Source organism: Megascapheus bottae, chromosome 9, assembly GCF_031878675.1.
Source record: "Megascapheus bottae isolate mThoBot1 chromosome 9, mThoBot2.hap1, whole genome shotgun sequence".
Taxonomy (NCBI): Eukaryota; Metazoa; Chordata; class Mammalia; order Rodentia; family Geomyidae; genus Megascapheus; species Megascapheus bottae.
In genome coordinates this window covers 28,428,631-28,500,719 of record NC_143517.1, presented here as the reverse complement: position 1 = coordinate 28,500,719, position 72,089 = coordinate 28,428,631, and the positions used below count along the sequence as shown (strand labels likewise).

The following is a 72,089-nucleotide window of genomic DNA, read 5'->3' as shown; positions in this document are numbered from 1 at the left end:
TAATATCCATCTTTACACACTTGCAGCACTATCTCACTGATTAGCGTCTATTTTAAATCGTGACGTACATTCATTAGGGTTCCATTATTCCAGTATTATGGTTTCATGCATAGCAGTTTCAAAACAACAATTTTGGCACTATAAGGAATGGAATCTTTCAACAAAATCATTTTTGTTTCTACTCGTATGTCTGTGATAAAGTCTGTGTCTATATTCAGAAATCTTGGAGAAATAGAAGTCTATAATTGGTAATTTAGTCTATAATATAAATTGTGAAGCTAGTACAAAAGTTAATGCAATCCTCTATTTGTTTTCTAGACTTCTAATGTATTTCTATCCTTTTAGGCTAATTGGAGCTAATAATTTAGTTTCTGTAATAGTGAGAAGAAAATAATAACAAAAGAGGCACTTCTATATGTTAGAATTTTAGTTAACAATAAAAATAAATCCCTTCTTTATATGCACAAAATATGATTAGATATAGCAAAACATAAAAGAAGCCAATTTTTTAAAGTCCGAATATCATGACTCTTTAGTATGAAATTTTGGAAAACTACAAGCAAGCTTGTATTTTCAGATACCAGATTAATGATGATGCCCTGTGTGCAAGAATTGACTTGGAAGAGACACCAACATATATGTTATGTATATTGAAAAGGTAGCAGTTTTAGGTATCACACTTGATACCACTGGACCCACTGGGTGAAGTGCTTCTTCTTTTATTCCTAAGATAATGATAGAAGCTAGGGTATCATTGATCAAGATGTATTGTGTTCATAAACTGCTTTTTTAAATGTCAACTCCTCTGTACAATTACTTATAATTTGTAAAAATTGCTCCAAATTTGAAAAAAATTCAGAAAAAATTTGGGCACAGATTGTTTGCACTTCTAATGCTACTCAAGAACCTAAGTTTTAAAGATAATGCTTCAAAGCCAGATAGGGAGGGAAAGCTCATGAAACTCATCTCCAATGAACTTTCAGAGAAGCCAGATGCATTGTTGTGGCTCAAGTAGGAGATCAAAATAAGCCAAGGGACAGTGCCCAGGATCTGAGCTCAACCCAAGGACCTAGATATTCTGTCTCTCTGTCTCTCTGTCTCTCTGTCTCTCTGTCTCTGTCTCTCTCTCTGTGTGTCTCTCTGTCTCTCTCTCTGTCTCTCTCTCTGTCTCTGTCTCTCTCTGTCTCTGTCTCTCTCTCTCTCTCTGTCTCTCTGTCTCTGTCTGTCTCTCTCCCTCTCTCCCTGCCTCCTTCCCTCCCTCTCCCTCCATCCCTCCCTCACTCTTTCTCTCTCTCTCCTCTGAAATACACTCAAATTTATTGTCATATCTTCTATTTTATACTAAATCTTTGTTGCACTTATATTCTGGTTGGTACTAAAAGAACAAAAATTATGTTTTAATTATTCTTCTCTGAAAAATCCCATTTCTTTAAAGTTGTATTATACCTGTATAACACGAGAAATATTCCCTAAAATAGTCAGTGTAAACATGAAATAATGGTTCTTCATCAGAGAAATACATGAAATTATAACACTGGCCACTGTGGCTCAAGCTTATAATTCCAGCTATCCAGGAAGTTCAGATCAGAGAGAGAGGATCACAATTGCAGGCTAGCACATGGAGAAATGTCCTAGAGACTCCATCTCCAAATCTGAAATAAAGCTAGGTCAGACATGTGGCTCAAATGGTAAAACAGCAGCTAAGCAAACTAATTAAGCATGAGGCCCTAGGTTCAATCCTCAATACCAGTAAAACATAAATAAATCAGAGAAGGAAGAAAGGGAGGGAATAAGAGGGAAGGGTAGAGGGAGGAATTGTATTTACTCTACCTCACAGGTATTTCTTCACTGCTGCCATGCAGTCTGCATACCTGCAGATAAAATTTATAAATTTCGAAACATATTTTTTGCTAAAGGTAAAGAAAGAAATATGGAAAATCAAAGCTGTGGGTGCTGTTATTTCCTTATGCATTTTATTTAAATCTATTTTGAAAAATATTCCATCATAAAAGGATTATTCAAGAATACAAAGAGCTCTCAAATTATAATTATGACTTTATAGTTTCAAATGTTTCTTATGTGGTAGGTAATATGTAGTACTTGCCCACTAAATCATCTCTGGCTGCACAGAGAAATCTTTAATCAGCTTTAAATTTACGAAGTCTTTATATGAAAGAGGAAAGCACTGAGTGTAGATTGATATGAATTTATTAGGAGAAGTGCCAAGAGGTTTAAACCTCAAGGGAAAACAGCCCTGAGTTTTCATAAACTTCAAACTGAATGAAAATTTCATAGAAGGGTAAAAACAGAACAGAAATCTTTAATTGTATTTAGTTGTAAATTTATAATAAATAGTAAATCTTTAATTGTATTTAAAAACAAGATTGAACTAATATTTATGATGAAATGTTAAATATCTTAATTTCTTCTACAAATGTTTTTTTTAAACATTCACAATATGTGAAATGGACATGGGTTAGAATTCCCCAGTGCCTCAGAATAAGAAAGTGATAATAATGCCACAGAATTTGGAAATGTACAGTCTTAGACAACTTAACTGAATGAGAGTGCAGAGAATTGTTTAGCCAAAATGGTAGAAATAATGACTTCTATTGTCTTTCACATTATTTGATGAAGATATTTTCCAAGAATGAAACAGTTTTCTTTCTTCATTTCTAAATGCTGAGAGACAGAAATATTGATTATGCATGTCAACTAATGGAAGCATTGTTCCTTAATACCTATGAATAAAATAAAATACTTTACTTTGGGGTCAGGAGTTTGGCCTACTGGTAAAGTGCTTGACTAGCATGCACAAAGACCAGGGTTCGAGTCCTTGGTACCACATACATTTAATAAAAAAAAGCCAGAAATAGTGCTGTGGCTCAAGTGGTAAAGCTCTGGCTTTGGCTTTGAGAAAGTCCAAGGACCGTGCTCAGGTTCTGAGCTCAAACCCAGGACTGGAAAAAAAAAATTACTTTACTTTGAGAGTGCTGTCTGTAAGAACTTTGAAAACAGTATTGTGCTATTTTTCAAGCAAATTTGACAAACTGTATCATTATTGTCATCTGATGTACTTAAAGAAGATTCATGTTTCCCTGAATAATTAAACACATATGGCCAATGTTTATTAATGGGCTTGATTTGCTAATCCTAGGGATGAAAGCTGTTTGATGCACTCTAACTTGTATAATATGTAATGTGAACAGCCTCTATCTAACTACTTTACAAAATATAAGTGTCTGAAAAGATGACCACTCTTTTCAGAGGAAAAATGGACTATTAACATTCCTGAGATTGCCTCCTACTTATGTTTATTTACTGTACTTTTAAGATTAGAAAACTTTTCACTATTTACTTTTTACTGAATTATTGCTTATGTTTACACTTTTACAACAATACATATAAAATAACCTGTTACACTTCTAGAATTTGAACATGATTTTTGTAGTCGTTCTCTTTGGATAGAGATACTTAAGTCCATATATTTGAATCTATGTCCTCTGTAACTTAATGTCTTTTCCATTTAAATCTCACTGCAAATACCACAACAACCATAAAACTGCAGCAGAGAAGCTCTTCTATATTCATTGAGTGGTCTGTTCACTTAAACAGTAAAAGGCATTTGCTTGTAAATAAGCTTAGAAAGCCATTTTATTCCAAATTTTATTATTTCTACTTAAAGTGAAGGTGGAATGTATTAGACAGGAAAAATTACATACACATGGCTTTAAATAGATATCTATTTGCATAGGTAATATATTCATATATATTTATATACATGTATATTCATATGTGTCTATGAACATAAACATATATATTCACATATTTATATTCATATATTCATATCTAAATTCATATATATCGTAAGTCATTCATTATCTGAAAACAAATGCATAGTTATCAAGTTTTTGCTTGTATTAATTACAACACATTTAAAGGAACCATTCACATCTGTTCATGCAAATCAATCATTTGAAGTAGCATTTCCCATAAAAATAATAAGATAGAGGAAAAATTTTTAAATCAAAATTAAAAACTCATACAATACATGAGAGCATAAAGCCACTCGGGATGATAGGGCTAAGCTATAGAAAGAAGAAAATCCAGGAAGCAATATCTAGTGTTTAGAGATTTTATTTTTCCTGAAATAATGGCAGAGAGCCATTGAAGAGGCAAGGAAAATGATTAGAGATTATAGCAATCAAAGTTAGACGAATCAAATATGCCTTATAATGCCCACCAAGAATTGGAGGCCTCCAAAAGTCTTCTGGAATATTCTTTCAGGAAGAATGAACCAGAAAGCAGTCCTTAAAAACACAAGAGCCCAGACTTGACTCTGTCTATTGCTGATGGCAACAGTGTGAAATGAGATGGCTACTTCTCCACACTGGCTGCTTTTTACAAAGCAAATACAAATCCTTTCTGAAAGAAAGTAACAAAAGAAACATCAACCTTGAGCCTCAGGTTCTCTTTATAATTTAAATGACTAATCTCTGATATTATAAAGTAATAAATGAAAACAGGTAATCGATGTCAACATAAACCAAACAAAAAGCAGAAGTGGAAACAAACTCAGTTCTGGAACAGAAGTATTCTTATTAATAGTCATATCAAGTGCTAAATATAATTGGCTGTGCAATCTGTGTTTCTCCCTTTTGAGCTGTTGAGACCAGGTCTCCTTATGTAGTCTCTGCTGGCCTAGAAGGCAGGATCTTCCCTCCCTTGTCTCCTGAGGGCAAACTTTTCAGGTGCGCAACCATGCTTGATCCTTATTGGTCCTATTAAAATGCATCATATTAAGTCAGAAAAGTAGCTTTCCTTTTCATTTTCAGACATTGCCTAATATCATAACTACCTGAATATGAAAATATTGTTTTGTTTTCTATTGGAGCATTAACAAAAGCCCATTTCAGAGGCTTGTTGACATAAAGAAGTCAAAAAAACTCTCACTGGATGAAGAAAAAGATGACAGCTCTGTATAAAAAATCAACCATATATGAATAATGTTTTAAGTGCTACTTTTTGAGGAACTTAAAAATTTTAGTTTTGAGAAAAAAATTATTATTATTATTATTATTATTATATTATTATTGCCAGTCCTGGGCTTAAGTTCAGGGCCTGAGCACTGTCCTTGGATTTTTCTCAAGGCTAGACCTCTACCACTTGAGCCTCAGCACCACTTCTGGCTTTTTCTAAGTGTGTGGTACCAAGGAATTGAACCTGGGTCTTCGTGTATGCTAGGCAAGCACTCTACCATTAGGACAAACTCCCTGCCTCGAGAAAAAATTATTACAAACAATTATAGGTTAAATAAAGAGGCTGTTGTAAACTAGTCAATTAAATAAAATATTAAAAAGCCAGAACATGTTAATTATGTCAGCCATTGACAGGTAGAGGCTGTTTTTCATTTTCCTTCTATGTGGGCTTGTTTTAATGAATTATTGATTAATAGAAAACTGAGTAAATAGTGTTTTGTATTGATATCATTAGCTATAGAAAACTCATGAAGCTAGCAGAAATGTAAAACATTACAGCTATTCTAGGAGTAGGGAAGTTCTTTGCAAAATGAACACAACACAACTATCCTGCCACTTAGCACAGATTAATGAAAATTTATGCTCAGAGAAGTTTTATTAGGACAAAACAAACAAACAAAACAAAAAAAACAGCTCATATGTCCTTTGGTGGGAAAATGGCTAAACAATATGTAGGATATTCATAACCATGGAATATTACTCAGTAATAAAAAGGACCTAGTCAGGCAGTGGGGGCTTATCACACCTGTATCCTAGCTACTCAGGCTAAGAGCCTGAGGATTGTGGTTTGAAGCCAGCCTGGGAAGGAAAAGTCCATGAGACCTATCTCTAAATCAACCACCAAAAAGCCAGAGGTGGAGCTGTGGTACAGTGTTAGCCCTGAGTACAAAGGCTCAGAGACAGAAACACCTCTTCCCAAAAGGAACAAACTACCAATATGTGTAACAACTTCAATGGATTTAATAGGAATTATGCTGACTGAAAAATCCAATCTCAAGGTTATACACTGTTTGATTCCATTTATATGACACATGGAAACAACAAAATTATAGGACCTTATGAGCAGGGTAGCAATAGCAGAGGCTGAAGTCAGTGGGTAAGGAAGAGAGTGACTGTGGGCTGCATGATGGGGCTGTGATGGAACTGTACTGAACTGTGCAATGGTCACATGGAATCTACACATGAGAACACTGCACAGAACTAAACACATAGAAGAAAGGAAAAAAAATTTCAAGCAGTTGAGCACAAATATTTTAATAGTATGAAATGAGATTTTCTTTAAGGGTTTATCTACAGTTCAAAGCTCACTTTTATGATGCGGTGTCACATCCACGACCCTTTTAGGGACATAAAATTCTGAGAGGACATCACCAGAAGCTATGTAAACATTTCTCCTAAGGGCAAAGAGAAAGTTCAGGATGTTTTCACAAGGAAGCCCAAGACAATCAATATGAAACAAGTTTGACATGGTCATACTTTTCTTGGTAAAAGAACTAGAGTGAAAGCCCAAGCAGGGAGTACAAGTGAGAAAAGAAAGCAAACAGAATGCTTTACTATTGGTGTATTTATTCCTAAGTATGACTCTAAACTTAAACTTTGTGAACTGAAATTATTTCATTTCCTTTTACTCATACCCCCCAAAAATTACCAACTTGAACATTTGTACTTTTTGGCAAAAAAGTGGGGGGTGTTAATTGATACTAACCCTGATTTCATCTAGAAAGTAAGAGTATTTGCCTTTGACACCAGGCTTGCAGAAAAACAAATCAGCATTAACAAAAGGATGTTATGTTTTCCTTCATTTTTAGCTTGATATTCAAAAAGATTTGTATAAGTGAAACAATGCAGTTTCAGTAAAATTTATTAGACATTGTCTTGAACCCCTGTCAAAATGATTTTTGTTTGTTTAATGGATATAGACCTGCAATTTATACGACTTTACTTGTAAGTGTTGAATTGGAGATTTTTCTGTACAATTTCTCAAATAAAGGCTAGCAGAAACCAAAAAAAAAGAAACAAAAACAAAAAACAATAACAACAACAAAAACTCATGAAGCTTCTATGCATACAGTTTACTGAAAGCTGCTTTGTGTGTGTGTGTGTGTGTGTGTGTGTGTGTGTGTGTGTGTGTTGAGAAGTTTGAATAATGATATTGCTGTACAAGCACAGGCATATACCCAGAGTTAGAGTTGATCCCAGTGTTTTAACTCATTCCATTGGTGAAGTGATCAGTTCATTAACCTGTGGAATACTACCAACTCTAGTCAATTGACACATGAAGAGCAAAGGAATAGTCTGACTAAATTCTCTTCAATCCTGGCTAACAAAATTGCAAAGTGTCATAGTCAATGTACTTAAAAGAATATGACTGGGGATAGAAAATATGTTATGCAGTGATTGATATTTGAAAACCAATTTTGTAACAAAATGGTGATGATTTTCTATAATGAAATGGTGATGGTTTTCTATAATGGAAACTAAACTTTATGTTATTGGCATTTTTTCTTTTAAAGTTGAAAAGTAGAAACAAGAAGAGACTCCTAAAGAATATGGAAGAGCCTTGAAATTCTTGACTGGAGACTACAGAACAAAGAAAAGATGTCATTGGATAACTGTAAAGGAAAATATGGTCCATACTTATGCTTGACATAATTTGAGACTTGCCAAAAACTCATAAAGATTGGAGAATACTCCTCAGGAGAACATAAAACAGAAGAACTTACTTTGACTAGTTGTGAATAATAATATTAGAGTTTTATAACATGAAAATTATACAGGGATAATTTTTCAGTACAATGGAATATGTTCAGCAGGATATTCATTGTATTAGGGTTTATGTATTCATTGACATTGATGAAGATAGATAACATTCATCCACTTTTTGTTAAATGACAACTCCTTTGTGCTGGGAACAGTGGCTCACACCTCTAACCCTAGCTACTCAGGAGGGTGAGATCTGAGGATCAAGGTTCAAAGCCAGTCTAGATAATACAGAGCCAAGAGACTCTTATCTCCAATTAATCACTAGAAAATGGGAAGTGGGGATTTGGCTCAAGGGTAGGGCGGTAGCCTTGAGCTAAATAGCTCAGGGACAGCAACCAGGACAGAGTTCAAGCCCCATGACCACCCCACCCAAAAAAATGAGAACTTTTGTACAACTACTTAAAGATAATAATTTTTAATGTTTAAAAAGAATTGCAGAATTATTAGAAAGATTGTGTATAATTTAGAACATATTTCAATATCTCATAATTTAGAAAATCTAATCATTTTATAATAAATCAATATGCTAATAGGTGAACTTCCTTTACTAAAATGATGCTGAAATTTCATTCTGGAGGAATTTTGTGGAACATTGATTTTATTAGCATTTTCATGATAGGCATCTTATTTCATTGAGAAGTATTTAGTTTTACCATTCTATTTATCCTTGTTTATCCTTTATTATGTGTAGAACATTGATTTCATTATTATAGGAATTACAAGAATATAATTTAATGTTAATGGTTGGTGGCATAACACTCAGGAAAGTAAAATTTCTTCCACTGTTCCTTGGTAAATGGAGACTTCAACAATTTTTTGTTTAGTTTTAAATTCAATTTTATTGTCAAGGTGATGTATATAAAATGAGTACCTTTCTTGTGGAACATTCTTAGTCCACCCTCATTTCCTCCCATTTTCCCTTCCCCCGTAACCCTTCCAAGTAGTAAAGTTCATTTTGAAGTGTCTTTCCTTTTATAATAATTTACAGCACACTGGATGGTCTCTGGTGGCTATATTACAATTAATCAAGTTGATGCATGGCATCTTTCCTTGGCAGTGAAAAGATGAATATAAGTCAAATCTTATATACGCATTTTGGGTTAAGGGCAAATGATAGTTTCATATATACCAATGAATAATTATTTTCATCTCTGAGCATCTTTTGTTACCAGACTGGATACAAGAATGGTACTAGAACAAAGATTTTCACATAAAGATTATCATCAGTAAAATATTAATATTGTATGTGAACCTACTAGCTATATATTTGAAAGCACTTATTTGTATAAATTGCTATATTGTATGTTGAATATTTTTTCTTCTTTCTTAAAAATATTTAATTTATAAGTTTACGTGAATATCTTTTTTAAATGTAAAGAATGTTTATTTTCATGGTTCTTATTTAAGTATGAATCAAGTAGAATAAAGAGAATACAAATCATTAAAATGTTTACTGCAAACAACTACTTTATTTTTCAGTGGAAAAGTGATAGTTCGTGCATTTAGAAACACACCTATTAAGACACTTATATATCTATAAAATCATTTAATTGTTTAAGTTACTGAGCTTTCAAACTGGAGCTATTACACAAAATATTATTTTGTATTTATTACACTCAGTTCTAAGTGAGTGTGTGTGTGTGTGCATTCTGATCTTAAAGATCTTACTTTCAACCAGGCAAAGGTGGTTCATGCCTGTAATCCTAACTACTCAGGTGGCTGAAATTTTAGTGTCACAGTTCAAAGACAGCCAAGGCACAAAAGACACGAGACTTTTATCTCCAATTAACCACCAGAAAACTGGAATTGACACTGTGGCCCAATGTGTTAGAGAGCTAGCTGAAGAGCTCAAGGACAGGGCTCAGGCCCAGAGCTCAAGCCTCATGACTGACTGAAAAAAAACACAACTGAATTCAACACCAGAAATATTACAGCAAAATAAACAAGTCACAGGTGCTAAATGAGCATATGAATGAAGAAAGTAATTGGATAACATTTTAAGGAATGCATGCATTCCTTAAAGTAAGTAGGTCAGGACTTACATTTAATGCAGGAGAATTTTAAAATTGCCTAGTAAATCTTGTAAAATATTTTCAACACACTATAAAATTGGTTATATGTAAATTAATATTGGCTCAAATGTGTAACACCTCAGATGGACCAAAGTAAAAAGAAGAGGAATGGCTCCTGCTACATTCTAGATATCCATTCTATCCATCCCATTCTGTTTAAACAAGTATGGGATCACCAAATGGAGAATGGGTGGAGATTCTAAGTTGCTTGCCAGTCCATAGAATTAAAAAACAATTGATTTCATACCTTTCAGAATATTTACTGCTCAGTATATAAGCATTTTTTGTCAAGGACTACCATAAACATAGGTCTGTTTAAAGAAATCTCTTTGTGGGATGGAATGAAGGTTGGAGAAAATGAGGAAGGAAAATGTAATAGGATGTCTACATGAAGATGCCAATAAAAAACAATATCTCACAGAATTCCTTCACGATAAAATGTCATTGTCATTTTAATAGTTAAAGAAAATTCACCTATTAGAATATTAATTTATTATAAAATGATTAAATTTTCTAAATTATCAGATATCAATACTGTAAAGCAAGAAACATATTCATTATCTTACCTATACAATTGTAACTTCTCTATACATCAGCTTTGCATTAAATAAATTATTATTAAAAAAGAAATTTCGAGCAGCACTATTTACCATAGCAAAGATATGGAACCAACCCAGATGCCCCTCAGTTGATGAGTGGATCAACAAGATGTGGTATTTATACACATCGGGATTCTATGCTCCTGTCAGAAAGAATGACATCTCCCCATTTGTAGGAAAATGGAAAGACTTAGAAAAAATCATATTAAGTGAAGTAAGCCAGACTCAAAGGAACATAGCCTTAATGGTTTCCCTCATTTGTCATAGTCAGTAGAAACCTTGTGCTCCTCTAGCAGAGATTTACAATGGAACAAAACCTAGATACATAAGGCCAGATAGTATGACTCTAAATGTAAGGTCCTTCAGGATAAGGAAACAAAAGCCATATAATGAGTGATTGTGGTCCTTAATGTACTATGTTATCTCTCATCCCTTTTGCTGTCCCTTGGTTATCTCATATTGTTACAGTATTTCACCTTGTTATCTGATATATATATGCTTGATCGGTTATTTGAAATTGGATAGGCTAGGGGGGAAAATAACATGAGTGGCAGTGGGGGGGAGGGGAAATGGGGACCATGACATGAGAAAGGGTATCAATCTGTCTGGTGAATATAATGTAACCCTTCTATTAATTACAATAGAATATATATTAAATATAAAAAAGAAATCTCAGCTTTAAACTATTAAATCTTATAGTCAAGATTTCTTTTTGGGGGGTGGAGGTGTCATGGGGCTTGAACTCTGCCCTGGGCACTGTCCCTGATCTCTAAAGCTCAAGTCTCCCACCCTACCCTAGAGCCACAGCCCCACTTCTCGTTTTCTAGTGATTAAATTGAAATAAGAGTCTCTTGACTTTGTATTGTCCAGGCTGGCTTTGAACCTTGATCCTCAGATCTCAGCCTCCTAAGTAGCTAAAATTGCGTGAGCCATGGTGCCCAAAGGGCCAAGATTTCTTTAAAGTGATCTCTGGGTATAGCTGTTCCTAAATTGTGCTTTTAAATTAAAAATTCATTGGACATACTTAATTTTTTAAAAAAAGTAGGAAAATCTAAGAGTTGACAGAAATTATGGATTGTTTAGTAACTATAAGTGAAGTAAATGCATTTATTTATGGCACTCATCTATATTAAAAAATCTGGTTCCATATGGATATTAATGTTAAAGAAAAGAGTCAAGTTCCCTACATTTAGTTAAATGATATGATATATATATAATCAAAGTCATAAAAGATGGACAGTCATAAAACAGATTATAAGGAATTAGATAATCAAAGCTCTACAAATGGAAACCTTCAGGAATTCATTTAGTTATATTGTTACAATTTCATTTGGAAATTCATGGCATTTCTGTTTTCATATGAAAGAAATAGCACATAACAAAATGTATTTCAAAATTTTACAAAGCATTTTATCACAAAAAATAAATAAAACAATTTAAGGACTAAGTGTCATATGAAAAATAAACTTATTTGCATAATGATAAGAGATTAGTGTGCTTGCTTCTTTAAGCTAGATACAAATCTTGAAGAGAGTTGTGTGTTCATTTGTCAAAATTCTCATATGTGTATGGTACATGCATCTATACTTACGTGTTTAGCTTATCCAAATTGGAGTAAATAGGTAGCAGTCCTGCAGAAGGACAGATTAGGGAATACAAGGCATGTGAAATAAGCCAAGTCTTCAAGCAATGTATTAATGAATAGTTTAATTAATTGTGAACAGCACTATCTTCTTTAAGGTTCAAATTCCTTCGTAAACTGGAATGTTTATTTTTAAAATGCAACAAAAAATAGAGATAAAATGTTCAACTCTCCCACTGATATTGCCCACTTCTGCAGAGAATAATATACCCTGGAAACCAAAAAAAGTGTAATATATTTTAAAAGAGGATATCTTCATCCTAAAACAAAACAGAAAATTTTTAAAATTACTTTAAAATGACTCCATTTTGCATAAAATATGTTCAAAATTATATCTCTCAAGGATATATACCTTCCAAAAGTACAGTGTGAGTCAAAATCCATCCTTTTTTTGAATGGGATGCTCAGATATAAGTGGCTCTTTAATTGAGCAAGCCAACCTTAAATATCTATGTTCACAACTGAAGCACAGGTGGAAAAGCAAAAATTACATAATGTGCCAGAAGATGGGTCATAGGGTCACTCTCACCCTAAAGTCAGTTTGAACCAAACCTCCAGTTTATTTTTCCACTGTAAATACCTGTGATGTCTTATCACATGTGCTCCTATCATCTTCCTTTCCTTTGTGTTATTAATAAACTTTGTTGCTCTCTATCAGGATATGTCCTAGAACTCTGGTTTTTGACAACATCTCTAACTTTGTACTCAAGGGCCAGCTGGAAGCCTCCTGAATTTTGGAGATTTCCAAGGAACATCATCAATTCTCATCCATTAAGAATCCCAGTGTACACGTGAACTGAGCTTGAGCAGAACAGTTGGATTTGACCAAGCAGGGAAATGAACAGGCACACTCACTGGACATTCCAGGTGAAGGCATGGGGTCCTAACAGAGAACACCACCAATGTCAAGCAAGTTGTTCATTGTGCCTGGAGCACAGGTGTGAGGGAAAGCTGCCAAATTACAAGGCTGGAAATCTAATCACCAGAGGATTATAAAGGGACTGGCATGCCAAGCTGAAGGGTTTGGATTTGATGCTGAAGATTGCAGGGAGCCATTCATTGAAATAAATTCAACCAGTCCTGTGAAATTAAAAAGCCAGAGCTCAGAAAAATAAAATAAAAGAGGGAGAGAAATAACTGCCTATTCTCCCCTCATCTTCCTTGTTTAATAGTCACTTCTCTAAAGATAAGATCCTGTTCTTACCACTTAGTTAAGATCAACATGATTTGCTTTGTGCTTTTATTTGGTGGAGAGGCTCCAAAGCAATGATGCAGTCAAGAGTGAAATGGCAGCTGGTAATTCATGGTTATAACAACACATCAGAACGTAAGTACACAGTGATCCTATGGGAAAGAAGTACCCTGTTAGAAACTTCAACTACAAGCAACCAGAATATTTGATAGGAATTCACATCACTTTCTACATACTTGAGCTTTCAAAGATTAATGGTAAAGCTTCACTCACGAAAGGGCTCAGAAGCCCAAGGGATGGTTTGCTATTTGGAGGTACATACTATGGATACCTAGCAGCTAATTATTTGGATGTGAGTCAACCGAACAGTTATTAAAATGGCATTTCTCTTTCATGACAAAGTAATTGAGCAGCTTAATGTTAACTTTTGGTTAAATACCGACTGTGGATTAAACCAGGCTCTACAGGATGAAGGAGATCAAATTTGATCAGAATGGCCTGGAAAACCAGAATTTCTAACAACAATGAAGAGAATTATTCTCTCTCCTTTCCTCTCTCTCTCTCTCTCTCTCTCTCTCTCTCTCTCTCTCTCTCTCTCTCTCTCTCTCTCTCTCTCTCTCTCTTCTCTCTCTCTCTCTGTCTCTGTCTCTCTGTCTCTCTCTCCTCTCTCTCTCTATATATATACATATATACACATATATATGTATGTATACTTTATATATTGACATGCATATATGTATACTTCATGTGCAGGTACATATCTATGATCATATAACTCAACATAAAAATTATTTGATTTCATTCTCCTCATGTGACAGATATTATATATTGTGCTTAAGTACAGTATAAACAGGTCAGTGTGTTCTTATAGAATCAAGAGAAACGTTTACTGAAAAAGTAGAATTTCCCTCATATATTTGATGAGTTTTTTTAAAAGTCTTTGTGTCACATTGTAGATGATATACTATTACACGTAGAAAATCAAGTAGGAAAGTGTTAAACAGCAGGATAAAGTGTAAAGTGATTGAGGAAACTGCCATGAAAAAATAGGGTGGACCAGACACTGTAATTGTTATTCTCATACAAACTACTATTGCTAGTGCAAAATAGAACTGGATAGATTTGATCTTGCCATGAGTAACTGCCTTTGGAAGGAAAAATGTTCACTCTTGTGTGGTGAATTACAATGCCCTAAGGTACAACTTAGTAAATTGCTTCTTCTTAGCCACTGACTGGAACCCCTGAAGAAAAATAGAATCACCGGTGCTAGTGAACTCTGTGTTCTCAGACAAATTGTTTTCCATAGGATTAATGTAACAAAACAAACTAGTATGTCTTTGGTATATTGCCTTCATTTTTTACCTATAAAATAACCCAGATGTTTACACCAGCTTATTGTCTTGCGTATCTTAAATAAATTTCTAAAAGTTGGAAGAAAAAAAATTCTCTTTCACGACTAGGTATGAAAACCCAAGCCCACTCTGATGCATGGAGCATAATGTGATATATTTCTTGTTACTTACATTATTTCCTGCTTGCTTGTTCACTCATTAATTTGTGAAAGATACTTAAAATTGAGTTCTGCTAATGTTCTAATATTATGTGCCAGAATATTGAACTGATAATATATGTATACCATATATACCATTTGAAAAGAAGTCAGTTGTTTGGGCATGATATAATATTACTAGTGCTTTAAAATATGATGGTGATAATTATCAATTCTCATAATAGATTAATTTCATGAACTTGTTTTTACAAATTTTAAGTAATTTTTGTCCTTATGATTACTCCAAATAGAAAAACTAGAATAAGCAATACTTGAGAAACTCTGGAAGGTTAAAATGTTAAATCAATTATTTTGTTCAAACTCCTAATAAAAAATCATAGTAATAGAAACTATCCAGAAATAGGGAAAGAGTTTGATGAAAGTGAAAATTCATTGTTTGTAATTTTATCATGTTCTAAATTGTCATTTATTTGATTTTATTTGGTTTATTTTTTGGTAAGAATCTTAAGCTGATGGTTGAATGATTTTGTTTGTGAAGTTTAAAAGCTCAAGTTTAGAGAAATTTTCAGGTAACAACTGATACATGTTGTTTTTACTGTTCCTTTGTATGTCAGTCTACATGTTCCCATAAGGTCTTTATTCTGAGCATGCAAATTGCTAGATCTGCCTTTTCACCTATAATGTATTTTTAGGTTATTGCTTTTAATATCAAGTAAACAAATAAAGCAAAAGTCACTCACACAGGACTGGCAAATATATATATATATATATACAAATTAAATAATATTAGAGACAAATGTAAAATAAATACTTCTCCAATTTAGGCCACTGGAGATGGGTTGAAATGTTGTCTACCTCCATCCCCATATGTTTTGTAACAAGTATGGCACACAATACACACACACACACACACACACACACACACACACACACACACACACACACACAGAGTTCTTATTCAAAGAAGAAATTACAAAGAAACCATATTAAGCAAATATAGCCACTAGAAATGAGAAAATATATCCAAAAAGAAAAATAAATGAGTATTAATTTCTTATGCTTAAATTGATTGATGGATTGAGTGTGTGTGTGAGAGAGCCTGTGCTCTCACTCAGCTTGATCAAGGCTGATCCTCTACCACTGGACCAGGTTCCCACATTGCAGTTTGATGGTTATTTGAATATGGCTTTGAACTACAATAAAGCAGGACACAGTCTCTTGACTAGTTCTGACTAGAGGTTTGAGCCATGGGCACCTGACATTTTTCTTATGAAAAAAGCCATTCTAAATGTCTTGAACTTACTACTTACTACTACCTGTATATCTGTGCTACTACTTTTGCATTACTTGTATCTTCAAATTTCAAGTGGTTGCTGGTAGGCTGTGTATAACTAATGCTTTTTTAAAAAATTTAAGAATTTGAAGCTTTTATGCAAAAAGAGGTTGCATTTATGGAGAACATTTATGTGATTTAGTATGAAGTTCTCACCCATCTCTTTGCTTTCTGAGTCTCTTTGCTTTTGTGACATTTACAGTTTTGTTTGACTTAATTGAATATATTTTCATGATTTTTGTTACATTTTATTGCCTCTTTACCCATCTCTTTATTTTGTTAGTTTGAACTCTGCTTTAAAGTCCACAGTATATTATTTAACTTAGCACAACTTGTATTCCATTACTAGTATCCTAATTCACATACAGTAAAAATTTTTTAACACAAGTTTCTTTTTATTCAGTTGTCCTGTATTTTTGTATTAAATTACAAAGTATGTGATTATTACTTTTTAGTTAAGCAATAATTATTTTTAAAGGTTATAAGTTGTGGTAGTGGATTTAGTATGCCCTAGTTTCTGGATGGTTGGCTAAATGCCAAGTAGTAGAATTGCTGGGTCATGGGGAGGCTCTATGTTTAGCCTTTTGAGGAACTGCCATACTGCTTTCCATAGTGGTTGAACGAGTTTGCACTCCCACCAACAGTGTAGTAGTGATCCCTCCTGGCCACATCCCCTCCAGCATCTGTTATTATTTGTTTTCCTGATCCTGGCCATTCTAACTGGAGTGAGGTGGAATTTTAGAGTTGTTTTGATTTGCATTTCTTTTATGACCAGAGATGTTGAGCATTTCTTCATGTGTCCATATGCCATTTTTGTTTCTTCTCCAGAGAAAACTCTCTTTAAGTCTTTGGCCCATCTTTTAATGGGATGGTTGTTACTTTGGAGATTAGTTTGGGAGTGATTCAATTTTTTGAGCTGTTGATATATTTTAGATATGAGGCCTTTGTCCATTGTTTGGTTGGTAAAGATCTTCTCCCACTCTGTAGGCTTCCTAATTAATTTACTAGCTATGTCCTTTGCCATACAAAAGCTCTGCAGTTTAATGCAGTCCCACTTATACAGACTTTGTCTGATTTGCTGTGATTCTTGGTCCTTATTAAGAAAGTTTCTACCTGTGCCAAGGAGGCCTAGTGTATCTCCTATTCCTTCTTGTAAAGTTTTCAGAGTGTCAGCTTTTACCTCCAGGTCTTTGATCCATTTGGGGTTAATTCTAGTGCAGGGTGACAAAGAAGGATCCAACTTTAGTTTTCTGCAGGTGCCTAACCAGCTCTGCCAGCACAACTTGTTGAAGAGGCTGTCTTTCTTCCATTCTATTTTTTTGGCTCCCTTGTCAAAGTTTAGGTGGCTATAGGTCTGTGGTATAATATCTCGGTGCTCAGTTCTATTCCATTGGTCTTCAGGCCTGTTCTTGTGCCAGTACCAAGCTGTTTTGAGAATTATAGCTCTGTAATAGAGTCTAAAGTTTGGAATTGAAATTCCTCTGGCGCTGTTCTTTCTACTAAGAAGTGTTTTTGCTATACAAGGTCTTTTATTATTCCATATGAAATTTTGGATTGTCTCTTCTATTTCTTTAAAGAATGCCATTGGGATATTGATGGGTATTGAGTTGAATTTGTAGATAGCCCTTGGCAAGATTGTCATTTTCACAATGTTGATTCTTCCAATCCAGGAGCATGGGAGGTTTTTCCATTTCCTTAGTTTTGCTTTAATTTCCTTTTTCAGGGTTTTAAAGTTTTCATCAAAAAGGTCCTTTACATTCTTAGTTAAGCTAATTCCTAGGTACTTTATTTTCTTTGAGGCTATTGTGAAAGGAGTTACATTCCTGATTATTGCCTCGTTCCTCTCACTGTTGGCATAAAGGAAGGCAGTTGATTTTTGAGGGTTGATTTTATAGCCTGCTACTCTTCCAAAGTTTTGAATCAGCTCAAGGAGCTTGGGAGTAGAGTCTATAGGATTCTTTAAATACAGAATCATGTCATCTGCAAAGAGGGATAGTTTTACTTCCTCTTTCTCTATTTGGATCCCCTTTATGCTTGCTTCTTGCCTTAATTGCACTGGTTAGGAATTCTAGTACTCTGTTAAAGAGTAGTGGAGACAGTGGGCATCCTTGTCTCATTCCTGATTTTAGAGGGAATGGCTTTAGCTTTTCACCATTAAGTGTAATACTAGCAGTGGATTTCTCATACACAGCCTTTATTACATTGAGGAATGTTCCATGGATTCCTAGTTTCTCCAGAGGTTTTAACATAAAGGGGTGTTGGATCTTGTCAAATGCCTTTTCTGCATCTATTGAGACAATCATGTGATTTTTGTCCTCACTCCTGTTGATGTGTTGAATTATGTTAATTGATTTGTTTATGTTGAGACAGCTTTGCCTCCCTGTGATGAATCCTGTTTGATCACAGTGTGTAATTTTTTTGATAAGTTGTTGTAGACGGTTGGCCAGTATTTTGTTAAGTTTTGCATTGATGTTCATCAAAGAAATAGGTCTATAGTACTCTTTCTTGATGAATCTCTGTCTGGTTGGGGGATAAGGGTTGTACTGGCTTCATAGAATGAGTGTGGTAAAGAACCTTCATTTTCAAATTCGTTGAAGAGCTTGAGGAGTATTGGTGTGAGCTCAGCTTTGAAGACCTTATAGAATTCAGCTGTGAATCCATCTGGCCCTGGGCTTTTCTTAGGTGGAAGTTCTCTTATTGCCATTTCTATTTCAGAGCTTGAAATAGGCCTGTTTAGTTGGGTTAGTTCTTCTTGGTTCAGTGTGGGTATGTTAATATTGGCTAGGAATTCATCCATTTCTTCTAGATTCTCAAATTTGTTGGCGTAAAGGTTTGAGAAGTTTTCCCTCATGATATTCTGGATCTTGGTAATTTCTGTAGTGGTATTACCATTTTCGTCTGAGATTTTGTTTATTTCGGTATGCTCTCTTCTGTTTTTGGTAAGATTTACTAAGGGTTTGTCAATTTTGTTAATTCTTTCAAAGAACCAACTCCTTGTTTTGTTGATTCTTTCTATAGTTTTTTTTGGATTCCAAATTATTTAATTCTGCTTTTATTTTAATAATTTGCTTCCTTCTACTGGGATTAGGGTTGGTTTGTTGCTCTTTTTCCAGGAGCTTAAGGTGAGACATTAACTTGTTGGTTTGCGATTTTCCAACTTGTTGTAGGCACTCAGAGCTATAAATTTTCCTGAGTCCTGCCTTTGCCGTGTCCCAAAGAACCTGATATTTTGTATGCTCCTTGTTAAATTTCATAAACTGTTGGATTTCTGTTCTGATCTCTTCGATGACCTACTGGTGATTCAACAATATGTTGTTCATTCTCCATGAGTTACAGGGTTTTCATTGGTGGAGATGGGTGTTCAGTTCCAATTTGATGCCTTTGTGGTCTGAGAGTGTGCAGCGAATAATTTCAGTGTTTCTGAATCTGTCCAGGTTTGTTTTATGGCCTAAGATGTGGTCTGTTTTGGAAAATGTTCCATGTGCTGCTGAGAAAAACGTATATTTTGTTGTTGCTGGGTGGAATATTCTGCAGATGTCTGTTAGATCTAGTTGGTCTATATAGTTGTTCAGTTCTAAGGCTTCTCTTGAGTTTTTGCCTTGTTGACCTGTCCATCGGTGTGAGTGGTGTGTTAAAGTCACCAACAATCACTGTGTTTCGATCTATGTGTGGTTTCAGTGAAAGTAAAGTTTGCTTGATGAAGTTTGGAGCTCCGGGATTGGGTGTGTAGATATTTAGGATCGTTATGCCTTCCTGGAGGAAAGATCCCTTTAGTAGTATGTAGTAACCTTCTTTGTCTTTTCTTACTAATTTTAGTTTGAAGTCTATTTTATCTGATATGAGGATGGCAACTCCAGCCTGTTTATGGGGGCAGTAGCTTGATAGAGTTTATTCCAGCCTGTCACTTTCAAAAGATGTTTGTTTTGGGGGGTAAGATGTGTCTCTTGAAGACAGCAGGAGGTTAGAATGAAGCCTAGGCAGGAAAGTCCATGAGATCCATATCCTCAATTACTCAACAAAAAGCAAGAAGTGGGGCTGTCTCAATTGGCTTGAGGTGAAAAAAGCAAGGGGACAGTGCCCAGAGTCTGCACTGAAGCCTCAGTATTAGGACAACAAAAACAATGATAATTATTATTATTAAAATATAGAGACATCAGTTTAGAATTCATCATCCTATTACCTTGGTAATTTAGAAACTCACCAAACTTTAGGATTATGTCCCTAAAATATAGTCATGTACATTACAGAATGATAATAATGCTTACATTCTTTGGATTTAATAAAACTTTCTCTAATAATTTCTCACTACTAATATTTATCAGTTATTTCATGCCCTACAGAAAAATAATATTTTTGGCACTAAGTTATGTTATTTTCTTACAGACTGACTCATAGGTAAATAATTCATTGCATTTTTAATTACATTTTTAACTTGTATTCATTCCATGTATTTAATTTTGTTTCTAATGCAATATTTTAAATGCAAATTATTCAGGGCCTTACCAGAGATGAACATCATGTAATATTAATAATGTCATTAAAGACCCAATAAATCATTAAAATAACTCCAGTAGAGCTAAAATGTGTAAAAATATATCTTTTCAAAACTCCTCATTATGGAACATAAGATTGCCATAAAATTATTGGTTCTTTGCAAAAGGTTGATGATAGTGCTCCAGGGTCAACATCCTAATTATATTTTTCTAGTATTAATATTAAAATGAATTTACATTCCAAGTGAATTTACCAATACTAGTGGAGGAAAGAGGCCTTAAGCAGCATAGTGCCTCAGGAATGTCATATGGTAATTTGCTCAGAATATTAATGAAAAGTCAGGAGTTAAGAGTATCTCGAAAATTAATGGAAATAGATTCACTACTCTGGTTTAGACAGCCTATAGATTCAGCATTTAACTTCAATTAATGTTAAAATTCTTTTTTATTATAACACATAAAATCTTTAAGTAATCTATGCTGAAAATGAAGTCAATAAACATAACAAAAATAATTAAATTTCCTCTTTTATGTTTTCTTTAAACCTTGTTTTTTCCTTCAAGAGATCATAGTTTGTATGTGTGCATTTGTGTATATGTATACATTAATCTATAAAATTGAAAAATTAAAATTTATTTATACCTTTTATAATGGAATTTCTTAGCAAAATTTTAAAGCAATGATTTGTCCTTTGAACATTCTCCACATAAAATTATAGTTTGGATTTTAGTAAAATGCATTTTAATATATTTTATTTGTTGTTAGTTTATAAATAATATTAATTGATAAAAAGCATTTTTTATCATTTCATTTTCTCATTCTTGAACAGTTTTAGTTTTTGCCATCTTGGTCATTTTTGTATTTGTTAGTACATCTCTGTATGAAATATTTGTGAATTCATAATCTGTGTATTTTAAAGGAGAAAAGAATCTTTGATGGTGTAGCCCTTGATTGTACCTTGTTCTGTAGAAATGTTGGCCTGTTGTCTACTAAGAACTTTTATTGGCCAACAATAGAGGGATTTCTTTTGTCATGTAGGGTCTATTCTGTCTCATATCTTATCTCTCCTTTGGTTTACTAAGATTTGGAAGGATACATTCTCACAAATTTTTATGAAATAATAAACTAATGTGCTAAATGACACTGTCTTTATCATATGATTTTAATTATCTTAAAGCTGTGTAATTTAGTTTTAAATTTATTTCTACTGAGATGATTCTTTTACAAAATAGAGATCTCTAGTGAGAGAGCAGAAGAGAGACTTGAATATAACTTTGAAATTAATAAATAGTAATCTAAATTCTGCTGATTCTCACATTTCACGTATTTCTTTCTATGCATGTATTTACACATATGTACACATATGTTTCTGTACTGTATTTCTATGTATAAACATAGATGTAATATATAAATATGCATATATGTTTGTCTCTATATGTGTATATGTATCTGTGTATATTCTCAATATATGCATGTAATGTCTTATTTCATTTGCTACTAAAAAGTTTCTCTAAACTTCTGAAATGCTAAATACTAATTCACAGTAAAATAAATATTTTTTCTTCCAAAATTCTATTTATATAAAAATCTACAGTTTATTTTATTTTGTCCAAGTAACTGACATAAGTATCATGTGACAAGTATCATGTAATAAAACAAAAATAAATCAATGTATTTGGGGGCTGTGATGTAGTTCAGTGGCAAAGTGCATTTTGGCAAAGGTCCCATCCTGGGTTTGGTCCTCAGTACCAAAAAAGAAAAGACGAAACTAAAATAGAGTTAATAAGCACCCAAACAAAAAAAATCAGTATATTTGGGTAAATTAAGAACAGACACTATTACCATTACTCTAAAACTTTCCTCTCTAAATGAAATAATAGCAATAAAAAGTCTAATATCTAAAATAAGAGATACAATGTTGGTATAATACATTTCATAAATGTATTTTCAAAATAATTCATCACATCTTAAAGATGTTAAGTAACATTTTATTACTTTTCTATTTCAATTTTATTTGAGAACATTCATAGAGCAATTATGCTAGATAATTCTAAAACCTTAGATTAACAAAAGTGCATAAAACTTTAAGGATTTTCTAGAGATTAATTACTATCCTAACATTTTTTTATTCTCTCCACTATATTGCAGTAACGACTTTAACTTCCTTGAATAATGAATGCTTCAATAAACAGACTGTATAGAAATTCTTTTTACTCAGTGCAGCTAAGATTGTTCAGCAAAATATTGTACTATAGAAAGTTCTGCAGAAAACATTATTTCTCAAAAATGGAAGAGTTGTTTCTGTGCAATCAGAAGCTAAGTTCACATAAATCATAAGCTCTTATTTTAAATCAAAGCTAACCTTATTCACAGTTTTAATTAAGAATGATTACCACCTTACATAATATCTAAGAGAGAGACCAGAATATGAGAGACATTATTAGGAAATAACTTAACTGATAAGACATTTTTATACAGTATATGCCAAATTTCCAGAAACTTTATGCTAATTATACTATTTTGAACAAAATTAGCCATAAAAATTTGTTTCTGCGAACCTCCTTTCTAATCCTAATTTGCTAGTCTTCTATAGTCAATAATTAAACAGATGTGGAGGAAATAATGCAAATTTCCTTCCTTATCTCTTATTTTGCTAATCCTCTCCCAGGAAAACAAAAATAACAGGTCCTGGTGAAGATGTAGCCCAAAAGGAACCCAAAAACAATTTTGGTGGCAATGTTAACTTAGTCCATCAATCTGAAAGGCATTTTGGAGATTTCTCAAAAAATAAAGATCGAACTATTCTCTCTAGGATTTCCACTCAGGCACTTACCCAAAATATTACAAACCAGGATACAATAAATCCACCAGTACAGCCATGTTTATTACAGCTGTATTCACCATAACCATGGCATGGAATCAGGCCAGTGGCCCCATGGAAAAATATTTCAAAACATATAGTGCAGGTACACAATGAACATTTCACTCATAATTAGAAAGGATGATATTGTACCATTTGTGATGAAATGGTAAAACTTGGAAAAAATATACTCTCAGGACTGGATTCATGTTTTCCCTTATATGTGTAAACTAGATGTAGCTTACAAACTCATAAATAAATATAACTGATAGTGTGAAAGTGTTCTCCAATGTATTTTCTGAGTAGAATCAAGAGAAATCTCCCTTAGAAAGGCAAATTCAAAGTTCAGCAAAATAAAATCTCAGGAAGTAGGTACACAAAAAGAGTGGGTGGGGCCGACGAGAATGGACTAGAGGAATGAAGAAGAGAATAGGAGGAACTGAGGGCAAGAATCCAATGTATATGCCACACCATAAGAAAAGTAAGTGGAATGATGTAGGGGAGGGAAGGATGACAATGTTGAAAATGGTGCCATTGATCAAGGTATATTGTCTCCATAAACCAATTTGTTATGTGGCAAGTCCTTTACATAACCACTTAAATATAATAATTAATTTTAAAGTAGAATTTATATTAATATTTACAGCTAGTTTTATCAATATGAGGTTGCTTATACCACATCAAGAAAAATTATATATATACGTGATTTGAGCACAACCAAAACATCCAGCAGTATGTAGTTTGCATTGACATTTGTAAGGTTATGGTATGCTACACAGCTGTATATTAGTTCTCATGAAAGTTCTATTTGAAACTGGGATCACCTACACTGAATCTTAAGCAGTTTGATTATTTGCACAAAGATAATATGAAATATTCAATTGATTTTTGAGATTTGGATAATACATACTCTATTCATTAAAATAATTATAATAATATACAAAACATTATCATCTTCTCCCCACGTTAGTGATAAAGGATATATGTATTGTTCACTTGTTCAATTTAATTTTTTTCCTACAGGAATCTTTGTACCCTGATTCCTTCTTTTATTATGAGAGTATGCATAAATCATACTTGGAAACAAATTTCATTTATATTCTACTCATAAAAATGTATGTTTCATTACCCAATTTTGAATACATATGTTAACATGTATATTATCATTGCATATTAAATGAAACACAGCTGTGTAATTAAACATTGTATAAAGTAAAAACAAATTCTTGGTTAATTTATTTTTTAATTAAAATTTTCCTATATTAATCATTTGTCACAGATGGTCTCATAACTGTTTGATGATACCTGATAACTTAATTCCAACTAGGTAAAGAAACAAAATTTCTCTTGATGATTTTGTTTTCATATTGTTATAAAGTGACTCTTTTCCACAGTTATTTTATAAATATCCTATTATCAATTATATAAATATTTGCTATGTCATGTATTGACACAAAATTGATCAATATAATTGGAAAATTATATTTTCTCATCCCTGTGTGTTTTTAACTATTTTATTAGTTAAAAAACACCTTACTCAAGGTTAACTAATATTTAAATTATCCATAACAATTGGTGCTGTTGCTCAGGGATGGAGCCTACACTGTGAGTTCAAGCCCTACATCTTACATAAAAATTATCCTTAGCAACATTACTTATAAAATTATATTTTAACCTTACTATATTTGAGGGGAAATTACTAAATGACTGCAAACTGATGTTACTAGAATGTTGCTAGCACATTTCAGTTAATTACACCTGGAAGTCAGATCAGATTAAAGTGCTTATACTGCAATCCAACTTTTTTTTTGTAAAATAGGTTCAAAGGCTGAAACATATTCCTGTATAGAAATGTCTTCAAAAAGCTTAGATATTAGAAATGTTTATACATTTTTGAGATGATTCAAAGAAAGAAACATTCAGTACATTCTTATCATTTTTTTTAAGTATACTCTTAGATCTGTCAGGATAGAAACCATTTCTAGGACAAATTCCTTGATAGTATAATGTTATAGTACAATAAAGTAGGAGTGAATACCTTCTTAAATATTATAATAATTTGTTACATTATTGAAAGAAACTATTATTTGACAATTACTAGTTTAGAAACTAAGTTGTTATGATGTAAAATTTGCCATATTTGATTACAATTATCTAAGTCCTTTTTCTTTGGAAACACTCTGTATTCTCTTCACATTCTGTGCCAGTTATCAATTTATTGGCTCTCACTCTTTACTACCTGTTCTGCAATAATGGACCACCACCATCTGTTCATACAATAAATCATAGACACAGCCTTCCCCAAATGGTTGTGACCATATATAAGAGTGACTGCATAGGGAAAATAAAATATGCCGAAGTTTTGTAGATTACAAAAATACCTCTGAGAACTGCTTATTCATAAAGACACAAAATTTTGCTGTGGCCCATTAGCGATTTATTGTGCTTTGATTAATAGGAGAATTTTCCAACTACCATTGAGGTCATAAGTCTATTCCATGTCTCTCAACTCCTGGTCTTGAATCTATTAATGACAAGAAATTTCATAACTATGATAATTCTCACAGTGTTTATGCGAGTCATGTGATAGTGATCATTTTACAAGTATCATCCGAGTACAAGCCCTGTACACATCCTCATCTCTAAAAGAAAAGTCACCAGAAGAATCACAGATACGAATTCTATATACAACATATTAAAGAAATTTAAGTTGATGTTTCTCACATTTTTACTTAAACATCTATTTGACTTGTGTAAAAGTTATATTAGTTCTTGATAATAATAGTGAAAAATTATAGTCATCTGATGGTGAGTCCAATTACACTTCTGTATCTTATACAGTATGTTTCTGAAGCCCCATGCATATTTGATATAATCAGCATAAGAGTGGGATTTCCATTGGCTAACGGATTTATGGGTTTCAGTCCATGGTAGATTGCTTCCATTACTTTGGATCTGGAGTTAAACCTGATTAATATGAAGACTGCAATGACGGAGGAAGCAATTATTTACCACACAATCAACATGAATAAGGGAAAGGAAGGGACCAGAACCCAGGGACCTTGGAACGGATATACCCGGTAGCCTATTTTGTCCAACTATGAAATTCCATCTCCCGCTTTCTAAGATATCCCTAAATAGCATCAACAACTGGGCTTCACACATCTAGCATCATGATATTTGGAATCCATGTAAACCTGGACCATACAAAGCATGGTGTTTTAACTAACGAGTCATTCTATGATTTTCCATTTTTACCTAAAATGCCATAATTTCTCCTTCTGTACTTTAATATTGTTTACTTTGACTTTACACATTTCATCATGTCATTATTAACCCATTGTATTGATGGTAGTGGGCTGATTAGAAAAGATAAGTTGGACACAGAAGATATTTCAGAAATCAGAGTATGAGAGATGAATACTATAAAAAATACAGAGGCATTTCTGTCATTCAGTGACATTTCTGGAAATGTGTAGATCCTTTTCCAAATTGAGTGATGATATGCTTCAGGTTGCTACATCTATCATGAAAGCCCTTGTTAGGCCTTATATTTCTTTGGAGAAGAATCAGATAACACTGACATGTGAACTTGTATTCATACATAAAAATCACGCAGTTTGCAGAGGGTATCAAAGCAAGAGGAGGTTTTGTAGCAATTTAGACTGCAGTAAAGTCTGTGTGCCACTTTAATGATATGGTTCAGTAGAGCCTATGATTGTGGAAGGATCTGATAGAGGTGGAAGTGTTTTCTGTGGACATGTCAAGAAAACACCAACTGGAAGATCTTAGGCTTCTAGGATTTGAGAGGAGTTCTGTGCCTTCTTATTTGGATAAACATTCTCCACAAAAAAATGCTTCTTCTTAACATTAACCTCTTGGAAAAACTGAAAGTCTAATACAGTTACTATATTGAGAATCAAAAACCTCCAGTAAATTCTTTTTAGTCTTAGGTTAAAACCTCATCTATTAGAACAAAGCATTTACCTGACAATTTTGAAATCAGTTTAATATATCATTAAGCATAAAATTTGTCATATTGACTTTTCTGATATTTTGTGATTTTCATTTTGTTTTTAATTTTGCTTCTATCAAAAGTCACAGGCTAGAAATGAATCTGAGTATTCTTCCTTATATCTATATATAAGTACATTGGGTGGGAGCTGAATTTCATTTAACCATTATTTTAAATATTATTAGTATTAGTATATTAAATAATCTTCTTAAAATATGCCAACAAGCCTAGGTACAAATGATCATATAAATTTTTTATCTAAACACTCAACAATCTGGAGGAGGATCAAAAGTTCAAGGCCAGCCTGGGCTACATTGTGGAACTCTGCCTAAAAATATTTTATCATTGACTGGAAATTTAATTTCTATGTTCTTGTGAGCTTTGGTAGTCCCAGGGAAAAAAGAATAATATTAGAGCTAAATTGCATTCATTTATGATCCTAACAAGATTCCATCAGATCATAAAATGTTGCCTACCAGTGTACCCTGCATTAGAGATATCATAATATGTGTTGTGTATCTACTTGTAATAATAGATCTGTTAATCATAACTCCATTGAAAGAAGTGAATTTAAGTATATTTAAAAATAATGATAGATGTGTTATTGGTCTTCTCTCCCATTAATATCCATATTTTTGAATGTTGCAGATACCTAGGAATATTGCTATGCTCAGATCAGTTTCCAGATGAGATGACCTGAAGATAAAGCAATAAATAGTATGCTGAAATACCCAGCAGAGAACAGATATCTTATGGCCCAGTATCAATGAAAGACGACATATTTTCTTGGAATGAACAGAGAGGAATAACAAATGATGCAAGTGGAATTTAATTTATCCAAATATAAAGAGTATATAAGTTGAAATGCTTTTTAGCCAAAATAGAAATTTATTGTTGATAAAAATATTCAAACACTTTATCAATGACTTTGGAATAGTGAACAGGTATATTTATAAATGTATAGATATATAAACAATAGAAAAGTGTTTGTGGGTATATGCATGCACATGTGCCTGTGCGCACGCGCGCGCGCGCGTGTGTGTGTGTGTGTGTGTGTGTGTGTGTGTGCATGCTATGAGTGATTTCAATGTGAACAGATTTAAACTTAAAATAATTTACTTATTTTAGGAACATTTTCATCAGGTAGTGTTTGAACAGTGAATGCAGTTGAATGCAAAATGTTTAGTACAAAGGGTTAAGATATTCCTGGGGCAAAGCCAATTCACATATGGGGAGAGAAAGCCAACACTACACTGACTCCTTCCAAATGTACAAATATTTCAAAACTATTTTACTTTTCATTTACCTACTTGCTAGTTTGTAAGACTCTTAAATGAAACTCCCAATTTCTTTTCTATGAAAGGAGATTTAATTTAGAGAATTGGCCCTTAAAGAGTTTAAACAAAAGCAATGTAGTGAAAGCAAACAGATAAAAAAACCTGAAACCATTTGTTTAATTCTGAATTAACCATAACCAGGAATAAAATGTTGTAGGCATCACCGAACTGAAAAATAAGAACATAACCTCAAAGTAAAAATGGAAAATGTAAGTTTAATCAGTATTATAGGTAAGTGGAAGGAAACTATAGGAAGGGGTATTAATGTTTAAGAGGTAATGTGCCCACTACATTGGAAGGTATTATTTTAATTCGGAGAATTAGAGACCACAGTATACTTCCTAGTTGATAGTCTAGTTCACCCAATCTAAAACTTTAGGAAACCTTTGTTTTTTATCAGTGTTTGAACCTTGCCTAAGTAGTGAGGATTAATCACTGCTAACCTATTGATTCTGATTAATCCTGTGGTGATTCAATTGCATTTAATGGTCTTCAATGTACCGAATTAATGTTTAAATCTTGACTACCAAATTAGAAAAGCATGAATTTCTAACTAAGTAACACAAATAAAGTCAATTTAGAAATTTAGAAATTATTTTGGTTATATTTTTGTCTTTGTTTCTAGATGAAAGAAAAATCAAAAAATCACCCTGCAAACCCTTTGTAACATCCAGTATGTCATGCTAAGTAAAATAATATCTGCTGCAAATCTGCACCATTTTATCTATATGTGAAAGATATTTAAATATATAATAGTTTGTATTTACTAAGATTCTTCTGAGAATCTCATTTTGCAATTCTGTGATTTATGTTTAAGCTACTCTAACCTATAGCATTTCTTCAATTTCATGGCCATTTATAAATCCAACACTTTGGAAGAGTGTACCTTAATTATTGCTAAAAATGACTTTCAATTTTTGACAACCTGATACTTTCCTATGATGGGAAAAATGTAAGGCATTTTCAACAAAGCATCATAGTACCCATCCAGCAGATTACATAGCCAGGGTTCATGATGTTCATATGTCTTATTTTTTGGAGGTATAACTGAAAAGTTGGTTAATTTGATATTTTGTTGGCTGCTTTTTCAACTGTGAAGTTTCACTCTAGCCTTTGCAATTAATACCAATATGGAGAACCATATTTCAGAGCATGGTTATATTGTTTCTTCTGTATCCAACACTGGCTAGATTTTGCATCCTCTAACTTCCATATGTACGATGGTGAAGTGCAGAGTCACGATATGTGACAGTTGTTTATATAGTTATATCCATATGGAATCATTTATTTATATTTTATTCATAGGGCATTTTATTTTAAGGCCATTTTATTTATTATTGTTATTCAAATTGATAAAGCATTAGGCATGAGGAACTCCTTCAAAATAGTCTCTTAAAAAATAAAAAAAGCAGAAGTAGAGGTGTGGTTCAAGTGGTAGAGGCTCAACCTTGTACAAAATATTTCAGGGTGAGTATTTAGGGAAAGTACCTATGGAGACTGCAGGGACAGTTCAAGCTTCAGAACCTGCACACACACACACACACACACACACACACACACACACACTCACACACACACACGCTACTTGTTCAACACATTTATTTTTGAGCAATTTCTGACTTCTTTGTATCACAATGTATTTGGGGAACAAACTGTATTTTCTTATAATCAACTAAATCTCTAAATCATCCAGATTATTTTTATTTATCATCAGATTTTTTAAAAAATACTTGATTGGTGATTATGATTGCAGTTATTTTTTTGAGGGGGGGATCTGATCCATGTTCCTGAACTCTTCATCTCAATATTACGGCTCTACCCCTTGAAGTATAGTGCCACTTCCATGCTTGTTGTTATTGTTATAGTTGTATTTTTTAAACATGTGAAGAATAAATTAAACATTGAGTTCAATCTGAATAAAATCATGTTTTTACAGGTGCACAGTCCTTCAGTTTAATGCCATTTTTCCATTCTTTTTTTCCTTTTTCTTTTATTCCCTAAAGATAACAAATCACATTAGGTTTGTATCTATCTTTTCTCTTGATTTTGTTAACACTAAAATTTTGCAAAATGTTGCTCTTTCAAATTACAGGATGGAAATATACTCATCCATTAGAGAGAAAGATATTGTACCATTTGTAAAAAATGTAAAAACTTGGAAAAATAGGTTAAGTAAATTAAGTAAGGCACAGAGAGAAAAAGGATCCATTTTCCCTTGTATATAAAATGTAGTTATAAATGTATAAGTAAATACAATGAGTGGTATGCAATTGTGTACAAGTGTATTAAGTGAACACACTAATTTCAATAGTGACCTTAAATAGTACAAATCCTTAGAAAGGCAAATTCAAATTTCAACAAAATAAAACTTGAAAGGAGTAACCTGAGTCAAAGGGAGAATGAAATAAAAAACCCAATGTGTATCCTATAAAATTATGTAAGCTTTCTGTACATGAATTTTACACAGTTTTCAAGACAGCAGAGTGAAGGAAGTAGTGGATATAGGAGGATATAGGAGAGATTGATGGGTGTATTGAAAGGGGTGTCATTGATCAAGATCTACTACATTCATAAACTCCATTATATAACTACTTGAAGATAATTTAAAAAGCATAGAAGTTATCAATTTTGCTGAAGCTTTGAAATTTAGGATCATCTACATCTTTCATGATTTGCTAAAATTTTATCTGGTTCAGCAGTTACTTTTCCTCTGCCATTACCCACCCCCCCTCTCTCTCTCTCTTTCCCTCCCTCTCTCTCTCTCTCTCCCTCCCTCCCTCCTTCCCACCTTCCCTCCCTCCCCCCCCCTCAGCAGTGTTCCTAAGCTTTGCACTTTAAGGCTAGCAGGTCTTCCATTTGAGCTGTAGCTCTATTTCTGCCTTTTGGATAATTCTGGCTTTGAACCCATTCCTCAAAACTTAGTCTTCCAGGTAGATAGGATTGTAGGCCTGAGCTTAGTTAATTTTCAATCAGGAACTTTGTTTATAGTCTTATCAAGTTTTTGAAATCATCATTTTTATTTATTCATTAGATTGACTCTTTATCATTTTTGTAGATATTTTGCTTATGTTTTTATTTCAGGTCTTAATAGATATCCCAGGATTTAACTAAGAATCCTCCTGCCAGAGTGCTAGAAATAAAAGCATGTGCCACCAGACACTTTTGTTATCCTTTACTAGAAAATATTAATTAAGTATTGTTATTGTAAACATGACATATAAAAAGATTATAATTATGTGAGTTAGATGAGTACATTTTCTTTTATACAGTTTCTTCTGTTGCCTCACTCTTTTATATTAAGAATATTGTTTAAGAATTTCTTTCTGAATGACTATGTAAAGATAGTGAAATATATACAAGCAGTATCTTCATGAACCCTAAAGGAAAATGGATCATTAAGTGTTTGGAACATTGTTTTGTCAGGGACAAATAAAAGAGTCATTCATGTACAAACAATCTTGTAACCATTTTTCATGCAATTTTTTTATAGTGAGTATGTGAACCTGTTTGAACACATTAACAGACTATGAGTAATTTTGCAATTATATGACTTCACTGCGATTTACTTTTCATTTCATTAAATAATAGTAATTTGTGTTTCTTATACGTTTTCTGGGTATATTTATGTTCATTTAAAAGCACCAACCTGAAAGATATATTTAGGCATAAATCTTTATATTTGAATTTTCTTCATAAAAAGTTATTCAATAAAGCAGGCTGTTGGTTCTCTTTTGCCACTTTTTCATCGATTTGCACTAACTAGACATTTTTCAATGCTGTGTGTTAGACTTTACTCCATTAAAGAGTCATTCAAAACTTGAAATATTTCCTGGTTTCATTGTACATTTACACATAATAGCCAATATAATTATTTAAAATATATTAATATATACTCTTCTTAATCATCAACGGAGTAGCAGCATGCTGTGCTAATTATTTTTGGTACATGAAGACTGATTACATTTTCCTAATTAAATGTTTTCCTTAGTATTTTTGTATTTGCATATTCACTGAATGATGACAAGCATTGCTGTAATTTATTCACTTTTTCTTAAACCTACATTTAGAAGTTTGTCAAAATAAATAAATAAATGTATATAGTATTTCTTTATACAACTAGAAGTAAAATATTTATTGAAGTATATGTTTTGTGTGGACATCATATGGTATGTGAATATGGATCAAATTAAAACGATTATAAGGTCAGTTAAACTTTAATTAGTTTTTCATTCTAAGGGATAGCAAAAAACTTAACTTAAAGGGTTCATCAAAAAAATATGTTCTATGGCCAAAGCTAGATAGATCTACCTGTACATGCTCACCAGCCCCGAGACTGGCCTTCTTTCCATTATTCCTGATAAACTTCTCGGTTCCTCTGCATGTGTTTAAAAGTAAATAAAACAAGTTTTGTGGCAAGGATGATCAAGACGCATTGTACCCATACTCTGCTTTGTGAAAATGAAATCTCTTTGTACTACTACTTAAAAGAAAGAAATTAAAACCAAACAAAACTCAATAAACTGGGTCTATGATCGTCCCTCTGAAGAAGGCCTTTGTTTGTGTTTTAGCGCTGACAATAAAAAAAGACAAAGTGACTCAATAAACCATTTTCACAGAGCTTCAAAAAAATATGTTCAATAGTTCAATGAGAAAAAGGGTGCAAGACTTTTTCCCAGATGTGGAAGCTATATCTAAATTATGATCAGATATTTGACTATATAGAGGGACATAGGCGTGCATGCACAATCCTAAAGACATAAAGACTAAAGTATGGTGTACTCATGGCAGGATTACACTTGTGTAACTTTTTTTTCCTGTCCTGGGCTTGAGCTCAGGGCCTGAGCAGTGAGTGTCCTTGGACTTTCTCAAATGTAAAGCTCTACCACTAGAGCCACAGCACTACTTCCGGCTTTTTTTTCAGTTTATGTGGAACCAGGAATCAAACCCAGGTCCTCGTGCATGCTAGTCAAGCACTCAACCACTAGGCCAAACTCCCACACTTGTGTAACTTCTTTAAACAACTAATGTATAGCTTAACAAAATGAATACCATGAATCATGTTATTGAGGATAGAGAATTCAGGGGAAGAAGGACAATTATAGGGAGGATGTGTGGGAAAATACAGACAACATAATATTTAATGTAGATACGTGAAAATAGAACAAGATAAAACAAGGGAATGGATTGGTTGGGGACAGATGGGGAAAATGATGGAAGGAATGATATTGATCAATAGTCATCGTACTCATAAATGTGCATATTGAATTGAAATCCCCACTTATAACTGTTTAGACAATACCAAATAAAAATATAGTAAATTTACCCATCATTCCTTTCAAAAGAGTATTAAAATGTATAAAAAATGAAGTTCTTTCTTTCTTTTTCTTTCTTTCTTTTGTTTTTCTTTTTTCTTTGGTCAGTCGTGGAGCTTAAAGTCTGGATCTGGGCACCGTCCTTGGGCTGTTCGGCTCCAGGCTACCATTCTACTACTTGAGCCACAGGGCCACTTTTGGTTTTCTGGTCGTTTAACTGGACTTTCATACCCAGATGGCTTTGAACTGCTATTCTCAGATCTCATCCTCCGAAGTACCTAGGATTACAGGCATGAGTCACCAGAACCCATCAAGAATGAAGTTTTGAATGATAGTCCCCAGCATCTGGAGGTGGGAGGTAGAGGAGACCTGTTATTCTGTGGATATCAGATTTCTGTCATGCAAAATGTCCCTCTAGAGATCAATTAGTGCAAAATAGTTACTACAGATAGCAGCATAGCATTGTAGACTTAGGCGGAAGCATGTTTCGGAGTCTATACCTCACATCTGTATTCTTTTATTATGACAATTAAAAAGTGGAAAATGTTATTCTCAGTGCTGAAAAGCTTCTACACCTTAGAAAAAGTGTTTAGCATACACAAATTCAAAGACTAGAACCACGTTATGTAACATTATATAACTTTGTAAAATCTAGCCAACGGAATTTAATATTCTAAAGGCTAGAGAACCATTACAGGAGGAAAATAGAAAGAAAAGGATGACTTTAATTATCACAGTTACTTTGAGACAATTTGCTGGTTGAAATGTTTAGGGGAACTAAGAGAAGCAGAGGAAATCAATCGGCCAAAGTGGAAGTCCTTTCAAACCTCTTTGATTGAAGGGTTATCAATGTGTGAGAAATATTGTACCTACTATCTGGTGAATGTAACTGTAACCCCTCTATTCATTACCTCAATAATAAAAATAAAATGAAAATAAACTCTTTCATTGAGTTGTGAACTATAAGTAGAGCAAGGTTTATAAGACTATACATAGAGAATATATCTGTAACAGAACATAATTTTACAAAAAATTATTATTTACCAGTAGTTACCTAAGGCAAAGAGGGAATTGAACCTGTTGTTAATACTACTACATTAGGATGTTATTTATTTAAATATCATCTATTATTAATTTTCATGTGTCATCACATTGAAAATTCAAAGGTTTTAATTTTGCCTTAAGTAGCATTTTTCCTTATAAGAGAAATTTAAAAGCATAAACAATATACTATCAAAACACAGAAATTCCACAAAGAAATAGTAGGATATGTAAAATCTGACAAATCATGTTCTCTAGTGAGTATATGAGAATTCTTTCTAGACATAATTTCAGATGGACTTTCAGAGAAGCCACTATCACCTATTATTTGTGAAACAAGGTTATTCTTCCTGCATCATTTGTTATGCTTCTACATGTCAAACATTTAAAATCTACGCTTCCCCCTCACACCCACTACATACCCAAGCACATACACATATACACACAATCTGCCTGCTTTGGTATTAGAAATTTTAGAAATCATGAAAAAGTTAATTGTGAAAACAATATTAACATAGACATTACCAAAGTGGAAGTCTTTTGAAAATCAAAATATATAGATCTTTCCATACTTGGATATATACACATTGTGAAATCTTTGTATATTAATTAAAAAAAACTCACTTTGGACTTTTGACTCTTCTATCTTTACTACCCATTACTTAGTATCCTAAGACAAACCACTTCAGGGAATTAAAGAACTTTTTTTTCTTTCATAAAACAACAGGATCCAACACATTTGCTTTTGAGATAGTTTGACAGCTTATCCTTTGTTGTAGGATTTGAGTAGATCCATGATAATAAAAAATATTGAAACATATAGGGTAGTGAGCTCTTATAAATTATCTAATAAAGAGAAAATCATGTTTCACACTGTGACTCATTTATTCCTGGAATATTAATGTCTAGCTCTTTGTAGAAACTCAAGCTAACTTTTACAGCTTTGGTAATATGAAAAACTTTATAGTCATACGAGTGGCAGTAAAAGGGCAGATTCATGCTTTATCACAAAGCAAACACCTGGGTAAGCAGTAATTAACAAAGAACATTACAGCTCAAAATCTCTCTCAAGGTTCTCCCTTATCACCAGTCTCCTGAGCAGAAATATGACCTGTCTCAATTTTTATAATTGTTTTATCTTTCCTCATGATTTTACATCCTCAATGTGAAAGCAACCTTTAATTCATTTTTAAACCATCATTTAAAAATACAGACAAGATAAAATAATGGCATTCGCAGGGAAGTGGATGAATCTAGAGCGAATCATGTTCAGTGAGACAAGTCAAGACCTAAGGAACAAAAGGCGCATGGTATCCTTAATATGTGGCTATTAACTCCAAAGAGTACAAGAGTGAGGACTCAATATCTGCATACCCAATGGTAATGGAAATATAAACATAACTATATAGACATAAAAACCTGACTCTATAGACATAATGTTTTATTTCATAAATTAATATGTTTCTATGACATACAAACCCTTAGCCTAATTTTGATTAAGTTCTAAATACTAAGTTCCAGTGATTGTAAATAGAGATTCCCTTCTTGAACACTCATTTGTTAAACCTGTCATTTAAAATATGATGTAAAAATCAACGTTAATAAATTCTTTAAAAAATATAATCATAAAAATTATTTTATGTTTCAGCTAGCATTTTTTTTCTTTTTCTTTTTGGTTGGTTGTGTAGCTTGAACTCTGGATGTTGCTGACATTCTGGGTGCTGTCTCTGGGCTCTTTAGCCCAAGATATCACTCTACCCCTTGAGAAGCAGTACCACTTCTAGTTTTCTGGTGGTTAATTGGAGATGAGAGTCTCATGGACTTTCGTGCCCAGGCTGGATTTGAAATTTGATCCTCAATTCTCAGTATCCTGAGAAGCTGGGATTACAGTTGTGAGCCACAGGGGCCAGCCAGTTTTTTTTCTTTCACACATTTCCTTAATTTTCTTGATAGATATCATTTTAAAAAATCACTAGACTGGGGGCCGGGAGTTTGGCCTAGTGGTTAAAGTGCTTGCCTAGCATGCATGAAGACCGGGGTTCGATTCCTCGGTACCCCACATACATAGCAAAAAGCCAGAAGTGGTGCTGAGGCTCAAGTGGTAGAGCTCTAGCCTTGAGAAAGTCCAAGGACAGTGCTCAAGCCCTGAGCTCAAGCCCAGGACTGGCAAAAACAAACAAACAAAAAAAAAATCACTAGACTTTTTGTATGGAGTTATCGTTTCCAATTGTGACTTTTCTATAGTAAAATTATTAGTAATTCCTTCATTTTATTTGCATTAGTTGCTGAGAAATATACATAGAAGTGGAATGGCTAGGGAATATGAAATATGTTTCAAGTATTTATTCCATAAATGTCTATCACTGGTAAAAAAAATGCAATTTCACAAACTGAAACAAAGTGAGCCATCAATGTTCTCTAAACAGCAGTGTGTGAACATTATTACTATGGGCATATAGTCTACTCGACAGCTAATAATGTAAGTCATTAATTTTTCTTCCTTCTGTTCCTTCCTACTTTCTCTATCCCTTCCCTTAAATAATTTTAGCTTACATATTTAATTTTTTCACTATTTAATAAATTATGTGTGCAATGCATCTTAATATGTGTCGTCCCTTCAACATCTTCACCTCTTTGACTCATCTCTTGCCTTATACAATTTTTCTCAATTTTATGCGATACACAATGAATCCATGCCTATATCCTCCTTACCCTCTCCCATCACTTTTCTACCCCTCTCTCCTTGTCCCCACCATACTCTCCTGCAAGTACCCATTTCCTGGAAGTTATTGTGTTGATATTTTACTTAGTCTTTTCAAAGAATTATACTGTTTTTATTCTCCATAGAGTGTACTCTCCATAGAGTGTATTACAGTTTAGTTTATTCATTTGTAACTCCTTGCTTAGCTTCACTGTGTTTACTTGTGGATTTACAGGCACATTTTAACCACCACAAATGAGAGAAGCCATGTAATTTCTCTTTCTCTGTGCCCGGCTTACTTCACTTTCTTCATGGCACAAACATAGCTAACAAGCTAAATAGAAAGCCCACAAAATGGAAGAAGAATTATCAGCTATACATCAGAGAGGAGCCTAATATACAAAATATACTCAGTGCTCAAAAATAAACCTTTAAAAAATAACAAAAATAAACCCCAAAATATAAGGTATCCAAAGACTACCAAATTAAGAAATGGGAAAATGATTTCAAAAGAGATTTTGCAAAAGTAAGATTGGCCATTAGACACAGGAAAATAATGTCCAATACCATGCCCATAAAGAAAATGCAAAACAAAGCAATACTGAGATTCTATATCATCTGAGATAGAAAGGCCAGTATCAAAAAAGCTCACAATAATAAATATCGATATGGATGTGACCAAAAGAAAATTCTGTCACACTGTCAATGGGAATGTAGGCTTGCTCAAGCAGTCTGGAAAGCAATATGTAGGCTCCTCAAAAGACTAAACGGAGGGGTTTGATACAGCAGTGCCATGCTTGGGCATTTACCCAAATGAACACAAAAAAGGCCACACTAAAACTAACAACAAAACCATTTTCAATGCAACATTATTTGCCATAGCTAAGATATGGAATCAACTCAGATGACCCTAAATGGAAAAATGGATTAAAAAAATGTGGGGTATTGACATAAAAGGAATTCTATTCATTTTCAAGTCATTTAGTACTTCAAATTTTGTGGTAGGACCATTCTTCTTTTGTTCTTACATAAATCATGTTTCAGTAACTATATCTACTACAAATAATACTATTTCAAAAATATAATAAACTATTGTTATTTTTCCATTTAATAAATTTATGAAATAGAATTCATAGGTCATGATACATGCTTTGAATTACAGTAAGTAAACCTAAATTTACTTCTAGTCTTTTATTTTTTTAATTTTTTGTGATTAGTTACCATTTTTTATTGTAATTAATAGAAGGGGTACATGATATTTGCCAGACAGATGGTGCATTATTTCCCATACATTGATACCCTTTCACATGTCTTGGTCCCCATTTCCCTCCCCCCCACCCCTCATCTTGTTTTTCCCCGTTCCCTATCCAATTTCAAATAACCAAATACAAATATATCCGATATATCAGGTAACAATGTGAGATACTGTAACAATATGAGATAACCAAGGGACAGCAAAAGAGATGAGAGATAACATAGTACCTTAAGAACGACAATCATTCATTATATGGCTTATGTTTCTATATCCTAGAGATCCTTTCATTTAGCGTCCTACTATATGGCCTTTTGTATCAAGGTTTTGCTCTATTGCAAATCTCTGCTATGAGAGCCCAAGGTTTCTACAGCGCAGGAGGAATTTCAATACCAAGCTTTAGACTCTATTACAGAGCTATAATTATCAAAACAGCTTGGTACTGGCACAAGAACAGGCCTGAAGACCAATGGAATAGAACTGATATTAAACCACAGACCTATGGCCACCTAATCTTTGACAAGGGAGCCAAAAACATAGAATGGAAGAAAGACAGCCTCTTCAACAAGTTGTGCTGGCAGAACTGGTTAAGCACCTGCAGAAAACTAAAGTTGGATCCTTCTTTGCCACCCTGCACTAGAATTAACTCCAAATGGATCAAAGACCTGGAGGTAAAAGCTGACACACTGAAAACTTTACAAGAAGGAATAGGAGGTACACTAGACCTTCTTGGCACAGGTAGAAACTTTCTTAATAAGGACCAAGAATCACAACAAATCAGAGAAAGGCTGGATAAGTGGGACTACATTAAACTGCAGAGCTTTTGTATGGCAAAGGACATAATTAGTAAATTAATTAGGAAGCCTACAGAGTGGGAGAAGATCTTCACCAACCATACAACAGACAAAGGCCTCATATGTAAAATATATCAACAGCTCAAAAAATTGAATCAGTATAAAACTAATCTCCAAAGTAACAACCATCCCATTAAAAGATGGGCCAAAGACTTAAAGAGAGTCTTCTCTGAAGAAGAAACTTCTAGTCTTTTATATTCCTGTTAGTTTAGTGATAATGTGTAATATGCCTCCATGTTTTTGTTTCTTTTTTCTTTCTTTCTTTTTTTTTTTTTTGTGGGTCATGGAGCTTTAAATTGGCCTGGGCATAGTCCCTGAGCTCTTCAGATCCAGTCTACTGCCCTATCCATGAGCCAAACCTCACTTCCTGTTTTCTATATGTTAATTGGAGAGAAAAGCCTGAGGTCCTTTTGTGCCTGGACTTTTAACCTTGATCCTCAGATCTCAGCCTCCTGAGTAGCGACGATTATAGGCATGAGCCACTGCAATCGGCTTATTTATTTTTCTTAGTATATCATTTATTTTGACATTTGATTTCAATTTGCATTTATGAAACTTCAAATATAGTGGAAAAATCTTTCAGTATAGTGTTTACCCATATTCATTTTAAATTATTTTTATTGTCATAGTGATATATAGAGGGGTTACAGTTATGTGTGTAAAGTAGTAAGTACATTACTTCTTGAACATTGTTACCGCTTCCCTTGCTATTCTCTCACTTTTTCTCTTCCAGCCCCCTCCCAAGTTTTAAAGTTCATTTCCAACATATTGTCTTGGGAATATCACTGTTACATTGGTTCTCCCTTTATCCTTTGTTTCATCATCTTGATTTTCCCCTTCCCTTCCCTAATTCAAATAAGCAAATAAATGTAAATACAATACACCAGGCACCAAAGTCAGCTAAACTTGATGAATACATATTCATTTTTCTATAATGCTCACATTAGTATGCTTGTAAATATTGCTTTTAAAACCTATTTATTTCTATACTTTTTTTGCCAAGCCCAACTCCTGGGCTTGGGCTCGGGGCCTGAGCACTTTCCTTGGACTTTCTCAAGGCTAGAGCTCTACCACTTGAGCCTCAGCACCACTTCCAGCTTTTTTCTATGTATGTGGTACCAAGAAATTGAACTTTGGTCTTGCTGCATGCTAGGCAAACACTCTACCACTAGGCCAAACTCCCAGCCCTCTTTCTATACATTTAGAATTTAATTTTATATCATATATAGTAAATCTATATGGCATATAAATTACATTATTATAGTAAAATTGCTCCATAAATAGTCCATATCTTCAAACCTCTCTCTGTCCAAACGTTCTCATCTGCTGTGTACTTTTTCAATTAATAGGCAAAATATTCTTCCCCAAATTTGTATTTGGAGTTACTTAGTAACTCATTTTGGCCAATTGACTTCAATGGAAACAAATAAACAAAAATGATACTAGTTTTGAGCTCATATGTGTTTTACTTTGCACTCTGTTTCTATTTATCTACTCCTGCTATCACCATGTGAACAGGCCCAAAATACCCTACTTTATGGAGAAAGATTTGTGGACCAAATTTCTCTGTCACTTTAGACAATACTGACATGTGACTGAAATCATTAAGAACTTACTGGTATTTGACCATAGGCTCATAAACAATTTCAATTAAAAACAATTAACTCTGGCATATACATATCCAGCTACTATAAATAACAGAATTAGGGCTAAAAACTGTGTGAAAGACGCTAAAGTGTTTTTAATTTTTTTAAATTATAGCTTTATTACTGTAGCATATACTTTGTCATTTACCTTTTTATTGTCGGAGTGATATATAGAAGGGTTATAGTCATATTCATCAGATAGTGGATACATTATTTCTTGAACATTGATACACCTTCCCATGTTTTTCTCCCATTCCCCTCACCTCCTACCAATCATTTGTTTTCCCTTCATTTCCCCACTTCAAATAAACAAATAAACATATATAAAATATATCAGATACTTAAAGTCAGATACAGCAACAACTGGAGATAAACCAAAAAGGGAAAAAAGAGAAAAGAAATAATTTCATATACCAAATTAAGAACAGCAAACACAAAGATAAACCTCTTGTTTCCATATTATGGACTTCATTTTGCTTAGCCTCATTCTCTGTTGTTTACATGTACATAACTTTTGAGCTATTGTGATCCTCTGCTAGGAGAATATAAGATGTATACTAACGACTACAAATGAGAGAAATCACTCACAGAGTATTTCAAAATTATTATAAAATTCTTTTGTTTTCCATCTTCATTGTTTTCTTTTTTATCAAAATTTTAAAGTTATAGCTTTAACCAACTTAAAAAAGTTTTTAATATCTTTGGCTATTTCCTAAAAGGCAAAGCAAAATGAATATCATCAGTTTGTGAATTATTTGTTTTTGGATTGAGATCTTACCAATAATTGCATTTTTGTCTGACAGTTCTATTTTTCTTTTCCATTGAATTAACACAGAAATTCTATAATATTATTTTACTATGATTTTAAATATCCAAACTTGTTTTAATCACTTGAAATATTTCTAGCATTATAGAAACAGCCTAAATATCCTTCATTAGATGAGTGAATGAAGAGAATGTGTTATAAAGGTTGGACATTTGTGACTCATTTCTCAAACCTTTGCTACTAAGTAGGATGAAATCTGAGTATCTTGGTTTGAAGCTAGCCAGGGAAGAAAAGTCTATAGAATTCTTCTCTCCAATTAACCAAAAGTGTAGCTGTAGTTCAAATGGTAGCCTTGAGCAAAGATCTAAAGGACAAGCCTGTAAGACTTGACTGACAAAAAAAAGGATAGTTAGAGAAGAAAAGGTGGCATACACACACACACACACACACACACACACACACACACACACACACACACAATTAAATTTCTCTTATCCCTTAGGAAGAGTGATGTTTCATTTTCTGCAAAGAAATAAGTGGATCTGCAAAAATTGTTGTGAAGCAAGTCAGGGCAAAGAGACAAATAGTTTTCTCTCCTATGTGAAAACTAGAACTATTTTTATAAATAGTCAAGTAAATATAGAATTGTATGTGACTGTATTCAAAGGTAATGATCAAAGTATGATAGCTGCATGGGAGAATTCAAATGGTATAATTTCCTAAAACATAATTCATAATCCAACAAAATTAACATCAGGAAAGTTGTAATTGAAAGGTTGGGAAGGTCAAGAGGAGTAAAGAATATAAATGAAGAGAGGAGAAAGTAGATACAGTTATAATATTCAATGTGTGCCCATGAAAATAGGAAAATTATGGGAGGAGTTTCAGTGGGAGGAATAAAGAAGAATGATGAAAGAAATAGCAATGATGTTGATCAAGATGTATTGCACTTATAAATTGATTTATTGAATGGTACAATTACTTATAGATAACAAAATTATCATTTAAATATTATGAAAAAAATCTTGATTGAGGGGATAAACAAAAACAATTAAAATAAAAACAAATCTGCCTCCTATTTACATGAGATACATGAAGGCAGAAAAGACAAAATTGTATTTCAAATGCATAGGCTGACCTGCCAGATGAATGGTCACTCTATGTAAACAGAATCATTAGCAGGACTCTATTTATATTTCATCAGGTTATAGGATTATTGGGTATGTTGGGTTATATTCAGCTTAATGAAGAAATAGAAATATCTGTTATTTGGAGATTTGTTATTTTTTTTAAATAGTGAACTATCTAAAATTTATTCAAGTCTAGTGGGCATTAAAAACCAAACAAAAACAACACGCAAACAAAACTCTAGCAGTTAAGTGAATCAGGAAACTAGCAGGTAAAGAGATGACAGGGTAAAATAAGTCTTCTGAATTGAATTCTTTTTGGAATTCTAACTAAAAACTACTTGTATTATGTTACCTAAGAAAAAGCAGCATGTATAAGACAATAAAATTTCTTTTATATTTTCAAATGCATTCAGTTCTATATAAAGTTTTGTTGAAGAGGACTGAGGTAAATGTGATTTATTAATGTAATTTCTAAAGTCAGATACTAGTCAACACAAAAAGCATTTATAAACATGTATAAATTAATAAAAATCTAATATAAGCATGTTGTCATTATATTTACTTTTTTCTGTCAGTATGATCTCTATACAATTTCTCTAGAAAATTATTTAAAGATATAAGATGAGGGGTAGGGGCGGGGGGGAGGGAAATGGGGTCCAAGACATGTGAAAGGGCATCAATGTATGGGAATTAATGCACCATCTATCTGACAAATATCATGTAACCCTTCTATTAATTACAATAAAAATATATGAAAAAAATATCTGCACTTAAAATGTTTCTAAACATCTTTTGGGTTCATATTACAAATGGAATCGTAGAAAGACTGAGTAGTAGGAATTTGTTATAAATTATTTGTAATTTCTATAATAAAAAATAAAAAGAAACATAAACTAAAATAAAATAGCTTTGTGCAGCCTGTGATAATACATAGAACAAAAGTTTTAATAGAAAACTTAGTTATGTAAAAATAGTAAAAATGCATACATTTTGAATGCAGCTCATAGCTCCTTATCCTAATATCAAAGATTTTTCTTTTCTTTTTTGTTTTCCTGCAGTTCAATATTGCTGAAATGTATTTCAGTTTATCATGGAATGCATCATCTCTGGGAATTCAGGACAACCTGAAGTTCTACATTCAGTAAAGTGCAATCCATATATGTGGCTGAAAAATTATCTGAGGAAGAATAAATGAAACTTTCCTCTAAAGGTCTTTTTTGTTTCTTTTGGTATTAGACATTGTACTCAAGAACATATGCTCTCTACTACTTGAGCCACAGAACCACTTCTGGCTTTTTCTGTGTATATGGTACTAAGGAATCGAACCCAGGGCATAATGAGTGCTAGGTGAGCAGTAGGTTTACATTCCCAGCCTTATAATTCATTCTTTAAATTTTTGATATAATTCCTCAATAAATTCATCTGAACATGATATTTTATTTACATAAATGTTCCCTTAGTGGTAAACTCTTGAGCCCACACAGGCTAAATAAATGTTTTACCACCAAACAATACCAGCAAATTCCAAATTCTTCAAATAATCCAGTTTTTTTTAATGGATGCAAGGGTATGAAGTCTATTGGAGACACTTTAATAAGCCTGTTTGAAAGAATCCCACCCATCAAAGCATTCTCACTGTTGCCCTAGCTCAGCTGGCTCCTACAAATCTATGATTTCTGGTAGCTAAGAACTGAAACCTAGCCCTTTTTATTTAAACTCTCATGATTCTGGTTAATACTAGGATTCCATTTTATTGCTAACATAACTTATATTTATATCAGGGTTTCAGCCAAAAAAAAGAACTTGAATATATTCTGGTAGATTAATATGTTTCTTTAAAAATTATTTTGTAAGAGTTTTAGATTTACCAAAATATTGAAAAGAGGCTTAAGTTATCATAAATCCCAGTAATTTTTGTTACTGTTATTATTTTTCATATCTTGCAGACATTTTTTCAATTTAAGGAGCAAATACTGACATATTTCATCAATTCATCAGATTTCCATTTCTTTTACCTAAGTATTTCTCTTTTTGTCACTTAGTTTCTATACACCTCATTGCATTATATATGCTTATCGCATATCCTTAGGTTCCACTAAGCTGTGAAAAAATTATATTCTTGGGATATTGATATTAATCAAAATATTTATCAATGTCATTACTTAGAAAAAATATTTGTCATCCTTAGTACACATAACAAGTAGGTTAATGAATTATCCTTTTACCCCCAGTTCAATACAGGCCACATGAATGAGCTTATTATTTAATCAATTATCCATGCAAACGATTTGAGATTTTCTCCACTAATCATGTCAGTGTGATAGATTAAAATTCATTCACAAGAGAATCTGTATTGATAAGACCTTTGGTACTTTCTGTGTTTCCCACACAATTTCTGTACCTTTCCTTCAGATTTTGTGAATATAAATGCTAGATTTGTATTCTTAGTTAATTCCTAGATACTTTATTTTATTTGAGGCTTTTGCAAAAGGAGTTGCTTTCCTGATTGTTGTCTCATTCCTCTCACTGTTGGCATAGAGGAAGGCAGTTTTGAGGGTTAATTTTATACCCTGCTACCTTTCCAAAGTTTTGAACCAGCTCAAGGAGCTTGGGAGTGGAGTCTATAGGGTTCTTTAAATACAGAATCATGTCATCTGCAAAGAGGGAAAGTTTCACTTCCTCGTTCTCTATTTGGATCCCCTTTATGCTTCCTTCTTGCCTTATTGCTCTGGCTAGGCATTCTAATACTATGTTAAAGAGGAGTAGAGAGAGTGGGCATCCTTGTCTCGTTACTGATTTTAGAGGGAATGGCTTTACTTTTCACCATTAAGTTATAAAACTAGCTGTGGGTTTGTCATAGACTGCCTTTATTATGCTAAGGAATGTTCCATGGAAGATTTGCAATAGAGCAAAACCTAGATACATAAGGCCATACAGCATGATGCTAAATGAAAGGACCTCTAGGATATAGAAACAAAAGCCATATAATGAGTAATTATTATCCTTTATGTACTATGTTATCTCTCATCTCTTTTGCTGTCCCTTGGTTATCTCATATTGTTACAGTATTTCATTTGTTATCTGATATATTGGATATATGCATATTTGGTTATTTGAAATTGGATAAGAAAGGGAGGAAAACAAGATGAGGGTGGGGGTGGGTGTAGGGAAATGAGGACCAAGACATGAGAAAGGGTATCAATGTATGTGAAGTAATGCACCTTCCATCTGGCGAATGTAATGTAACCCTTTTATTAATTATAATAAAAATATATGGAAAAAAATAAATGCTAGATTTGTAATTCTTTTGATACTTGAATATATTTTCCTCTGAAATTGACATCATGTTGACCACGACATGATCCTAGCATCTAGACTGATAATGAGGGTTTGTTGAGATTTTGTCTAAGAAAAATTGACGTATTACTTCAAGGAGTATCAATATAGTTTCAGTCAGAAATACAAAATCGCCAAAATATTCCATTGTGAATTAGAACATTTAAAAATATTAAATATAATAAATTAAAATACACTATTCAGGCCAGGAGTTTGGCCTAGTGGTGGAGTGCTTGCCTAGCATACACGAAGACCCAGGTTCGATTCCTTGTTACCACATACAAAGAAAAAATCAGAAATGGTACTGAGGCTCAAGTGGTAGAGCTGTAACCTTGAGAAAAAGACCAAGGACTGTGCTCAGGCCCTGAGTCCAAACCCAGGACATGCAAAAAAAAAAAAGACAAAATACACTATTCTAAAATGTTCTATTTTAAAATAATAAACAAGGCATCTGAAACAGAATATTTAAAAAAATTAAATACTAACTAAAATATTAAATATTGAAGTAGAACAATCTAAATTTTAGAGTAGAATATTTGTACTTGCTTATGATTATTATTCCATTATAAAATAGAATATTTTGTAAGACAATCTCATACTCATATATAAACATAGGGAAATTTAGATCCAGAAGAGAAAATAAAAGATTATAGAAACAATTTCATTCACTCTCCTGTCAACAAGCCATGTATAGACAATAGACAATCTACTAAAATGTATACATCTGCATATCTTCAAATAAAACAATCACCTATCTATCTACCAGTAGTTCTACTTCCTATTCCTCTCACCTCTATCCATGACTGTCTTCTAAGAGTAGTGGTTACTATTGATTAGTTCTACTTTTCCAGTTTCCTTATGAATTTGTCTTATGACCACATCTAACACCATAAGATGTGATATAAGATGATGTTATAATCTATTCCGTACTGTCATAATAAATACCTGTTAGCCACTAGTGACTCATACCTGAAATCCCAGCTACTCTGGAGGCTGAATTTGAGATTATGAATGCTTGAAGCCAGCCCATGTAGAAAATTCCACAATGATTCATCTCCTGCTAACCAGCAAAATGCTCAGGTGAAGGTATATGACATTAGTTTTGAAAAGAGTCAACACTCTCACACCATGGCAAATAGATTTTGGGAACATCTGTTCTACTCACTTTAAACAAGTTACACCATTATTAAATCATCAAAATTCCATTTCATCATACCATATGCTGGACCTGAATTTCAGATGTAAAGCTCTGAAGAAAATAGATTAAAAATACAACCCCATCAGAATGTTCATAGTTTTGTGACTCAGCTGAGCTGAGAACTAGCACTTTGATTCTAAAATGTTTGTTTTATAAGCTAACAATTATTTTTCTTTCTTTCTCTTTTCTTTCCTTTTACTTTCTTTATATTTCCTTCCTTCTTTCTTCTTTCCTTCCTCCCTTCCTTCTTTCTTTTTTCTTTTTTTCTTTTTCTTTCTTTCTTCCTTCCTTTCGTTCATTCTTTCTTTTTCTTTCTCTCTCTCTCTTCTTCCTTCCCTCTTTCCTTCACTTTCTTTCTTTCCTTTTTTCCTTCACTTCCCTCCTTCCTTCTTTCCTATTTTCTTTTTCATGGTTTTTGTGACTGTCCTTGTGCTCGAGCTCAGTACCTGGATATTGTCTATGAACATTTTTGGCTCAAGCACTCTATCATTTGACTCACAGCTCTACTGTTGGATTTTTAGTAATTAATTCAAGAAAAGAATATCACTAATTTTCTTGACCATACTGGCTTTGAACCTAAATTCTCAGATCTCAGCCTCCTGAGCAGCCACACTTACAGGCATTAAATGTTCCTTGTAGGCATTAGCGCTAGCCCAGGTTTTCATGGTTTTATTTCTCCATATGAATATCATACTAGCCAGTTAATGTCCCTAGCTTGTTTTCAGTATCATTTCTGTTTGAAAACTCAGGAGTTAATGTAGCTGTTGTATCACACAGTATTCCCTAGTCCTGTTTATTTTGTTGTTTGTTTTGCTTTAGATTAATTAATTCTTGCACCTTTAAGCCAGAACTGAACATACTATGTATAAATTAATATTTTCGGTATCAGTAACAATGATCCCAGTTTTATTGTTGAACCTTCCTAATCTATATTGCACAGAACTAATATATCAGATTTAAGCAAGAATAAATTTATTTAGGCACATGCCACTGAAAATATCATTAGAAGAATTACAGAGATGTCTAGGTTGAGCTGATATTTTGCTTGCTGCTAGAAAATCCTTCCAGAATTAGTCCCTTATGCCTCATTGTGGCAGAACACTGCTGAATCAAGGTTTGCTCTCCAAACCTCATTACCTAACTCTCCTAAACTCATCACATCATTTGCCCCAGGTAGACAAAAAAAAATGATTCATACCTCAAAAATAACTCAAGTGAATCTAATCTTGAAAGCAGAAATCTAATTTTCAGACTTGGATCAAATGTGCTTTCTACAAAGGAAATAAATATATAGTCAGTCCCTTCCATTCAAAATATTCTGCCAGAAGTAGTGTACAGGGGTGGATATTTATTCCCAGCGGTTGCTAAACTAGGCTTAACTAATCAGATGCAACAGCTGCTTATTTTGACTCATGATCAACTGGTACAAATGAACAGAACCAGCAGAGATTCATCTCTGGATATGTGGGGAAGTAGCATTATTGAGGCTGTATGACAACACAGAGCCAAGAATCCAATCTCACCCCTTGCGGGCTCAGCTGCAGCTCCAGTCAGCATTGTTTGCTCAATCCTAATGGCCTGGCTCCACATCCTCCTTCATGTGCCATTTATAAAATAAACCAAAAAGTTTCTGAGTGTTCATGTGTATGTGTGTATGTATGTGTGTATGTATGTATGTGTGTGTGTATATAAGTGTGGGTGTGTGTGTTTCCCAGTACACTTTCACTATCTTCTCGTTTTTTGTTTTGTTTTGTTTTGTTTTTGCCAGTTTAGGCTTGAGCTCAGTGCCTGAGCACTCTCCTTGGACTTTCTCAAGTCTAGAGCTATGCCACTTGAGCCTCAGCACCACTTCCGGCTTTTTTCTATGCATGTGGTACTGAGAAATGGAATCCGGGCCTTCGTGCACGCGAGGCAAAAGCTCCACCACTAGGCCAAACTCCCGGCCCTATCTTTTTAAAATATTTCATATTGGGGGTTATGTATTGAGGGATTACAGATACATTCATTGGGCAGTGGGTGCATTATTTCTTAAACATTAATACCCCTTCTCATGTTTTTGTCCCCTTTCCCTCCCACCAGCCACTCTCAATCATTTTGTTTTCCCCCTTCCCTTCCTTGTTTAAAAAAAAACAAATAAATGTATATACAATACACCAGGTAACAAAGTTAGATACAATAATCATCTAAAGTTTACTCTGATTTCAGAATTAAATGCTCTGTTACAGATTAAATATTTCCACTTCTTATAATTGGTAGAAACATTATAATAAAAAGTATTTTTCTTTTCTGTAGACAAGCAATTAGGAGAATGAGCTAGCTGACAGGTCTTCAGTGCTTAACATATTTTTGATGATACTTGTGATTATGTTAAGTTTCAATTTTGATGTATATTTTGTGTGGACATATCTGTAATTTCACCTGTAAGACCTATGCTTCTCTCATTTATGAAGGACCGATTTCTCAAATCTTTTGAAAGTATACATAACACACAGAGGAAGAATGAAAGTCAGAATACAAGAGTGATAAATTACCAAATTCTTCTGATTTTGAATTTTTCACCTGTAAAATGAAGACAGTGGCTATATTTGGAATAGCGTCATAAATTCTAGAGCTATGTATACTTTAAATTGATTATATCATTAAATCAATTGCAAAATATAATGATGTATCAATCAAGATAGAAATTATACTATTTCGCTAAGATATTTACAAATTAATGTTTTATCATCAGTACTTAATATAAAATTTAACTAATTTCTCCCATAGCATTCATGTTTTATTTTGATAATCCTAGGTACTCAATACCCTGAGATCAAAAGATTATAGTTCAAAATTGACCCAGGCAAATAAGAATCTGCAAGATTCCATCTCTAATTAATCAACAAAAGCCTTTACTGGAAACATGAATTGAGTAGTGGAATGAAGCCATGAGCAAATGGTTGATGAGAGTTTGAGATAATGAGTTCAAGCCCTGGTACCAATAAATAAATACATAACTAAATAGCTGGTTTATTGAAAGCAGTAGGCAAAAAGATAATTTGCAGATCTTCCCATCTATTTCTCCTTATCTCAACTTTATGCCTGTATCTTCTCCGCTCTGTTCTGCATCACTAGCTCTCCAAATCTTGCTGCTGGCTGGTCCAGGTTCCTTTGTCAAGTGATTTCCAGTTGGAATCTGCCAGAATGGTCCAAATGGTAGAGCAGAGGAAATGTCACACTGTTGAATAGCCCTGGAAGCGGCTACATACTGATTTTTAAAATTTTCTGATTAATAGCAATACCATGGAAAATGAACACAAACCTCCCTTATTTAACGCATACATTCACCAATAAAATTTTCAAAACATACTCCGATATTGATTGCTTTCATATTTGATTTGCATTATTATGCCCACAAAATTTTATCTACAGAAAAAATATTTAAGTGTAGTTAAGTGGCTAGAATGTTTTTATGAATGTTTCTGAAGGTTATATTTTGCTGGAAAAAATATATTTGGGCCACCAGTTAGTACTAAACTCATAAAACACATTTCAACGGACATGAGTTGTGTTGTCTGGAGAGTCATATCACTGTCATCATAGATCATATCTGAAATCATTAACTATGCCATCGTAAGCAAGGTATTCTCTTAAGGTTGTGTAGAGGTATTTGATTTGATTACTTAAAACTTCTTCAGAGAGTTATAAATTATGTCCTTCCTACTGCATCAGACTACTTTGGACCTGTGCTAGTTAACTCTGTGGTTGTTGAGATAAAATACATAACATAGATAATTTAAGATAAAAATCATTTAAGTAAGTCCATAGTTTTAGCGATTTCAGTCCATTCCTGAAGTTTGTTCATGGTAGACCTGAATAAGCTCATATTAAGTTAGCCAAAAAGAAGAAAGAGGGAAAGGCAAGAGCCCAGGATACTATGACCAAATTTCTCCAATTTCCCCACCACATAAAATGTCAACAACCTCTCCAAACAACTTTACTAGCTCCGGACGGAGCATTAAACCTTGGAGCCTGTTAGGGACATTTCATGCTCATATCTTAACATTTTGCTTTGGCCAGCAAAGGCTATAATACAAAATGGTTTTGGTCCATCTTCAAATTTCCAAAGTCTTAACAGATCCAAAATCATTCAGAAGTTGCAGTCCTCAACCTTTTCTGAACCTTACGGCAAACTCCTAACTGTGGACTTCTATAGTTTTTAAAACGAATGTTTCATAACAACAAGTGCATCATGATAGTACACATAGCAATGGGCTTGGCAATACGTATCCCAAATAATCGTTCTCTCATGTCATCTTAAACTCTTCCCTATGGCTTTCTTCAGCATCCCTTCTCAAAGAACTTTTTGATGTTTTCACAAAATTTTTAGCTTGACCTTCACAGAGTCACGCATCACCTGCTTAAGGGATATTTGCGGGGATTGAATCCTTGTCACAAAATACCTGTCATCCCAGATTCTCCTATGAAAACTTGGTGAAAACGTCCATGATCTGAGACATTTGTATTGTATATGCCCATTAAACCGGCAGCAAGTGAAGAATACCAAGGTCTGCTACTTTAACAAATAGTCTTTGGTAAACCTTAGAGTTAATATTATAGTAATTCCTGCATACCTGCATGATTAAACTAAGAAAATACTTTTCTGGGTGGTTCCTTGCAAGAAGTTACCCATAAGGAGTTCTCTTCTACAGAGAAAAAATTTCAGATGAATATAGAGTGTTACCCTTTGGCCTATAATGAATGAGGTCTGGCCAATTTCAGAGATGCTTTTAAGTAATCTTTCTTTTTATCTCAGTGCAAAATGTTTGGCTTCTATTTAATGGTTTTAATATCTTTAACAATCGTTAACTCCCTTATGTAAAACTTGTACCTCTCTCTCTCTCTGTCTCTGTCTCTGTCTCTGTCTCTCTCTGTCTCTGTCTCTCTCTTTGTCTCTCTCTCTCTCTCTCTCTCTCTCTCTCTCTCTCTCTCTCTCTCTCTCTCTCTCTCTCTTAAATTTCACTCTCACTACAGAACTGGCTAAAAGTGAACAGCAATAATTATGCCACAGCTTGAATTCTGTGCGGTCTTAATCTTTCTTCTGCCAATTTAATTTAGTCCATTACTTATAAATTTAGTCTCCCATTAAATTTGATAATATGGAAAAATACAGACAATTTCTTTGCCAAGATTTAACAGGAATAGTCCAGTCCAATAACCAATAAATCTTTTGTCCCCATCTGAATTCTCATGAGTCTGGCCTTTGTTGTTTATATTCCTATTGGCAAATTATCTGAGTTCCCAACAGAATTTCCCATTAAACACTGCTTATAGAACTCAGACTTTCTGAAGCAGGCTTGTCCAGACTGTGCCAAGTTAGTCATACAAATTAGTTTTAAAGATCTAAAAAAATACAGTCATATCAGAGCAACACTCCCACTCTTCTGTTTAGCATGTTTCAGTATTTGTCACTTTAGCATTATTGTGACAAGTGTACCTAAGAGATGAACATAAGAGGAACGACTGATTTAAACTCATAGTTCCAGAAATTTCAACCCTATGAATATGGGTAGATTATCGTGGTGGTAGAGCAAATAGTGGAGATAGCTCTTCACTTAATGTCAGACATGAATATGAAGCAAAGTAGAGAAAGACACAAAGGGACTGAAATAAAAGATCCCCAAAGATAACCTCCAGTTATCTTTTTCCCACTGAGCTTATTTCTACAGCTTCCAAGCATTCCAGAACACACCACCAACCGTGACCTGGTTAGTACATGAGGCTATAGTGACCATTTCATATTCAAAATGAAACAGGATTCCAGAGACCGTATTACTCCTCCTATAATAATTAGGTTGCTCTTTCCCTCTTCGTGTGACCATTTAAACACTGGACATCAATGCTTCTATTTTTCCTCTGTAAGTTCTTTTTATACAAGGCTGATGGCTGAAGCCTATCATCTTAGCTACATAAGAGACTGAGATCTAAAGGATTACATTTTGAAGCTTACCAAGGAACAAAAAGTTCATGAGCTGCCATCTCCAATTAAGCTGCAAATGTTGGACTAGCTATATAGCTCAAGTTAGAGTGGCAGCCATAAACAAGCATGCCAAGCCATAGTGAGACCCCCTGATTTCAAGTACAGGTACCAGCACATACATGTACCCATATACAAAATTTAAAACAAAGAAAAACTAAAACAGAAATAGAGTTGTTGTGTTTGTTGATGGTGGCAAATGAATTCTTACTTCACATTTATGCATTTAAGAGCTTTAGAGAGTAATAAATAATGATGCTCATATGCCTATTTAAAACATAGGATTGGCACAACATATTTTGAGATAGCTGTTTAAAAGATTAATATACAATTCTTAAGATTGAGTTGCACTGAGTTACTTCTACATAAGCACAATTTTTATTATTATCAAAGTTGTGCCTAAAAAATGAGAAACTTTGAATAGCATGTTGAGTAACATGGCCATTTATGTGTATCTGAAATGGTAAAGACAAAATCTGGACAAGTACATTAGCTTTACCCTTTACTGTAATTCTGCTCACATGTTCAAATATACAAAATTAGGCTTTTTGAAGCACAGACCAGAAACTGAGTATGCACAACAACTTAGATGCTGCCAAATCAGCAACATGGAACCAATAACTCAGTCTTGCTTATAATTTAATCAAAAGCAAACTTCAATATCAAATGCTCCCTCACTATTTGCATTGTGGGAAACTAGTATGATGATTCTGGTAAGAGAATCACAGTCTCTGAGTCTTCAGCCATGATGCTTCAGAGTATGCAGGGCGTGATGGGAAAAAGCAGCAGCCACTGTCTCAGGAGGCCACACTAAAAACCCATATGATTTTTACTGCCATATTTACTCTTATCACATCCTTATGACTTAGGGTATTTTCTTCTCTTTAAAAATTTTATTGTTGATGTAATGTATAGAAGGATTACAGTTACATTTGTCAGGTAGTTGGTGCATTACTTCCCAAACATTGATACACCTTCTCATGTTTTTGTCCCACTTTACCTCCACTCACCCCCTCCCAGTCATCTTGTTTTCCCCTCTTCCCTTCCATATTTCAAATAAATAAATGAATGTATAGATGATGCACCAGATAACCAAGTCAGTCATAACCACATAAGATTAACCATAAGGGGAAAAATGCACTAGTACATTGGGAACAACAATCACAAAGCTTGTTTTTTTTGTTTGTTTTGGTTTTGCACCTAGGTTTTGAACCCAGGGCCTCACCAATGTCACTATCAATAAACTTTTATGATCAAGGCTAGCAAACTATCACTTGTGCCACAGTTTCACCACTGTCCGCTTGGTGATTAATTGGAAATAAGAATCTCAGATATAGGACAGGGAGTTTGGCCTAGTGGTAGAGTGCTTGCCTAGCTTGCACAAAGACCTGGGTTTGATTCCTCAGTACCATATACATAGAAAAAAAGCTTAAAGTGGTGCTGTGGCTCAAGTGGCAGAACTTTAGCCTCGAGGGGAAAAATGCCCAAAGACAGTCAGTGCTCAGGCCCTGAGTGCAAGCCCCAGGACTGGGGAAAAAAAAGAATCTCAGGGATATTCCTACCCAGAGTTCACTTCAAACTACAATCTTCAAAATTTCAGCGTCTTGATGAGCTAGGATTACATTCTTGAGTAATTGGTACCTTGCTTAGATGTACTTTTACATGAGGAGGTTTAATTTTATTTTTGGTCATTTCAAATGCCATGGGATTGAAAATCCTTGTATTTTCTGTTAATAAAGTGAGAGTAATTTGGAGAACAGCATCCACATTCTTAACCTGGTTTCTATGAACCACTTTATTGTGGAGCTACTGTCCTTCTGGAAATATTTTATCATCTAATTAACTTTCATATAGATATCTATATCTATCTATCTCTATATACATAATTGTCTCTCTCACAAATCAGAGAGCTAAATGAAAGATTAATATTCAGAGTTATAAAGAAGTCATTCCATTTCCCATGAAAGGGATCAATTCTGCCCTTGAACTTAAAGATTCAAACCCAAGAACTGGCAATGCTTTCTCATTCAGAGCTGAGGGCTAATGTCCCATTTAAATCAAGCAGGGGATTCTGGAACTTTGGTTAGAAAATTCTAGCATATTTGATCAGACAACTTTCTAGGAAAGAGACTTCAAATTATAATTGATGCGGGCAATATTCCCTGAACTATGGAAGCTTACATTGCCATTACTAGAGTCTCTTGGAAGTTTCTTTTACACTACAGATACCATAGTGATTCAGAATTCTTGTTTAGCTAACCCCAAAGGAATAGAATCTATGAAGTTGTTCACATAGCCCCTTGATAATCTTTGTAAAAAAATAAAATGGGACTTTTACCTGTAGGATTCACATTCATTACAAAGGGACCCAATAGAATTATTTTGTCATTAATATAATTAATATGTTATTATGAATAATATAGTATAATTTATATGTAAGTCAAGCAATTAAGCATAATTTAATATGCAACAGATATCAGCATGTCATTCATTTTTAAAATGCATACCTTTATGGGAAAACAAGATGAGGGGCAATATCATGTATCCCTTCTGGTAAATATCTGGCAAATATCATGTAACCCTTCTATTAATTGCAATAAAAATATATGAAAAAAAAGAAATAGGATAGGTAAGGGAGGAAAACAAGATGAAGGGCAGGGGTGGGGGGAGGGAAATGGGGACCAAAACATGAGAAAAGGTATCAATGTTTGTGAAGCAATGCACCTTCTATCTGGTGAATATAATGTAACCCTTCTATTAATTACAATAAAAATATATGAAAAAAATAAGTGACAGCAAAACAGAAAGCAGAAATTTCTGAAAATATTGCAATATGAATATTGTCAACTCTTGTGATAGATATACATATTTATTCATATATTCATAAGTGAATACTTAAATAAGTAAATATTTTGCAAGTTATATATTGTAACATATATTCAGATAATAAATTTTTGCTTCATGAGTGCCATTTGTTAGGCAGCCTCTATGATTACAAACTTGGATACAGTAGATTGAACTACACAACCAGATCACAGCAACATTCAACACAGCCAAAGTATAGAATCATTCTTCATGTCCCTCGATGGATGACTGGATCACACACAAACACACACACACACACACACACACACACGCGCGAATTTTATTTATCCATTCATTAAAGAATAATATTGTGTCACTTGCAACAAAATGGAAGAGCTTGGAAAAAAATTACGTTAAGAAATTACGTTAAAAATGACCATATTTCCCCCAATCCCAACATAAGAATCTGATATCTACTTGTACATTTTGTCATATGATGTTGAATTTATATAAATTTTAAGATATTCTCTAAGAATATCTTGGAAATATTCTCTAAGTTTACTATTGAAATGCTTTTCTAAACTACTAGTATATTGTAAACCAGACTGTTTATTTATTTTTTATTAAAGAATTTATTAACATTGATTTTTACATTATATTTCAAATGACATGTTTAACAAACAAGTATTCAAGAAGGGAATCTCTATATACAATCATAGGCATTTAATTTTTAGAACATAATCAAAATTAGGCTAAGGATTTGTATATCATAGATATGTATTAATCAATGTAATAAAACATGTCTATAGACAGACTGCTTATTTCTTAAATTGGTTTCATTGAGTATTAGAGTTACCTTGAAATGAAAGCTACCATGATAATTACCATTAATTGCCATCCATTGTAAAATGTATAATGTTTCTTATGTTTTTACTTCATATTTTCTTTTGTGGTACATTTTTAAAATATATAATAAAATGTAACATTAATATACATGACTGAACTGAATTGTTCCTAGATTCTACTTTTCTTTTCTTTGTCTTTATTTATTTTTTTAAATTTTTTAATTTTTTTTCCAGTCCTATGGCTTGAACTCAGGTCCTGAGAACTGTCCTTGGGCGCAATAAAATATGGCAGTGTTTTAATGTGTTAGTATTTTTAAAACAATTTTTATCAATCATAGTATTCTAAATTTTTTTCGGATCATTACCTGCTTCTGCCTATCTAGATTATGTAATCCACAAGGAAGACACAAGTTCAGGGATATAAGTAGGAAATGGAAAATTCCACATTATCTGCTCTTCCGTTCCAACATATATCCTCCTTGGAACAAGCAGTTCACATGAGTACGGAGTCCTAATATTCTATAGAAACATTTACTGGACATTTTCAACCAAAGTAAATAAAATTTATTCCTCTAAGTTCATTCTTCTTTCAAGGGTGTTAGTATCCCATAATTTGTGGTAACTGCGGTCTTAATGGCTCCATTTTATTGACTCCTAGAACTGCCAACCTAGTAATTTATAACCTCAAATCATGAACCATGTACACCAGAGAGAAAAGACACTTACTTGTTCACACATGATATTATGGCAATTTCTGAGGAATCTTCGTGTGAATAAATACAATAACTTAAGTTTATGTACTTTCTATTATAACTTTAGGGAGTTGAAGACAATGTGAATGGCACTGAGTTCCTAGACTGTTTAGTAAGGATAAAGTTCAGGTAAAATATGTATACATAGAAATACACAATCAAATTACCATGCTGATAAATTTACTAAAAATTTTATAAGGCTATCTAATTCCTAATATAAAAATGTATCTTGTTATATATACAATATATACAAAATATTATACAAAATGTTATACAAAATTATACAAGTATATTTAGATATCTTATATATACATGTATATGTATACATATGAACCATCTAAAACATTAGAAAAAGACAAGTTTTTAATTTCATAGATGATATTTTCTCAAGAACAAGTACTTAGCTACTTAAGCAATTGATTTGCATTTCTATTAATGTCTGAATCTAGAATCTAGTATTTCTATTTGTTAGGCAATAGCTAATATATTAAAATATATGTTCAATGCAAGAATCTTTGACATCCTAGTTTGAGCATATTGCATTGATTTAGACTCAGGAATTGTATGTATAGAAACACAATGAGATCATTAAAATGTTTAGTGTAAATCTAAGTAATATAGCTTATACCTACTAGTTTTAATGATTATACAAATTATTTTTATATCAGAGCAGTATATATAGCATACTGCTAAAATGGGAGGAAATAAAGTTTATGATTAAAAAGCCTTGATTTTATAGTTACTAGGTTTGTATCATCATGAGCTGTAGTAAATTATTAATCTAATGTTGAACATTAACACAAAATCTCAAAGCATTAACCAAAGTTCCAACTGTACAATCTAACATAGTTACATGATTTTTATGCACTCAATTGTGAATAGTTTAAGAAATGTTAGATGAAAATGAAAAATCAAATTAGAGGCAAAGTGTTCCATAGAATTTATTATAACACAAATGAGAAAATAGAAATTTAAAGAATTAACTTTCTCGGTCACACACACACACACACACACACAAATGTATATAGCCACATAACCACAGAGCTGAGTTTCTCTCATAATATGATCTATGAACTGTAAACAAGATGGTCTTTCTAATCTCAGCCCATATTGTACCTGGGCAAAAGTGCTCAGAGACAGTTCTCAGGCCCTGTGTTCAATCCCCAGGACCAACACAAACACACAAACAAATTGAAAGTTTGTTCACACAGAACAATTAGAAATTTAATATTACAAGAAAGCTATTCATTTGGGGCCGGGAGTTTGGCCTAGTGGTTAAGGTGCTTGCCTAGCATGCATGAGGACCTAGGTTCGATTCCTCGCTACCACATACATAGAAAAAAGCCGGAAGTGGTGCTGAGGCTCAAGTGGTAGAGCTCTAGCCTTGAGAAAGTCCAAGGACAGTGCTCAGGCCCTGAGCTCAAGCCCAGGACTGGCAAAAAAAAAAAAGAAAGCTATTCATTTTATAGATTCATAAATATGAGATAGAGATGAATTTGATGACTATGTTCACAACCTCTAGATTTCAGCTAGAAAAAAGGTACCATGAATAAAAACAAAATTAAAATTCTAAATAAGCTTTCAACACTACTGCTTTCAAAATTAACAAAATCCATTTTTGCTACCATTTCAGTTCTCTTCAAATACACCAATAGGATAAATGCATTCTAGTAAAAGTGATATTGTTGTAAAAACTGTCAAATCTTTGCTCCAACTCATATGATAATGAAAAAGGAATAAATGTTTAGCCCAAAAATGCTGGTAATACTGTATTTCAATATTTATTAAAGAAAAATTTATCAAAATATATCCAAGGCAAAACCACAAACAGCTGAATAAATGGAGTTCAGATAGAACCACGGATATGTGGTCCAATGAGTTTTAACTAGTGCCTAAGAATCCTTCTTAAATATAAAACGTAAAAATATGAAAATGTTAGAAAACACAAAGAATATTCCTGTGTTGTTTATGAGTGGCTGATTAAAAATTTCTTTTTTTTTTTTTGCCAGTCCTGGGCTTGAGCTCAGGGCCTGAGCACTGTCCTTGGACTTTCTCAAGGCTAGAGCTCTACCACTTGAGCCTCAGCACCACTTCTGACTTTTTTCTATGTATGTGGTACCGAGGAATCGAACCCGGGACTTCATGCATGCTAGGCAAGCACTTTAACCACTAGGCCAAACTCCCGGCCCCTAAAAATTTCTTATTTAGCAACAAATGCATAATTCACCAAAAATAACCTAATAGATAGGAACTCATCTCTATTAACAGCTTTGTGTCTATGAATAATATTCTTAGGAGAATGTAAGTACAAAGAAAAATATTGGATAAATATTTTCAACTCAAAGTTGTTAAAATGATTTATTTCCAGAATGTATCTAGAAATTTCAAAGCACAACTGCTTTGTAAAACTCAAGACTTTAACTACACATTATTGTGCTTAGTAACTAATTATTTAAAACTTTGGATCCATGTCAATTATGAAGTAAAAGCTGTGTTCTCATGGGCCCATGATTTCTTATAAAGTCAGCAGTTTTTTTAAATAATATGATATGCAAGAGCTGAATTGTAAGTAAAGGATAAACCACGTTAGCCAAATATTTAATAAGTATACTGATAACAGCATAAATAATAATGAAACTTATAGTGAATGCTATTTAAAGCTTAAGCAAATAAAAACAATGTAAAATATTGTAGCAATAGATTACATTAATAGCAGTTTAAAACTTAGATAAATATGAATGTGAATGCACATAAAAATCATACTAACTCTTTACATATTGCTCATATAGCTTATTTCTTAGACTTTTTAGCAATTACATAGGTGATTATATTAAAAGGTATCTATAAACACTTTGAGCATTTAATTAATGTATGAGATTAATTCTTTAAAAGATTTATAGAGAAAGTTCTTAGTATCTTAATAACCACTAGACTTAACCCAATTTTCCCTTTAAAATATATTTTGCATTTTGGAGCTGGGAGTTTGGCCTAGTGGTAGAGTGCTTGCCTAGCATGCACGAAGACCCGGGTTTGATTCCTCGGTACTACATATAAAAAAAAAAAAAAAAAAAACAGAAATGGTGCTGTGGCTAAAGTCCTAGAGCTCTAGCCTTGAGAAATCCCAAGGACAGTGCTCAGGTCCTGAGTTCAAGGCCCAGGATTGGCAATATGTAATCTATCTATATATATATATATATTTCATTTTTATCATTTTGCAGGAAACTATTAGTACTATATTTCAGAAATATAGGCTTGACTTTATGTATTATGAAAAATTATACTCAAACTGAATGAGCTCAGAAAAACAGCTTGGTAATCACCTAAATCTCAATTCTTCTTTATTTGGGATTTCAGGCCTATTTACAGTCTCTATATCTCTGTACACAACCCTTTTAAAATCAATTGAAAAATCCCTGTTCAAATCCAGAATACGAGAATATGAAACTCAATGGAAAAAGTGACCCTAGAGATAGTACTGGTCCTGAAATTGAAAAGTTATCTTTGTTATTATAAAACTAAATGCAACACATTTAGTCTGTCTTTCCTTTTTTTAAAAATAGTAGTTTAAAATTAGCCTCTCATATTCAGCCATAAATTGACATGCTTAGTGTGGAATAATATTTTTAAAATAATTGTAATGAAATGTATAAATCAGGTCCTGTTGCAGGCTTATAAATTTGTTATATGTGCAATTATATTTTCAAAATAACTGGACTATAACAAAAATAAATGAATATTTTCTTTTTAATTTTGAATAGCTTGAGAAAAATAACTTGTGAAACTTAATGAGACTGTAGTTTATTTTTTGCCAGTCCTGGGCCTTGAGCTCAAGGCCTGAGCATTGTCCTAGTCTTTCTCAAGGCTAGAGCTCTACCACTTGAGCCTCAGCACCACTTCCAGTTTTTTTTCTATGTATGTGGTACCGAGGAATCGAACCGGGGTCTTTGTGCGTGCTAGGCAACCACTCTACCACTAGGCCAAATTCCCGGCCCCTATACTTTATTATTTTCAAATATTGTGTATAATACATATGGTACATTTTCACACAATAATTATTTTTACACCCAAAACAATATAGTGCTAATAACATTTATAATGCTGTGTGGATATTACCAATATCCACTTCTAAAAATTACTAATAACTCCTAGAAAAAATTCACTAGCCATTGAATAATCATTTTCTTTTCTGCTCCTGGAAATTTCTAATCTATTTTGTGCCTCTGAATTTCACATTTTGAATATTTGATAAATTGGAATACAAAATATCTGTCCTGTTGTGGTTAATTCAATTCATTTACCATATGATTTTTAAGGTTCTTCATATATTTCACATGAAATAATTCTTCATTTGCATGCCAAATATTACTTCCATATGTATATGTTCCTCATTTTGTTTAGTCACTAATCTGTTAATAATAATTTTACTTAGCTTGGAATTTTGGTTGCTTTTGTTGCTCACTCAGATAAATGTCATTTTGAGTCCTTTGAGCATTTTATAAATGCATTTGCTTTTTGTTGCTAATCTACAGGAGCTTTTTATATTTTCTATCAATTTTTATATATTATATAGAAACTGTTTCCCTATTCTTCCTTTTCAATCTCATCATAGTGCTTTATTATGAAAAAGTTCTTACATTTTATTTTTTTTCTTTCAAATTTTTTTATTGTAATAGTTCTTATATTGTATTAATCGTAATTCATATACATTTTTGTAGCTGCTTCAGGTTTTGGCTGTATATGATTATTATTCCTAATTCAAATCATTAGTTCAAAAAGAATTAGTTCCTAATTCAAATCATTAGTTCATAAATGTAGTTCTTTTTAAAAATTTATTTTTGGTGTATTTGCCAGATAGCAGGTGCATTACTTCTCACACACTGATACCCCTTCTCATATTTTTGTCCCCGTTTTCCTCCTCCCACCCCCTCCCAATCATCTTGTTCGCCCCCCTTCCCCTTGCTATTTCAAATAAAGAAACGTATATACAAAATTCCAGGTAACAAAGTCAGATATAGTCGCAATATGAGATTAACCAAAGGGCAACAAAAGAGAAGTACATAAAAACATTAATTGCACAAGATGGGTCCTTTTCATATACTTTTATATGTGATATAATGTTTCACTAGAATTTTTCCTGTGAAGTTCTAGTTTGTGCAGTTACATTTGAGGAAGAAACTGAAACTTCCCTTGTGGAAAGTTCTCAAATCCTTGTTGAATATTAGCTGAGCTCACATGAGAGCTTACTTTTGGATTTGTTCCATTCTATCACCTTCCTGTCTCTCCTTTCAAGAAGTTTAATGATTTGTTCACTAACCTTCATTCTGTATTTCTACTTACCTACCAATTCATCTGTTATCTACCTACTTATTCATCTATTATCTTATATTTGCATTTAGTTATAATTCCATATTATGCCTTCAAATACATGAGGAACAGACACATTTTTCTAGGTGACTAAATCTTCTATTAACTTCTATCAACTATAATTTTATCATTATTAATGAATAATCCCTATGCCTCCTTAGTAAATTTAGCACTTTAATGTTCTGAAAATTGAAAATTTTTCCTAGCATCACTACCATGTAGAAATAAAGATGATGCTTAAACCTGATTTTACACCTTCCACATTTGCTGAGCTTAATTATTCTTCTGACACCACTTTCACACATGAGATTGCATCATCACAAATAGAAGTATTTTTTGTTAAGGTTGAGTGGTAGTTTGGTTGCATTTGTTAAGTAATTACATTGCCAGGAATTTTCTCTAACATGCTACCCCAAGATGTTAAAACAAAGATAGAACTTTCTTCCTCATCATACACAAAGAAAAACAACCAAAAAAACCTTCAGCAATTCAATATTGAAGATAATAATATTTGTGATTTTCAAGATATATTCTATCATTTATTATTTTCATTTTTATTATTATGAAAATATGTGCTTCCTATTTACCATAGCAAAGATATGGAACCAACCCAGATACCCCTCAGTTGATGAGTGGACCAACAAGGTGTGGTATTTATACACAATGGAATTCTATGCTGCTGTCAGAAAGAATGACATCACCCATTTGTAAGGAAATGGAAATACTTAGAAAAAATCATATTAAATGAAGTAAGCCAGACTCAAAGGAACATAGGCTCAATGGTTTCCCTCATTTGTCATAATCAGTAGAAACCTTGGGCTTTCCTAGCAGAGATTTACAATAGAACAAAACCTAGATACATAAGGCAATATAGTATGATACTAAATAAATGGACCTTCAGGATATAGAAACAAAAGCCATATAATGAGTGATTGTTGTCCTTAATGTACTATGTTATCTCTCATCTCTTTTGCTGTCCCTTGCTTATCACATATTATTACAGTATTTTACCTTGTTATCTCTTTTATTGTATATATGCTAATTTCCTTATTTGAAATAGGATAGGAAACGGGGAAAACAAAAAAAAGAAAATATGTGCTTCCAGTTTTAACTTTTAATTAACGTTTTCCATTTTTAACTTCTTAAATTGTATAGAAGGAATATTGATTTGAGGTTCTTTTTTATTAAGGAATTTATTAACATTGATTTTTACAGCATATTTCAAATAACATGTTTAACAAACAAGTATTCAAGAAGGGGCTCTATACAATTACTGGCACTTAGATTTTAGAACATAATTAAAATTAGGCTGAGTGTTTTTATGTCATAGATACATATTAATCTATGCAATAAAACATTATGTCTATAGAGTCATAAATATTTTTTTGCCAGTCCTGGGCTTGGGCTCAGGGCCTGAGCACTGTCCTTGGACTTTCTCAAGGCTAGAGCTCTACCACTTGAGCCTCAGCACCACTTCCAGCTTTTTTTCTATGTATGTGGTACCGAGGAATCGAACCCAGGTCTTCATGCATGCTAGGCAAGCACTTTAACCACTAGGCCAAACTCCCGGCCCAAGTCATAAATATTTATGTCTATGTAGTTGTGTTTATATTTCCAATACCATGTCCATAGCCTTGCGTACGCAATTCTTTTATAGCCTTTTGGCTTTTTTCCTAGAGTTGAGGACCGAACTCAGTGACTTCCACTTACCAGGCAAGGGCACTTCCACTGAGCTAAATCCCCAGCCCCAACAATACTTTTTTAAAATAGGCAAACACAGCTATAAATTTCCTTCAGCTTTAACCATATAACAAAATATTTTTGGAATGTGTTTTCACTTTTTTGTAATTTTCAAAGAATTTTCTAATTTTTTTGTTTTTTCCTTCTTCACGGTGATGGTTATTGAAGACTGTGATATTTACTTGCCACACTTTTGAAGGTTTTCTCATTTTCATTTTTCTACTGAGTAACTATCAGTTTTCATTGTGGTAAATAAAAAGATATTTCATGTGATATCAAACTTTAAAATGTTTTAAGAATTATTTTGTGTTTGAAATGATCTACCCTTTAAAATGGTTTATATCCACCATAAAAACAATATTCATTCTACTACTATTTGGTAAAGTGTGCTGAGTACTTATCTTGTAGACCTAAATGATTTGATACAATCATTTCCTCTGATTGTTTTCTTTGTGTCCAAAATAGTATACTACTATCTCCAACTGTGTTGGCTTAGAGTTTAAATTCTACCTGTATCCCCCCAATACTAGCAACTTCATATGCTGAAGTCACAATGGTCATTCTGTGGTGCCTTTGTGAGGTATGTCCTTGAAATTATATTGTGACCCCTCCCCCCATCTCTGTTTCCCTCTATGGACTATGAAATAAAAAGATTTTGTCCTGCTATGTTCTTCTTGCCATGATGTTATGGCTTGTCACAAACTTAAAAGCAGTGAATCAGTGAAACTTGGACAAGGACTTCTGAAATCACAGATCAAAACTTTCTTTATTTGAAGTTGACTATCACAGGTATTTTATCACAGCAATGGAAAAGATAGTAAATATCAAATAGTGTCAATTGTTTAGTATAATTTACAGCTCTGATGCCAGACATGCATTATTAAGTTTATGTTTTGTAAAGTAATTCATTTATCCATATAAAATATCCTTTCCCACTTATACATTTTAATTAAAATTCATTTAATAATAATAAAGCCATACAACTCTGTTTCAGTTACTGCTTGCATTTAATATTTATTTCCATTATTTTACTTATAAACTATCAAACAAATGATTTTGTGACTTTCCTTTTACAATAAGTCTCTGGTATCATATTCATGTTTTATGAAATGAACCTCTTCAATTTCATTTTTTCTTTGTTTAGTTCATTTATATTTTAAAAAGCTAATATTAATGATCTACGTAGTTCATTTAACTGTTTACTTTCTAGAAGTCATAGCTTGTTGTTTTTTCCCCCACTCATGTTTTCAATACTTTTTCTGCATTTGCTAATAACAAGCTAGTTGAGATGACGACCATTTACCTTAAAAGGAAAATAAAAAATTTGTTCCTGTGCTGCCATTACCCTCTGTTTATGGCTACTGTCAAAAATTATGCCTTTTATATTGTGCCAAATAATATAGTTTTGTTATTCCTATGTATTTGCATTTGAAATAAGTTAGATTTAAAGAAAGGCCAATAGACTGAAAGGGAAATGATGCAGATATTTATATTTACCCATACAATTACTGCTACTTGTAACTGGTTTTCATTTCTTACTGTCTTTGAGTTTCAGTGAGTGCCCTTTCTTTTTTTTTATTTTTTTGAATGAATTCCCTTAACTCTTCATACTTGTTTTTTATGGGAATGCCTTAATTTCTCCTTAGTTTATTATTTTTAAGAATTTTACTTTTTGTTTTGTAATATTGCCTTGTTTAGCAACCAAGATTGACCTAGGACTCATGATCTGTCTGCATCAACCTCCCAAGCATTAGAATTGTATATACATTCATCATCATGACCAGCTTCTCTAGGTGACTGAAGGACGACGGTTCACCAGATAAAGAATTACTGGTGGTCAAACTAATCATCACCATTATTACTTTTATTATTTTAAGTAATCCATACTATTGCCTATGGACTACATGTATTCTGGTGAGTATACAGCTATCAATTCATCTTACCAAAACTCTCCTTTAGAAGTCCTGTGATTTCTAGTGTGCTCATTTTGGATTTCAATATTTCAATCACAATGTGCTTCAATATAGTTCTTTTCTATTTATTTCTATTTATTTTCTATTATTTCTAATAATAATTCTAAACATTCTTCTGAATTTGTCATGCATAGTATCAATTCATCTGTGAACAATAGCTCTTATTTCATTCATTTTTAATATTCATGCCTTTCTAATTCTGTCATTTCAGTCATCCATGGTTAGATAAAAAGCAAAACAGTAAAACAACATTGTTTGGGCTAGGAAATTTTCAATTTGTGTAGTGATCAACAAATATATTTTTCTTTTTTATTGTATTATATTATTGGGATAATGTATAGAGGGTTACAGTTACAATTGTCATGTAATGGGTACATTACTTCTTGAACCTTGTTACCCCTTCTCATGTTTTTGTCCCCCTTGTTTTCTCCCTTTCCTTGTTTTCCCCCTTCTCTTCCTTATTGCAAGTAAACAAGTAAGTGTATATACAATACACCAGGTAACAAAGTCAAATACAGTAACCACATGAGATTAACCATAAGTGGGGAAAAAAAGAGAAAAGAAAAAACTGCACATAGTGCATGCTTTTTCCTTTTGTCCATGTAAATAAAACTATGGTAGTTTGATATTAGATTGAATGGAAAATTTCAGTAGCCTTTTTACATGGTTATTAGTTGTTTATTGGCTTTTAGCCACAAGCTCCAGGGGGCTTGCAGTTTGAGGGTATCCAATCCTACACAGATGGTCTTTTCCATGTGTTGTTTGAATAAATTTCCATCGTAGTGGCTGAGATCCATGAATTAGCATACATGAAACAAGAAAAAATTCATTAATTAAGATGCATTGTACACATGTTAGAATATTGAATTGAAACTCATTTGTACAACTACTTAAATAATTGGAAAAGGAAAATATTGTGTGGCAGATTTGTGACCTAGGCTTGAGATTTCAGTAAAACACTTCACTGACTATTTTCTTTTGAGAAAATTAAATGGCTCATCCACTTGGAGAGAGAGACAATGACTCATTCTTCTATGGTGAGTTTCAAACAACTTTGATCCTGTTAACCAGTTCTTTCCACCCCTGTCCCTGTTAGTGCTGTCTGTAAATTCGCCCTTGCCATTCTCTCCCAGTTTTGATCTTTGCAGTAGAAGGATCTGATCCCAGGATACATGTATATTCCCTATGCCATCCTGGCAAAACTAAGACTGACTTTACTCACTTTCACTCAAAAAGAAGAGTCTGGTTCATATAGTTCTTGAGTAGTGAGCATATTGATACTTTGCAGGAACCAGGTATTTTTCAACAACTCAGAGATATTTGGCCAAGGATAACTGTGCTACACGTTGTGTATGGCCTTCACACAAATGAGCTCACTGGACAGGTAACAGCTTAGATACAGGACAGTTCTGCTTTCAGTAGGGTACATGTCGGTTTTGTTCCTGGAGTGGTGTTGGGGATAACACTAAAGGCTATCACTTTAAACCAGCTCCCATCTTCTTCAATCAGGATTAGCTGGTAAGGTTCCATGGAATCTAGCAGCTATTACAGATTATAGGCTGGGCCTGTGCAAAGGTGGCACAGTCTGTCCACAGTCTGCTCCTCTTCCAGCAGTCTGATGGGAAGAGTAACCATGTGCTCATGCAGAAGGACTAATAATGGGCTAACAGAAGTTCATACCAGGCAGAGGCTGACAGAATTAAAATGTTAGATACAGAAGTTGGAATAGAATTTCCACAGTTGAAGGTTACTTTGAAGCAGAAATTAATATATTCACATACTCATTTTATATTAATTTGTTGTGCAGATACATTTGTTCTGTTGTGGAATATTATGTTTTGTCTTATAGTTAAACTACTAATTACATTTTACTTTCTTACATCACATGAGAATAATAAGCCACCATTTTTCAAAGCACATTGAACTCTAAACCAGTAATAGTAATGTTTATTGCTTATGACTTTAATGGCCACATTTTGGACACAGATGAAGAAACTCAAAACTGATAACAAAAATAAAAGCTTATTAATAAAGCTAAGAGTTTGACTATATTCGACTCCATCTATTTTTTATTACAGTTGATCCTTTAAAACATTGTTATGAAGAATTGGTGGTGTGACTCAAGGTGGTAGAGTGCTAACCTTGAGCTAAAGAGTTTTAGGGACAACTCCCAGGGCCCAGAGTTGAAGCCTCATGACCCCCCCCCCACACACAAAAGAATGATAAAATATTGTTATGAAAAGGGAAATTGAGGAGATATAAGGGAAAGTCTCATTTGCTGAAATGAACTCTACACATCAATGGGTTTTCACTTGAAAACTCCTAGTCCTATTAGTGAATCCTAAAAAACAATAAAAAATAAAAAAGATAGAAAAAAGAGTTGTGGCTGAGGTGGTAAAACAGTAGCCTTGAGCAAAAAATCTGAAGAACATCACGTAGACCCTGAGTTCCAACCAGAGAAAGAGAGGGAGTGAAAAAGAGGGAAGGGGGGAGGGAGGGAGAGAGAGGAGAGAGAGAGAGAGAGAGAGAGAGAGAGAGAGAGAGAGAGAGAGAGAGAGAGAGAGGGAGGGAGGGAGGGAGGGAGGGAGGGGGAGGGAGGGAGGGAGGGAGGGAGGGAGGGAGGGAGGGAGGGAGGGAGGGAGGGAGGGAGGGAGGACACAGATTTCTGCAATGTAGCCATAGGGTAAACTGATATGTAAAGAAGGCACCTTTGATGTGAATCTGTATCCTATGAGGATTTCGGCCATTAACCTAAAAATTAGCCTACACAACTGAATAATAATTTGACAATTTTAAATTTTTATATGTTACCAGTAGTACTTTAATTACTTAATATAAACCTGTTGAGCCTTCTTCCAACACAGTTTAAGAAAAAAAACAAACAAACCTCAAATCTAAAGAAGGTGTTGGAAGATTAGAGTGCTAGATTTACCAGAGACTCTCTAAGCATGACACATACTCCTGCTTGATAGCTCTTATGACTCTGTGCACCACATGTCTTTGTATTCACCACAGGCTGAATACATCAGTGGACCATTCAGGGGTTGAGATGGAGTTTGGATGACCATGTGTGAACTAGGATGCACGTGGCACACTTCAGAATTCCCACAGCCACAAAACAGAAATGTAGTGGTTCTCTTTCATATCTCTCAAGGAGAATTTGAAAGTGGCACATCAACACAATCAATAGAATCAGAACAACTTAACATTACAAATACTTTAATATAGAAACAATACTTTTATATCTAGTGATGATTCATAGTCTGTTTTAGGAAGTGGAGTTGTGGCTGAAGTGATTAGAGTGGCGGCCTTGAACAAAAGAAGCTTAGCAACAGTGCCTGAGCTCTGAGATCAAGTCCCAAGACTGGAATTTAAAAAAGAACAAGGCAAACAATCTGTTTTGAAAAGGGAAATTCAAGTATGCAATTGCTTTGGCATGCAAATATTTGATGAATTTATTATCATCTATAAAGCATATCAGGGTGCTAGGCATTGGTGTTAGCACCATAGTTCATTCCCAAACAACTGTTTATGTATAAAGCTGGTTGTGTAATTTTTCAAGCTTATATGGTAATGAATACAGTACTTTATAGATTTTTCTCCTCTTTTAAATTGAGGCTATTCACACACACGCTTACACACACACTCACACACACACACACACACTCAGAGTGAATGGTCATGCACAGTACTAAAGTCTGTCATACAATCTGTGTAAGATGACAAATTCCTATATTGTGTTTCATGACTGGGTCCTAGGTCCTCACTGACTCAGTGAGTCCCAGTGCACTGGCATGCCAGACATAGTTACAACATTAACTCCCAGGGCTTCTGACCATTCTTACCAAGTGGGATCCAATAGACAAGTTCAGAAGGGAATTCTAGCACACACTGAGAGTAACGTGACCTAGGTGTAGGATCTGCACAAGGCAAATTATCTAAAATTCCTCAAAAGGGAAGTTTATAACAATTATCACTTTAATCAAAATCCTGTTGAAATTTTTCTGTAATCAACATATCTCAGGCTGATTAAGCAGTGTGTGTGTGTGTGTGTGTGTGTGTGTGTGTGTGTGTGTGTGTAGAGAGAGAGAGAGAGAGAGGGAGGAAGAAAATATAGAGAGAGACAAAAATATATTCTATCTTAAATTCTACAGTTTGAATTTATTTAAATTCTAGCATTTGAATTTATTTAATCAGATTGCCAACATGTGTGTGTGAATACATACAACATCTATATTCTATATGTTTTCCACTATGAAATAAAATGTCTTCTTCTGGTACATGAAATAATAATATTCACCATTCAGCATTTTTAATATCTAATGCTCTACCATGCATAGGACATAGCTCAATTAAGTGATTGGGAATTTTAGAAGAAAACCCATAAACAATTAGTAATAATGAGACATTTATGCACAATAGTAATATTACACAATATGTTCAAAATTTGAGCCTATAAAGAGAACAGAGGCTTGGCAATTTTCCTGGTTTCTCTTCAGAAGC

The 72,089-nt window shown here is 33.4% G+C and overlaps 2 long non-coding RNA genes across 2 annotated transcripts; one reads left to right on the top strand and one right to left on the bottom strand.

Annotated features, from left to right (window-relative positions):
• Nucleotides 1-12,295: 12,295 nt before the first annotated feature.
• Nucleotides 12,296-47,743, bottom strand: LOC150058945 (uncharacterized). The gene is made up of 3 exons (XR_016536573.1): nt 47,685-47,743; nt 13,320-13,459; nt 12,296-12,375 (listed from the first exon to the last, which is right to left on the bottom strand). It is a non-coding gene; the product is annotated as an uncharacterized LOC150058945 (long non-coding RNA).
• An 18,515-nt stretch (nt 47,744-66,258) lies between these two features.
• LOC150058944 (uncharacterized) lies at nt 66,259-67,459 on the top strand. The gene is made up of 2 exons (XR_016536572.1): nt 66,259-66,402; nt 67,312-67,459. It is a non-coding gene; the product is annotated as an uncharacterized LOC150058944 (long non-coding RNA).
• Nucleotides 67,460-72,089: the final 4,630 nt, after the last annotated feature.